General features: G+C 35.3%; 1 protein-coding gene, 3 long non-coding RNA genes and 2 pseudogenes across 8 annotated transcripts; 5 read left to right on the top strand and 1 right to left on the bottom strand.

Annotated features, from left to right (window-relative positions):
* The first annotated feature begins 2,578 nt into the window (after positions 1 to 2,578).
* LOC147498250 (serine decarboxylase-like) lies at positions 2,579 to 4,099 on the top strand (annotated as a pseudogene).
* Positions 4,100 to 6,573: 2,474 nt separating this feature from the next.
* On the top strand, positions 6,574 to 7,183 carry LOC147498249 (uncharacterized). Its single transcript, XR_015194251.1, has 2 exons — positions 6,574 to 6,698; positions 6,921 to 7,183. It is a non-coding gene; the product is annotated as an uncharacterized LOC147498249 (long non-coding RNA).
* A 17,592-nt stretch (positions 7,184 to 24,775) lies between these two features.
* On the top strand, positions 24,776 to 29,752 carry LOC147498248 (uncharacterized; annotated as a pseudogene). The gene is made up of 2 exons (XR_015195393.1): positions 24,776 to 25,457; positions 28,714 to 29,752. The product of XR_015195393.1 is annotated as an uncharacterized LOC147498248 (transcript).
* A 3,019-nt stretch (positions 29,753 to 32,771) lies between these two features.
* On the top strand, positions 32,772 to 63,959 carry LOC147498247 (inositol hexakisphosphate and diphosphoinositol-pentakisphosphate kinase VIP2-like). 4 transcript variants are annotated; one of them, XM_086560308.1, is made up of 32 exons: positions 32,772 to 32,914; positions 33,002 to 33,108; positions 33,220 to 33,279; positions 33,475 to 33,521; positions 34,603 to 34,686; positions 35,945 to 36,008; positions 36,124 to 36,277; positions 38,985 to 39,055; positions 39,570 to 39,674; positions 40,153 to 40,245; positions 41,115 to 41,189; positions 42,239 to 42,324; positions 42,443 to 42,649; positions 42,721 to 42,820; positions 42,908 to 42,978; positions 45,996 to 46,077; positions 49,255 to 49,413; positions 49,677 to 49,719; positions 52,443 to 52,525; positions 52,642 to 52,704; positions 52,796 to 52,870; positions 53,398 to 53,523; positions 55,156 to 55,397; positions 55,507 to 55,551; positions 58,458 to 58,524; positions 58,888 to 58,959; positions 60,746 to 61,002; positions 61,076 to 61,136; positions 61,629 to 61,796; positions 62,861 to 62,935; positions 63,404 to 63,668; positions 63,715 to 63,942. In XM_086560308.1, exons 2-31 carry the CDS (start codon positions 33,028 to 33,030, stop codon positions 63,659 to 63,661), a joined length of 3,174 nt encoding a protein of 1,057 aa, XP_086416434.1. In that variant the 5' UTR covers positions 32,772 to 32,914; positions 33,002 to 33,027; the 3' UTR covers positions 63,662 to 63,668; positions 63,715 to 63,942. The 4 variants fall into 4 exon arrangements, with proteins under 4 accessions (XP_086416434.1, XP_086416437.1, XP_086416436.1 ...); XM_086560311.1 differs by having other exon boundaries at positions 63,437 to 63,959; XM_086560310.1 differs by having other exon boundaries at positions 32,795 to 32,914; positions 33,004 to 33,090; positions 63,404 to 63,789.
* A 150-nt stretch (positions 63,960 to 64,109) lies between these two features.
* Positions 64,110 to 65,091, bottom strand: LOC147498246 (uncharacterized). Its single transcript, XR_015195391.1, has 2 exons — positions 64,597 to 65,091; positions 64,110 to 64,458 (listed from the first exon to the last, which is right to left on the bottom strand). It is a non-coding gene; the product is annotated as an uncharacterized LOC147498246 (long non-coding RNA).
* Positions 65,092 to 65,097: 6 nt separating this feature from the next.
* LOC147498245 (uncharacterized) lies at positions 65,098 to 65,588 on the top strand. The gene is made up of 2 exons (XR_015195392.1): positions 65,098 to 65,222; positions 65,431 to 65,588. It is a non-coding gene; the product is annotated as an uncharacterized LOC147498245 (long non-coding RNA).
* The last annotated feature ends 6,501 nt before the right edge of the window (positions 65,589 to 72,089 follow it).

Below are 72,089 nucleotides of genomic sequence, written 5' to 3'. Positions count from 1 at the left end.
AGTCATTACTATCGCTACGACAAAATCTGACGAAGTTACTACGTTTAACTTCGCTAGTCTAAGTTTGAACGCTTTTACGCTCGCTTAGTCCATTACTATTGTTCCGACAAAATCTGACGAGGTTACCACGTTTAGCTTCGTCAGCCTAAGTTTGAACGCTTTTATGCCCGCTTAGCCTAATTTTGCAAAGTTAAGTACAAATTGGGGGCGTCTCGTTCTATTTCATTTCAACTGCATAAATCTACAACATTGTCAGTTTTCCGCAGGTATATTATCTGACACAACAACAATATTCAATAACAAACCAATCTTTATTTTTATTTTTCATCAAAAGAAGTTTTAGCTCTATGGTATTACATTCACACAATTACCTAATCAATTATCTTTGTTAATTGTCTTACGGTTGTTCGATTAAATCTTCATTTTCTTCTTCGAAATCTGCGTTCGCTTCGCTTAGCACTTTCGGTTAACTATTTTCCGCAGTCATTATTTTTTCTAAGGCATTGTGCCGATCTTTCTACGAAAAAATTTCCGAGCGAAAATTTTCGTCAGTGTCGTTATTTTTTCTAAGGCATTTTGCAGATATTTCTACGATAAATTTTTCGAACGAAAATTTTCGTCAGCGTCATTATTTTTTTATTATTTTTTTTTCTAAGGCATTAAGCCGAACTTTCTGAGCGAAACTTTTCGAGGCTCGTACAACCGTCGTTTCTCCGTGCGGCAAAAATTCGCATTACGTTAACTTTCTAAGCGAAAACTTTATTCAGCTTCTTTATTATTATTATTATTTTTATTTTCTTCTACGGCATTGCGGTGTGGTCACCCTGAGCAAAACCTTTCTTCAGCTTATTTATTTTTTTCTAAGGCATTGAAATCTTTCCGCTCGATATTTTTCGTCAATATCTTTTGCTCGTAATTCCGCCGTTTCTACCTGCTACGACAAAATTAAACTTTTCGTCAGTCTTTTAGACTTAACCAAAATTTTAGGATAACTGATAAAAAAATACTAACATACCTGTTTTATGCTGTCACAACTCTTTGACATCGCTTTTTTCATATTCTCCGGTCTTTTCTCCGTCTTCTTCGACATTTTCCGTCTTCTTCGGCAGCCCAAATTCAATTTTGATCGAAATCCAACAATTTGAACTTAATATCCTAGCAGATCCAATTTGAAACTGATCAATCTTGACCTAGATTATGTAGGTTAATCTTTAGTTGCATATCCAATTTGAAATAACCAACATCTCGTAATAAAGAGAGATTCCAAGAGACTTCATTATAAAACCACGCTCTACTTCATCTGACAAGGAAAAGAGAACACGGTAATGCCATGAATCGGTTTAACAGCAAACACGATAATGCTTCATCTACCCGCTTCGTTGAAACCAACGAAGGCACGCGTTCTGGACTTTTGTTTTCGTGTTTATCAGTACTAGATCGTGACTTCTTTTTTCTCGTTTCTTCTCTAAGATTTGTGCTAGGCCTGGACTTCTCTCTTACTGTTTTTCGATTGAGTTTATTTTGTTATTAGTTCCCATCACACGTTTCCAGCTCTTAATATATTATCTCCGTCTCCTTTTCAAATCTTTGGTGTTCAATTCCGTCACGTATCACGTGCACAGTGTGCACATTTTTGTTTGACAAGGAATTTGTCTTTATGTGGATCCAATCGGTCCTCATGCCATGTGAGTATAATCTCTTTTTGTCAAATTATGAATCTAATGAGAACCCAACTATCATTATCTCTTTTTGTCATCATGTGACCCCAACTATTTTGGTCACTCGTCACTACACCATAATAGGATATTTGCAACACGCACCTTTTTTGATTTGCAACGCTTATTTAGCGTTAGTAAGTTTCCAACGTTAAATAAGCGTTGGTAATGTTGTAAAACGTTGCTTTATTTGGGTGAATTTCCGGAATTAATTGCTAATGCTTAAAAAGCGTTGGAGAAGTGTTACAAACTTAAAAATTTCGCGAACAGAGGGAAACCAAAAATATCGAAATATAAAACATAATTTTTTTTTCTCTCTCTCTCTCTCAAGACCGCCGCATTATCTCAAGATCCCTAATTTTCGCACTCCTCAATCAAAGAAAACAAGAAATGGATTATTGACATGCATCCTCGACCCAGAAATCATAATATTCTTTAGACATCCAACTGATTTCCTCCATATGGTATCGCGGTGTTGTTGTACAACAGATCCAAAAACAAAAAAAAAACCTTCCAGATCCACAAAATTCGTCCTTAGTTGGTTTTTCGTCTCAACACATCCAAACAAACAAACCCCAAAGAAGCAAAACAGAAATTAACAACAGCTACAGGTAATTGCTTATTCTTTTGTTCTTCTTTGTTTCATTTGTGAATTGGCATGATATCGTTTTTCAAAAACCCAAATTGTTTTTGTGCATTTTTTTATTAAATTGGGTTCGAAAATTGGCGAAAATCAATATTCTTTGAACTAATGTTCTGATTTTGTTATCTAATCACAATCAATTCCGGAATGTTACCAAAGGAATTTGGAATTGCTCCTAACTATTATTTAACTATTATTATAGCTGCTATAATAATAGAAGATGAAAATCAAGGGGAAGAAGAAGTAGCAATACCATACCTAGAAGAAGAAGAACAGAAAGTTGAAACTGAAGAAGAAGAAGAAAACAACTATGGTGTCCGTTTAATAACCTTGGTGATCCGTTTATTGAGAGCAACTATGGTGTCCATTCCAGGCAATTTGAAGTGGGTGTTTTGGATTGGTTTGCTCTCCTCTGGGAATTAGAGAAGGATGAATATTGGGGTTATATTACAAATTGTGGTATAGAAGGCAACCTTCATGGTATCCTTGTCGGGTTAGTAAATTTTTTTTTTCTTGTCACTATTATTATTTGAGTAGGAACGTGACCATTATTTACTTGAGAATAGTAAACCGATATGACAATGTGCGGGAGGGTGTTTCGATGGAATTCTCTATCGTCCACGAGATACACACTATTCTGTCTTCAAAGCGCACTAATGTATTGGATGGATGTGTAAAAGTCAACACTCGGTCTCGGTGAGATTGGTTATGCAGATTTCAAGGATAAACTACAAATGAATAAGGAGAAGCCAGCCATCATCAATGTTAACATAGGTGTGTCGAGTTGTTCCTTCTAATTTCTATCTTTCTTACGGTAACTCATGCTCAACCTTAGTTATGTATTTGCGGGAACAACGGTTAAAGGAGCATTGATGATCTTGATTTAGTTATAAAACTCTTGAAGAAACGGGATTCTCGCATGGTGATTCTACATTCATTGTGATGGGGCATTGTTTGGGCTCATGATGCCTTTTGTCAAACGTGTATGTCTTTAGTTGTTCCTTTCTTAAGCCATCTGTATCCTTTGGTGGTAGTTCTATGTGAATGCATGTTTGTATATTGTGTTGATTTGTCTCAATGTCTAACATGCACCAAAAGTCTCATTTAAGAAGCCAATTGGAAGTGTGAGAGTGTCTCGGGTCACAACTTTGTTGGCTGCCCAATGCCTTGTGGTGTTCAGATAACAAGACTAGAACACATCAACGCCCTTTCAAGGAATGTTGAGTACCTCGCCAGCGAGATGCCACCATCATGGGCAGTACCGTAGCGGTCATGCACCAATTTTTCTTCGTATACCCCGGAACCGGAAAGGTTCACGGGGGTTCGTAAAGAAGTCCGAAGTGCCTTAGGAATGCTCACTACTTGAAAGACCGTCTTGAGAAGAAGGAATTGGTGCCATGCTTAATGAGCTTAGCAAAGACACGAGTTGTTTTTGAGCGGCCACAAGGCGAGGAGTTTGTTCGCCGGTGGCAATTAGCTCCCGCCAGGAAACATCGCCCATGTTGTGGTCATGCCAAATATTACCATTGACAAGCTAGATGATTTCTTGAATGAATTGATCGAGAAGCATGCAACATGGTTCCACGATGGAAAAACCCGGACTCCTTGTATTTGCGGTGAGAGATAGGAAAGAACTGTTGTGCTTGTGCTCTACACAAGTGATGCATGTGTTTAAGTTAGACTTGTAGTTTTCTAGCATTTGTTGTGCTATTTATACTGAAAACTTGTGTTATTAATAAAACTCACGAAGATGGATCTGTGTGAGAATCCTTCCCTATTTTTTTCCCATTTATTCTTGTTTACATTCAGTGTGCTGTTGTTATTGGACAAGGATGAGTTCTCTGTAGAAAAGTCAGGAAGGCAATGGGATTTCGATTGGTTTGACATGGCAAAGGTGCATTTAGAACCAACATTGCCTAGGACTGTCATTGTTCCCGAATATGAATTGCCATTCAAGCGGCCTAAAGATTGGGAACCCAGATCGATGGAGGTATGTAATTCTTCATTTATACTTTTACATACTTTACATGTGCCAAAGTTGTTTGGAAACATGTTTATATTCGTTCTCTTTAGTTCCCCGTATGGAAGTTGATTTTGTTTAATATATGCAGATGGATGTATCAGAATATATGCATTTAAGATTTACCCTAATAAAGTGGAAGGAATAATTACGAGATTTTGAAATGAGCTATATTTAGTGAGATTTTGAAAGTGGTACGTTTCTGAAAACCTAGGAAGCAAGGACACCAACACCAACACAGTCTGTCTGACATGAATGTACAACAATTCTTGAAAAAATAAAAATAGGGGTAAGGTAAGGACACACTTATCGACCGTGTCGGAAGTAAAACATGGATATTCCTTACGTTTTATCGATTATATTGAGAGTTGCTTACTACTCATGATACTTTTAACTCATTTACATGGGGTGACCCGGATAGAATGTTGTTAACCAACACATCCACTATGTCTACATTTGGATAATGTATAGCTCATAACACTAAATGTAGATATTCTTCATAGCTATCTCTTGTTATAGGAAAAGACCGAAGTATCTTTTATTATCAATGATAAATTGTAGTGCTTGTGGTTACTATTTTTCTGCCATTTAGCGATATTTTATCTTTCTCCCTTCTTTATAGATGTCGTGACAAGCAGAAAAGAATCTTCTCATCTCCGACGGTGAACGTGAAGCCGAGTGCCATGAACAAGCTATTGATGGAGGAGAATGATAAATTTCTGAGAAGAGGTCTCAAAGTTTGTTTTACGAAAATGGGTATATGAAGCAACAGGTTGATCAACGTAAGTGCCTTCTCCTTCACTCTTTATGTATCGTATTTATACCTATCTTTCACATCCTTTACTTGATTACTAGTGAAGCCTCGGAAACACATGTATATGCCATTTTTCAATTAATTAAAGCCGGATACCTCGATCCTTTTTCCTTTGATTTGTCTTTTTGAGCTTTTGCTTTTAGAAACACAGAGTTACTATATATAAATGGGGAGACTAGGAAAGATGCTTTGGTCCTAGAAGTGAGGCTCGAGTTCTTGGGCTGTTGCTTAAATCGAGGTATGAAACATGAGTTTGAATCGAGGTATGAAACAGAGTTGCTTTTAGTGATTCAGAGGTATGAAATAGTTTATTTACTAGTTTCGTTTTCAACATATTAAACTATTTCTTCTTAATCACGCCGAGTGATGATATAGATCATCATACTCACAACTCTAGTGTCAAAAGTGTTACTCTCAACCATCAACAAAGAAAATTATCAAAGTCCTACGATGGCTACTCGGTAAGAATAATGTTGTATTTTTTTTATTAATATTATTATTATTATTATTTAACTTATAAATTTTACAGAGTCACTCTTCTCATAAACCGATGAGGAACCACGGGATACTCATGCTCATAAAATGGGATCGAGAGAACGATACTGAAAGCGGTTTATTCACAGAAAAAGGTTTGGTTTTTAGGTGTGATGCTTAATCCTCAAGACTCAATGCTTATTTATATATTGATTATCGTAGAGACGTAACATCCTACTAGTGATGGAGCACGGTGGGATGTATCAAGTTATCGCGAGAACAACTTAGACATCTTTGTTGAAGATATCGGGACTGAAATCGAGCGGGTATGCAATGCTTTTACCCTTCCATACTTTGCATCATCTATATATATACCTCTGTAAGACCTTGTGCTCTTCTTGTTTCGCCTATCTTGTAGGGAATAGTGAAATCAAATCATTCTACTCGTTGGATATATTTATTTCTATAAGAGAAGTGGAAAATCAATCAGTTCAAAGAACAAACCTTGTTTGAATAGTTTAATCCTATGTTACATGGACACGCTATATTTCAAAAAATAATCCGCGGTCGGATAATTATCCATGTGTCCGTATTTTTTTTTGGATAAATAGATTTTATTAGAATGGACTTTGCACTATTGCACTATTTTCTTTACTTTTTAACATCCTAGCTTGGTTGACACTTGCCAGTTGTGTTATGGTTTCAATTGTGTATGTCTTTGTTCGTTTGCGGTTTAAATTGTTTATGAAAGGCTGAAGTGCCGATTTTTTAATCACATGTCATGTCATTAGGTGAGAGTGCCCGCTACGGGGTCGATATAAACACTGGTGGAATCATAGATACATTTGCCAACTTTGTATAGGAACTTGCTGTTGTTAAGTTATTCAATGTTCTTTCCCATGTTGCTTTGTTCAGTTTCTTTTTACCTACATTGGTCGTGATTGCAAATGTCTCAGATAAATGCTATAAATGCGACAACAGAGGCAGCTTGCCTAATTCTAAGTGTGGGCCGAGACCGTGAAGAACCCAAAGGTAAGGTTTTCTCGGCTAGTTGTATGGCGTTTGTAGTGTTATCTATCAAACATGTTACACTCGCGCCAAAAGTTGGTGTCTTCATATCCCAAGAGTTCAGGTTGTTGTATACATTTATTTCTTTTTTTTCATTCCACTGTGCCATCCTTGGTAGTCACAGTGTTTTTAATTTTTCTTTGTATTGTTATTTTCTAATGGCTATTCATTGTATTGATAATCCAGGCGGAGAGTGCACAAGGAGATGCTACTGCTAGAGCGATGGGTTGAGGGCGTGGCGGGGCAGGTTTCTGTGGCCGTGGAAAGGGAATGCGAAGGCGTTGAGCTTTTTGGGTTTGAAGATGCCAAGGACTTCTTAGAGTGAAGGGAAGATTTTGAAAGCAAGGGTGGTTTGTTTCGTGGGAAGTTTGCTTTCTGTCCTTAATTTTGTTTGCTTCAGTTTGGAGTGAGTTTGTAGCTATATATATATATATATATATATATATATATATATATATATATGTCTAAACCATTCTTGTATTCATTGGATTCTTGTATTCATTGGTTATTGTAGGTTTAGCTGGTCTCGCTACAAAATATGAGAAATTATTATTTTTTTATTAGCAACCCATCAGCAACGGTTTATAACCGTTACAAATGAATTTTAAATTATTTTTTTTAAATTAACTAACAATTTTGCAACAGTTACAAACCGTTGGTAAAAAATTTAACAAATTACCAACGCTTAAAAAGCGTTTGTGAAATAAAAAACCGTTGCAAATGTTTTAAATATGTGTACGAAATAGTTATAATAAGCGTTGGAAATTTCTGTTTGCAACGTTTTTTAAGCGTTGGAAATTTCTATTTGCAACGCTTTGAATTTTTGTTTGCAACGCTTTTTAAGCGTTGGAAATTTCTGTTTGCAACGCTTTTTAAGCGTTGCAAATATTTTCAACACTTTACCGACGCCATATTTGCAACGCTTAAAAAGCGTTGCGAAAATTATTAGCAACGCTTTTTTGCCGTTGCAAATAGCCTGTTATGGTGTAGTGCGTGTGAATCTAATGTGACCCCGGTTTCTCCATACTGGACCGACCTAGTTACCCAATTTTGACAATCTTTGAAAACTAGAGACTCGACCCTTTTTTACTCCGCTCACCAACTAATGGGTCTACCAGTATAGCCCCATCACTATTTTGAATAGATTTTATCTTTTTGCATATTTCTATTAATGCTAAGGTTGATATATCCTGATTAAAAATTGGTTTTCTTTATCAATTTTTTGTCACCTATTTTAATTCTCGCTTCACCCTCTATCAATTAATTACATTGTAGCCTCATATAAATTAGTTTAAAATTATTTAACACACAATATTTCAGGCATTTTTCTCGACATTCCATTTTTCTATCATTTCCTTTCGCATGATACTTCGTTATACACTACGCTTAGTCTTTTCTTATTCCAAGTTTTTATTGATTTTTCTTCTCTTCTTTGCCATGTGAACTTTGTTCGCATGACAAAGAGGGGGTGGTGTTTTGACCCCCACCTACGTGGCAAACTTCCATTAGTAGGGGTCTTTATTTTATTCATTTAATCAACAGGGCTAAAGCCCAATTCGCAATATCATGGATCAATGTACAGGCCAATTAACTCATGTGTCTAAGGCTGAACCTTAGCTACATGGCTTGCCACTAATGTACATTGATTTATGTCCAGATTCATTTATTATCAAAAAGATAATTATCAGTTGACAGTTATATTCTATCACAATTACTCAAGCAACAAGATTACTTGAGTTACAAGGATTCTCTACTCTACCTATATAAATACCAAACTATTTTTCATAAGGAACTACGTTGAAACTTGATCCCTAGAGAATAGATCTTGGGTACGTAGGCAGCCATTATTTGGTTCAGTTTCATCTCCCCCAACATCAAATTTCTCTGTTTCTTAGTGCGTTCTTTACCATTGCTCTCGTTGTGTTGAAGCAGTTTACTGCCGAAACACATATATCTGTTAAATTAACAACATGGAACTAACTAATGACGCGCTATAAAGTTAAGATTATGAAGCACCAATAATCATTTATTAAAATTTAACAACCCCCAGATAATAAGTGGGTTAGTATCGAACCTGAATAGAGAAAAGAAAAAGATAATTGATTTATTAGTATAGTTGAAACTAATTGAGGAAGCAGAAGTTGAAATTTTTTCTGGTAATCAAACGATTTGTTGAAGGTGAGAAGGTGGGCATAAAACCACAGCGAGAATTTGGAGAGCAATGAGATTTGAGAGAGAAAGGGGAGACAGAGAGATTGGGAAGAGGAAGGGACTGCATAATAGCTAATTAAAGTTGGCCATTAATGGTGGCATACAATTCAAATGATGCCTGGAGTTTGTTTTTTTATTCACCAACACATAAAATAACCAATTACTCCTGCTTAAATTGCCCTGAGCAATACTTTAATGTAAGGACACTATGGGAACTAGAAATTCACAAAAGCTAGAAAGACCAAGTAGTCTTTCTAATTACTAGTATACTGCGTGGCAGTGGGGAGTGAGCGGAGCTGCGGCGGAGGGAGAGAGTTGGGTGATGTGGGGGGAGAGAGAGAGGTGGGCGAAGGAGAAAGGTATTTGGGCGAAAAAAAAATAAGAGTGAAGATGAGGACAGACAGACAGAAACCAACCAAGTTGGTTTTTGTCTCGCATACCCCCTTCTCCCAAAATCGTTCACTTCGCTCACTCGATTATTTGGGTGTTTTGAGTTAATTATTCATCTAGGGGTATTATGTGTAAGAAAAATATCCGGATGAATTTAAGAGCCCAAGTTAGTTAAGGAATCTCCAATGGAGGGTGTAAAGCGTATAATGTGTGAAATTTACACCCCCACTTTGAAAAAACCCTTTCCAATGGAGGGTGTAAACCGTATACAATAGCAATTAGTTGTTAAAATTTGGTGGAAATTCCCCTCCCTAGTTATTAGTTAATAAGAAGTACGGACGTAGCTTTAAATGTCGTTGGTAGGTTTTTAAAGTTCGGACGTCACTTCAACAGACGTGGGTACTTAAAATATTTCATTTGCGACGGCCCATGACTGTCGCTACTCTTGTTTCCAGATTTTTAGAATACGGACGAGAGTTAAAGTGATGTGCATTCTGCACTTAAAATTTCCTTTTGCAAACTTGCAACGGTTAACGTTTGTCGTTTTACTCTTTATTTCCACACCACCATTGGAAGAGCCATGAGGTGTATATTTATTACTTTAGAAATAAGGGTGTAAAATCCTAGTGGCGCCTACATGGAGCCTATGTGGAGGTGTAGATTTACACACTCCATTGGAGATGCTCTTGTAAGAGATACTACTAGTAGAGATGTTTATGTAGAAAAAATAAAAAATGCATTTTCCATCGTCTGAAAATGACTTGTCTCTATTTCTGCAGGGCGAGATGTACGAAAATTTTGATTATGCATATAGTGCACGATATACAATATATGATTGTAACTATTTATTTTACTCATATTTCACTACACCACAATAGGGATTTTCTAACAATTGGAATTTTTCGTTTGTAACGCATACTCAGCCGTTAGTAAATTAATGACAATTAGAGTTCCGTTACAAAATTGCGTAATCGTTAGTAAATTACCAAAATTATTTTGTGACCTCTATCAGATATTAACTAACGGATATACAAGTGGTACCAATGTTAAAAGAAGTAAATAGCAAAATTGGGACTAATTAAAATAAAACAAAAAACCGACGAAATGTTCAGTGGGATTGTTTTCATTTCGCGCTCATTAGGTCAACTACCCCTCACGTGAAAAAAGAGTAAACAAAAAGAGGAAAATTGGTGTGCATTTAAAATTTGGTTATTGCTGCTGCTGATGTTCACCTTTTGCGTATGTTAGAGATTTGATTCTCTAATTTGACAAAGTGCGAATACAAAGATTTTTCCTTACTCACAATATTCGTGTGCATAGTTTCGAGTAGGGATTTCGAACCATCCTAAGTCTAAGACAACTTACAATTTGTTTTTACTTTTTTAGGAAACTAGTGAGTAAGTTTTAAGCTATGGTTGAATTGATACTAAATATTTGGTTTCTTTTAATGCAAAAACTGAAAACTTTAAGTTACGTAAACATGCAACTAAAACAAAGATAAAAATTTACTTCTAGATAGGTGTGGAGAGTTAGTTCTCCTCATGTGAAGATAACCTCTATTGTATGATTTTAGGTTCTTGCATCTTAACCTTCCTAGAACTCATAGACAAGTCCTAATAAAGATTAACTTGATCCCTAACACTATGACTCATCTCTAAGATCATATTGCAAGCATGTAGAACCAAAGTAATGACTTATCTTTAAGATCATCACCTTGATTTCTAACTAGACTCTACACCAACTACCATTTTGGGATAGGATGTAGGTCTAGCTGTTCTTCCTAAACAACTTACTAAAATCACATCACAAAGGTTATCCCTCACATGAGCATCATTAACCCCCCACAAAGGGAAGGTTTTAGCTCATGATCCTAGGGATAAAAATGAATGATGCAAATAGATATGTATATGAGAAAGAGAAAGAAGAAGAAGAAAAATAGAAGCACTCACTTGCATTAAGAAGTTTAGATTTTATTTAGAACAAAAACACAAAGGTTTCTACCATTAAAACTATTACAAGCTTTTTTATAAAAACTCAAAACTAAAACTAAACTAAGAACTTCCTTTGGAACTAAAAAAAATAATGCATGATAAAGGAAAAGAAGTCAAGGGAGTAAATTGAGTACATCCCTCCTTGTTTTGTTTTTTTCCTTCCTTTTAGAATTCTCCCCCTCATCTCACGTGAAAACACACACACACACACACATTTAATTTACTTTTATCCACCACATTAAAACAAAGTGACACCTTGCTTTTTTTCACTATTAACACCTAATATTATTAATTACATGCAAGGTGTCAACTTTGCACCAATAATTTAGCACTTTTGTCTTGACATGCTCCATGATTGATGACTCATCTCTTCTTGTGGGCCCGAAAGGTGGGTCCATATTTTATGTCTATTGGTGGGTCCGGACGTTGATTTATGCAATTTCTGGCATAAGGTAGAGCTAGTCGTGCTGATCATCTAGGCAGCTTACTTGCCAAAATTGGAGTCCAGGTTAATGACATATGAGCTCCGAAAGTTTATGCTTTTCTTTACATAGTCCCGTTCTGACTCGATTCTGTCATGTTTGAGTCCCCGGCTTTGATCCGTCTTTGTTTAGCTTCACATGGCTGATTTGGAAGAATTCATATATACATCGTTCCCCGTGCTTTAACGTAGGTTTAACTAATATTTTCATGTTTACTGCGAAGGCCTGCAAAAGTACGAAAATATACTTATTTCATGATTATTAAACACATAATTAACCAAATTTATATGTCTCAATGGGGTTTAATATTACATTTTTGGGTGCTTATCACACTACCCCCAAACAACAGTTTGCTTGTCCTCAAGCAAAGAAGAGACACTAAAATAGATAAGTGGCCAAAAATGTGTAGTCCTAACTAATTCTCGTTTCGCAAAGTGCGGTTGCATTGACCATATACAACAAGGCCTTAAACCACTAGGAATTCCCTAGTGGACGAGTTATAGCCTCGTGAGAGTTTTCCAGAGAAGATACTCACAAACTTCATTTATACTACAACGACTCAGTGACAAAAACTCGTTTCCTAAATTAATCTTAGATATCCATACATCTCCTTAGCAGGGAACGAGGATTGATTTCTTTGAAACTCAAGTTAATATGCATTCAATAATTAAAACATCTACATATGATCATGCATACAGTGAACTCTTCATTGAAATGTACAAGCAGGGCCGTTTCTGGATCCTTTGGAGAGCGTACTTAAATAGGTTCTCACAGGTGTGTATCGAAAGACAAATTTGCTCATAATTTTTCCACTTAGGTTTTGCTAACTCCAGTGTGCAGTGGGCACACATTTCCTCACATACTTGAATGACAGTTAGAGGAGCCGAGGTCGATCAATGACGTCTACTACTTATTATCACACCTTTCTACTCCTAATTGAGTTAGAGGTCTTTATTAGGTATTGTGGGGCTTAGGTGATGGTGTTGAAGAAAATGGAAATGGATAATCAAAATTGACGAGTATGAGAGAATAGGGTCTTCAAGATATTTACACTAGAGAAATCATTGTTTTCTTTCCTGCTTCTAACTGAGTTTTCCAACCTTGCTCTTAAGCTTCGGATGATGATGATGATTTTTTTTTTTTTTTAAGCAAGTAACAGACTTTTATTTGGGACAAGTCTTTCTCTTTATTTTTCTACATTTCATTCTATTTCTCATACTCCTCATTTGGGTAGGTTTAATTTATTTAGGGTTACTAGACGGGTAAGGGATTTTTGGTGAAAATGAAAGATTTGATGAAAGGTTAAGTAGATTGACTAGCGGTAAAAATTTTAACAGGTATGAATTTTTAGCTATGTCGATCCAGAGATGGCCTAAATTCTCGCCTAAGATTCGGATGGTGATCAAGTAAGTAGACGCGTGATTTTCTCTATTCAGAAAAATTACTCTTCTATGTCATTACTTACATATCACACATATCGAGGCTTTTTGGTTAGATTCTCACAGGATTGATCTTTTAAGTAACTAACCACGGTTTCCAGAAACTTACTGCTATATACAATTGATGATACTCAGTGCATGAATGTTCATGAAAAGATGTATAAACTATTGCATACGTATTATCTTAAGTTTCTTAAAAACAATCCTAATTCGGATACTAATATGAGATTTCTAGACAATTTTCATCATTGAAAAGGAAACAAGACTTTGTCACTAAGTACAATTATTAACAAGAAAATAAAAACTATATACATGCTACAATTTGCCTAATTTTTGCTACAGGTTTAAAGCACCCCCAAACAGAATGATGCTTAGTCATCGAAGTATCAATAGATAAGGAAAAATATTACCTGAGAACCGTGAGCAAAATTAGGGCTGGATTGCTGAAACAGAAAGGTTGGAGAACATAATATATTATTTAGGAAGAAACAACGAAAAACAATAGCACACGAAACATAACTATTTATAGCTAGATATATGTACAATGTCCTACAAAGTCACCATCCAGTAGGAGTTGCTGGTCTGGCGTCTTCTTGAATGAAATGCATTTTCTTAGCATCACGCCAAAAGATAATTTGCTGCCAAATTTCTACCCATCGTTGTTCTCCGGAGTTGTTCAAATGTGCCAACAATTTTTCGTCGCTCGTGTAACAACGAACATGCCTCAGGTACCTAGCAAGACGTTTCCATTGCCTAAACCTTAATGAACGAATTATTTTGTTTGTCGGGCACATATAATCAACCTTAACCCAGCCATGAAATGTAGCTGAAAACTACGGGAAATGTGTCCTCATAATTCGGCAAGCAGTTACTGGCAATAGTATATACTGATCCTGAACAGTGTGAGCTTGCTTCAGATTGGAGATGACACGACCATAAATATCAAATAGTGAATGACGCTGAGCAAGTGCATTGAATACTATGCAGGCAGCCTCATTGGCCGTAGAAAAATGCCAATCTCCCATGATGTTCAGGAGTATAAACAACATCGCAGTCCCCATGTTCATGGTCATGCTTGCTAAGGGAATGGTGATGGCTCGCCATTGCATCGGTCCAGTTCCTACTTGTTTAATTTCAAGACCATCACCGTATGCTGCGCGGAAGGCTGGCCAATGAAAGGACATGTGAGAATTATGGAAGTTGTAATACCATGGTTCTGCTGGATCGTGATAGGGAAGATCCAAAGTTAAGGCAAACTGTTGTTTAGAAAAAATATGACGTGTGCCACCAACTATGATTGTGAACCTGTCTAAAAAAATGTCATGCACATGGTTGAATGCTGGTGTGTCTTCCATATTAGCATAAAAGTATGCAGCCAAACTTGGTGAATATGTTTGGTCAGGTTGAAGAACTAGGGAAGACCACCCAATGTTAGTGATGTAGTCACGGAAGAGATGACCATAAGTATTGGAATCCATCATAGACTGGAAGGATTGCTCAGGAATGAGTTTCGGAGGTGTCATGTTTGATGAAGATGCAATGTTTGATGAAGTAAAGAAATGGGTAAGGATAAGGCAAACTGGATGAATAAATGAGTATGGAAGAAAATAGACCCTCCTGTAATGACATTGAAAATCACATGTTAAAATTGTTCTTGTCACAATGTGAATTATGACAATTCTAGTAGGCATTTCTTACAAAAAAAGACACAAAGATAACAACAAAATTCATAATATGACGAAAAACATAATGATATATTCGATTATTTATTTATTGACTTAGTATTATTATTCTATTTTTATTCAATAAAAAAATCATGGATTATTATGATAATTCTGGAGACGCAAATCGTGCACCACACTGTTTAGTTCCTCAATTTGTTGGCTGAGCTGCATCTGAATGTCCCCTTAGCTGGCAGATAGTGTAGTTTGATTCTCCATTAGGAGAGCGTGACTTTGCAAGGACTGAGAATGATTTTCCAAGATTTCCTCCTGTTCAACATCATGCATTGCTTGATGTTCTTGGAAATCCTTAAGAGTTTTAATGATTATTTCCTGACGAGCGTGTAGTTCCCGCATGCCTTGATTAAGAAATTGAATGCCTTCCATGGGATTAAAAATGTTTAGCATGACATGTTTATAAAAGAAATGTTCAGAGTTTGAGCTTGGGTCGTTCTATTCATCTGCCAGAGTATCAGGAGTTCAATAACCAATGAAGTAGTCTGTGTGGAGTGCACTAATATTTGCTCTTTAAAGGGGTGTCTCTGGAGAAATTACTGGATAACCCCAGCGCATCATAATTTTCGTGACTAAAGTAGGTAGAGGTGTTAACCTTCTCGTTTCCCCGACAGCGGCGCCATTTTGATGTTCACCTTTTGCGTATGTTAGAGATTTGATTCTCTAATTTGACAAAGTGCGAATACAAAGATTTTTCTTTACTCACGATATTCGTGTGCATAGTTTCGAGTAGGGATTTCAAACCATCCTAAGTCTAAGACAACTTACAATTTGTTTTTACTCTTTTAGGACACTAGTGAGTAAGTTTTAAGCTATGGTTGAATTGATACTAACTACTTGGTTTCTTTTAATGCAAAAACTGAAAACTTTAAGTTACGTAAACATGCAACTAAAACAAAGATAAAAATTTACTTCTAGATAAGTGTGCAGAGTTAGTTCTCCTCATGTAAAGATAACCTCTATTGTATGATTTTAGGTTCTTGCATCTTAACCTTCCTAGAACTCATAGACAAGTCTTAATAAAGATTAACTTGATCCCTAACACTATGACTCATCTCTAAGATCATATTGTTAGCATGTAGAACCAAAGCAATGATTTATCTCTAAGATCATTACCTTGATTTCTAACTAGACTCTACACCAACTACCATTTTGGGATATGATGTAGGTCTAGCTGTTCTTCCTAAACAACTTACTAAAATCACATCACAAAGATTATCTCTCACATGAGCATCATTAATCCCCCACAAAGGGAATGTTTTAGCTCATGATCCTAGGGATAAAAATGAAAGATGCAAATAGATATGTATATGAGAAAGAGAAAGAAGAAGAAGAAAAATAGAAGCACTCACTTGCATTAAGAAGTTTAGATTTTATTTAGAACAAGAACACAAAGGTTTCTACCATTAAAACTATTACAAGCTTTTTTTATAAAAACTCAAAACTAAAACTAAACTAAGAACTTCCTTTGGAACTAAAAAAAATAATGCATGATAAAGAAAAATAAGTCAAGGGAGTAAATGGAGTGCATCCCTCCTTGTTTTGTTTTTTTTCCTTCCTTTTAGAATTCTCCCCCTCATCCCAATTGAAACACACACACACACACACACACACACACACACACACACACACACACACATTTAATTCATTTTTATCCACCACATTAAAACAAAGTGACACCTTGTTTTTTTTCACTATTAACACCTAATATTATTAATTACATGCAAGGTGTCAACTTTGCACCAATAATTTGGCACTTTTGTCTTAACATTCTCCATGATTGATGACTCATCTCTTCTTGTGGGCCCGAAAGATGGGTCTATGTGCTATGTCCATTGGTGGGTCCGGACGTTAATTTATGCAATTTCTGGCCTAAGATAGAGCTAGGCGTGCTGATCATCCGGGCAGCTTACTTGCCAAAATCGAAGTCCAGGTTAACGAGATATGAGCTCCGAAAGTTTATGCTTTTATTTACATAGTCTCGTTCTGACTTGATTCTGTCATGTTTGAGTCCCCGACTTTGATCCGTCTTTGTTTAGCTTCACATGGTTGATTTGGAAGAATTCATATATACATCGTTCCCTGTGCTTTAACGCAGGTTTAACTAATATTTTCATGTTTACTACAAAGGCCTGCAAAAGTACGAAAATATACTTATTTCATGATTATTAAATACATAATTAACCAAATTTATATGTCTTAATGGGGTTTAATATTACAGTTTTGGGTGCTTATCAGCTGCCGTCAATGCCGATGTTGTTGTCAATGTAAGTGTTCATCTTCCTCCTCGTTTCTACTTCCAACCATTTCTTCCTCTTCTCCATCTTGCTCAATTCGCGACTAATAAGAATTTTTTTGCTCAATCTCATAGGGATTTTGAAGGTTACTTGTTGTGATAATTAGGGTTTTTAATTATTTGAAAATCAATCAAAATAGAGTGGGTTGTTTCATGTTAGATAGTTGTTTGTTGTTGTTTAACCCTTATAACTGTTTATTTATTATCTGTTGAGATCGTGTCAACTTACAATGAGTTCACTATAAATTTGTTATTATACTTTTCAGTGTTTGAAATATATTTGACCAGTGACTAAGTATACGTTTTATATAGTTTGGAGGACAATGAGGATATTTTGTTAGGTTCGCTCGTTGTAATGTTGGCGGAAAAAGTAACAAATGTTCTTAGTTCTTTTTTAATTGTTGTGTGTAATAATAACTATATGATTTTTTTTTATTACACCTTTCCCTTGGATCATAATACATTGATCGGTTGGAAGGTTTTTGGCCAATGAAATGGGTAATGTGTAGTTTAAAAGCCTGAAAATGCTTTGCATGCTAGAGGCTCTCAGTTGTGGAATTTTGTTCTGTTATGTGTTTCTCTTTGTCCGCTTGAATTGTATTTTGAATTTGGTATTCTGGGAAGGACTAAAAGGTGCCCAAAAAATTTCTTCTTGGGTATTCCTAATAATTTATTTTATGTCTAGCTAGTGATTCAGAATGATATTTGATATATCTTAGTTTGGTTCGAGTTTATCTCTTCATGGAATAAATATCTTAGTATTTCTAATATAGTATATTGTGAGCCTATCCAAACGGAATATATTTTGTGTCAGTGTCATCTGTCCTCCCTTTATTATTCTTATTTGTCTAAAACAATTAAATCATAAGTATTATTCAGATGCTTCCAAATTTTGCAACGGTTGCGTATCCGTTACTAATTGAAGCATAAATAACGGTTATGTATCCGTTAGAAATGGAAAATTGCTAACACTTTTATTTGTTGGAAATGAATTAAGAACAAAATTAATAACTATGGCTAATAATTTACTAACGGTTGATACGTGTTGCTGAAATTAATTTCAGTAACATTTGATAACCGTTAGTAAATTTTCTAACACTTTATAACTGTTACTAACCTTTGTCACGCATTTGTGTCAACACAATATAACCGTTACCAATATTTTTTGTAACGGATGTATATCCGTTACGAATAAGCAATTATGGTGTAGTGTTTAGGTCTGCACAACTAATGTACGCATATGCACACATGACAACGTGCATACCAAAACGACATAAGGGTAAAATTGAAATGTGCATTTTTGAGCAAAAGTTCTTGAATGTGATTTTAATCCGAATTTTTTTTTTTTTGTTTGTTTGTTTGTTTTTGATAAAGTAATTGAATATATAGTGTAATTTAATTGGGAAATGACTTCTCATGTGGAGAGCCACGCAGAGACAACAGATTGACCTATCTTCTAACCCCTATTTTATTACAAAATCCATAACAAAAACAAATAATCAATTTTTTAACGATAACCTAACTAGTGTCAGCAAAACGAGCTAGGGTCACCAAACTAGTGTCACCTCGCACAACAAAGACTTTACTTAGATCACAATAACCTAACTAGTGTCATAAAAACAAGCCAGTGTCTGCAAAAACTATGCATGGGAGACTATGCTTGGTATGATCATGAATACGTTGTAAACAAGGGCATAACATTGCATATCACGTTGTGCACCACAATGATCTAGTTCGTACACTGCTTCCACAATCCAAAATTGTCAGCTATCATGATACTAGCTAAAAAAACAAGCTTTTATGTAATCGTGACCAAAATACCATCAACCTTGAATGTGAAATACTCGTCGTAGTCGGTGGTGGATTTGAAGATTCAGATGAAGAGATGGTGTTGCATCCTAAGCCTCCTACGAAACATATCAAATGGATACTTCAGATTTTGCACGAAGTAATCCCTCGCAATCCGATAAACCAAACGCAAAATGAAAAATGAAATAGATGAAATGGTAGGAATGGGGGTGTCCTCGAAGTCTTTTCCCGCTAGCAGCGCCAATTGATAAATGTTCTTTTGCACGTGTAAAAAACCCGATTCTCACACACACTCGAGTACACTCGTTCAAATACCTCGCTCACGTAAACGTTGCAATTTATTTCAAGCAAGAGTTTTGCTCTAAACCAAAATGCTAGAACTCTAGTTAACAACCAACTGGAAATTTCTCGTCAAGAGAATTATGTGAGCAGGATTTTTATTTTTGATTTTAACCTATTTTACTACATTACTTGATATGTAAGTTACTAAACTTAACGAGAGAAATAGAGAGAAATATAGGTGGAGAGTTTTAGCTCATGTTCCTAAATCAACTAATCAGGAGACAAGAATGAGAAATATATTAAGAGAAAAAAAGATTTTACTTTATACTTAGAAATGATTTTTATTATCAACTTAGATTAGAAAACATATTACAAGCTTAACTTACAAAACCCAAAACTAAAAACATGGAAACTTTTTACTCCGGAACTAAACTAACTAATGGAGCAAAAGTTGTTTCTTTCTACTGAAGTCTCTCTTTTAAAGCAAGAGATCACTCTAATTTTCTTTGCATCCACGTGAATTTCTACCATCCAACTGCATCCTTAAATGAGAAACCTTTATTTTTTTTTCTAATCAAGACTTTATACCACCTAATCAAGCAAGATTTTGTTTCCAAAACTATGCCACCTAATCATGCCACCAATTAAGACTTTATGCACCTAATTAATATTGTGCCACCTAATCCCATTTGATGACTTTGTGCCAAAGTTATGCACAAAAGTCTTTAATTCATTTCAATGCAACTTGACTTGTGCTGAAGCTTGACGTGTGAACTTGATCACCAGATTCTGTGGGTCCTCATGCTTCGACTAGTGGCGGGTCCAAAAGTTGACTTTTTACAAAGTTTCACCTATGTGTAGAGCTCGACGCACTGATCATTATGATGGTTTACTTGCCGCCATTGGAGTCCAGGTTCATAAGATATGGGCTTCTGGAGTTTGATGTTTTTCGGCACATTCATCCTGTTTTGACTTGAATTTGTTATTTTTGCTTCCCTGGGCTTTATTTGGGCTTTACGTTGGCTAAATTGGAAAACAAAAAACTTCATGTAGACACACTATTCCTTGCTTAAATACTGGTTTTTATCCTTATTTTTATGTTGATTGCTCAAACCTGCAAAAGTACGAAAATATAATTGATTAATGATTATTAAACACATAATTAACCAAAATATTATGTCTCTACGAGGTTTTATATTATAGTTTTGGGTGCTTATCAATTGGTGCTAATAATGACAGACGAAATTGTCCTGAGAATCCAAACAGAAAGAAGGGCACAAGTAAGTATAATGTTTCCTTAAGCTTATCCTATCTTATCATAATTGCCTTTCAAACTTGACATTTTTCATTCTTTTTGCTTTACAGTAGTAGATATCGAGTTAGATGACGAAGACGAGGACGAGAACGAAGACGAAGACTTGGTGAGAACTTCACTTGGTGAGAATCAATAGAAGCTAATGTGTTGTTGTTCACAGATAATGCCAAACTGATTAAGCAAGTTATGTTAAGTCCATTGGATTGTTTATTTTTTTTGGCTTTGTTTAACTTTTGGAACCTATCATAACTGTCAGAACTTTTGGAACTTGTCAAAAGGCTTTGTTTAAATTTGAAGTTCATTTTGGTTCTTTTGTGTTTTGAAAATTTTCATTTTAAGGTTTGAAAAGTATCAAATGTGAACTGCGAAGTGCATAATGGACCTCATAGTGCGATTAATAGATATATGAAATAATTTATTGTAGTTTACAAGGACTACGATTGATCAAGTGAATATCAAAATCTATAGTTGAACTTGTTATAATCTTTCATATCAAACTCTCAATATTTCGCTCTAGCTACTTTTTTGTCAGGGTCTCATTTTTGCCATTCTGCTTGAGCTCGAATCTGTGAAAACTCTTCCCCATAACACTTGCGAGTTATGAGTTAAGGACATTAGATACTTGAAACATTTTACCTCACTTAAATTGGTCATTGCTCATAGTCTGACCAATTTCTCCAGGAACCAGGATAGTATTAGATACTAAATGATTTCATAGCCTTACAAAAAAGATACATCAGTGTTCACATTACATGAGATGGTCGACTACCATGTAGTAACTACCTACAATTGCAAAGGATATGATGCAAGTTCACTGCGTGCCATCCTTAACCCTATCCTACGAAATAAGATATTTCTATCTTTTGGGTGGATCCCTGAAACTCTCTCAACCCAATATCCTGGCTGTTACCATTTCAGAAGCCTTCTTTCCATGGAGACGTACTGCGTACTGACAAAGAACTGAAACTGTTTCAGTATTCTCATAATTGAAACTGCATACAAAGCCACCAACGAAACTGACAAAGAACTGAAACTGATTATCAATATTCTCATAACTGAAACTGAACTGAACTGAAACTGTTATGCAAACTGAAACTGATCTGGCTGAAAGAACATGACAAAATGAAAATGCATACAAAGCCTTGTTACATAGAAGAATCCAATAGTCAAATTCAACAACTCCCTTGTTACATAGTAATCAATTAGTTCACAAATTCCTAACTATATACACTATTTATTGCCGAAATAAGAAAGCTTTCTCTACCATCTTTGGGATGCTTCTCCACAATTACTTTTGCACTTCTTCTCGTCATAGTAACCAACATAATTACATTCCCCACAAGTTAACAAAAAAACATAATACAAAGAACTTGAAATCAACCACTCATCTAATTTTACAACGAAGCTCGAATTCTTTCGACAAACCATCGTCGTCAATTTCAACTATAATTTTGACTTTTTTATCTTTTTTTGAAGACGAGGAAGAGGTGACTGTGGAAGAGCTTGAACTCACTGCCAACTCAACGGTGCTCCTTAACGAAGCTAACAACGTATCCAACCATTCGAAATCCTTCCCACACTCGGTGCAATTCAAGAATTTTTTGCCTTCATTTTTATTTTTCTTCATTGTTATGTTAACCTTTCTAAACCCCACACAATTCAGCTATCTACATCTTAGCTTCTCCAGAGGTACTAATGGCTGTGCTCTCACGTCTTCCAACCATTGGAATTCTCCGCAAGCGCGACAAGTCAAATTTTTTTCCCCAAGAGATCGGATTTGGATCGACTGTTTCAGGATCCTACTTCTACGGCATTTTCGAATGCAACAAGGCGTAGACAACCAATAACATTTCTCTGATGAATGAGTGTTATCACCACACCTATTGCACAGAGTTCTTTCCATCTACAGTAACAAAAATCCAAACAAGCAAACATCCATTTAGCTACAATGAAAAATAGATACTAAATTCAGTTTGCATCTAAGATTTCTTTCCATATACTAATTACAGTTAATAACCACAAATGAATATGAGAGTAAAATCCAAACTTGATTTTAGCTAATAATTGATTTCCACAAAACAACAACAACAACAACTATTTATTTCTGCAAAACAACAACAACTAATAACTAAGATTTAAGAATGGGTAGGAAATAGAACAGTATGTACAACCATAAAAATGATGACCAACATTGAAAAGATTTAAGGGAGAACAAACAGTATATTAATAATTAAAGAGAGAAGTCGATTAAAGATCGAGAAATAGAGAAATTAAGAGAGTGAACTATTAGCTCGAAATTTACCTCAAAAGAAACACACAAACCGAAAGAGAGAACCCGCTCACGATAGTCACCGAATTGGAGAGAAGAAGAGAAGAAGAGAAGAGTGTTTTACTGGTGAAGATCAATCTAATTTTGGAGAAGAAGGTTTTGTTTCTTGGTTTTGGTCAAATTGTTTTCCCAAATTTACTCCTCCTTATTTTCACATTATCGCAAAATCAGATTATGAATTGACTTTAAGTCAGATCCGTTGGATTGGAAATAGACTGATGGATGGGATTAGCTGTGCCTATAATGTGGCTACAATGCCTGTGGCTCCATCCCTCCCCATGTAATCGTGATCAAAATACCATCAACCTTGAATGTGAAATACTCGTCGTAGTCGGTGATGGATTTGAAGATTCAGATGAAAAGATGGATTTGCATCCTAAGCTTCCTACGAAACATATCAAATGGATACTTCAGATTTTGCTCGAAGTAATCCCTTGTAATCCGATTGTGAGTATCGATTCATTCACGATAAATGTCATTCATACCCATGACTGAGCCTCGATGATCACGATCTGTTTCGTGCATATCTTGCAATATAGGAAAGATATGCAACAACATGCTATCATCATTGACAATGTTCTCATATTTGAACGAGGAGCTTGATTCGACAAGAAGAAGCCACTGGTGTGAGAAGAAAAAGAAGCAAAATTAAGATGATGAGAAATTTGTGCAGAGTGAAAAAAAAAGATTAAATTTTTTGTGGAATGAATGTATTGACACAATAACGTAGTTGGTGGAACGGATGAATGTGAATAAAGCAAAAAATAGACTTGGTAGAATGAATGGAAACGATTGAAGAAATAGAATTTGTGAAATAAATTATATAGTTTTGACGGTACAAAAGACTACAAGTAAAGACTAAGGAATGAATGGAAATCAATATTTGGTTAAGTTGTATTGCATGGAAAAGGATTGGCATCTGCCACATATAGACAGCATATATATTATGTCGTCCCTACATTGGAGAAAATTAACACAGACGGTAGAAATTGTGTTTGTATCAGTGTTTAGAAAACCGGACCGGACCGGTGGTTGAACCGGGGTCCGACCGGAACCGGTAAATTTTCGGTTTGGTTCAGTTAAAATTTGAGTTTATGGTTAGACTCTCGGTCTAAATTTAAACCGTGGTTGAACCGGCGAACCGGTTCAGTTCTAAACCGGATCATCCTTATATATATATATATTTTTTATTTTTTTTTTTGAAAAATTGATAATGTAGGGAGTTGAACCTAACACCTAAACAAGATAAGCCAAACTCCAAACCAACATACTACTATGTATTTCTTGTATAAGAAATTTATTTTGATATATAATACTAATTAATATTGAATTAAAACATGTATTTATTCATTTTATTATTGTAATTATTAAAAAATTTGCTAAATAAACATAAATCGGTCCGACCGAGTCGAACCATAGTTGAACCTGGTTGAACCATTTTAACAAAAAATCGGTTCAATTACCGGTTCGGTTTTCAAAACATTGGTTTGTATTCCATAACTTAATTTTGGCAGCTACTAGCCTACTAGACAGTGCCACAAATTTACACCATCCAAATTTACGACCCTTGTATCAGTCTAAGTAGAGCAGGCCTAAGACCTAGTCGGCTAGATAACTTAATTTTGGCAGCAACTAGACAGTGCCACAAATTTAGTTGCATTTTTCACACCGTCCAAATTTAGAACCCTTGTATCAGTCTAAGTAGAGCAGGCCATAAGACCTAGTCGGCAGAGACACGTGGTCTTTCCATTCCAAACTCCAGCCTATACCGAGTCCAATAAAAAAAATTCCATATCCCGTGATTCTGTCCCAAAATAAAAAAAGCTCATATCATAAAATCTCGTCGTGCCTGCTTCAAACCCCATCAAAAACAACAGAAAACCCTTTTGAAGCAAAAATGGGAGTGGATTATTACAATATATTGAAAGTAAACAGAAATGCAAACGAAGAAGACTTGAAAAAAGCATATAAAAGATTAGCAATGAGGTGGCATCCAGATAAGAATCCAACAAATAAAAAAGAAGCAGAAGCTAAATTCAAAACTATTTCAGAAGCATATGATGTTTTAAGTGACACTACTAAAAGGCAGATCTATGATCAGTTTGGTGAAGAAGGCTTTGAAATCTGGTCAAGTCCCACCACCCCCTTCCTCGTTTCGTAACAATAATACTAATACTGCTACTACTTCTGGCCTCCATCCTAATTCATCTTATAGGTTTAATCCTAGAAATGCTGATGATATTTATAATGAATTGTTTGGTAATACTGGATCTGATTTTGGTGGCCGCCGAGCGGACGCCTTTTTTAGGACTTCTAATAATACTGGGGATGCTCTCAGGAAAGCACCTATTATGGAGAATAGATTGCCTTGTAGTTTGGAGGATCTTTATTTCGGTACTACTAAGAAGATGAGGATTTCGAGGACTGTTGCCGATATGTACGGGTATGTTTCATTTTGCACTAGCTGTTATTTTACAAATCAAATACTATGTCATCAGACTTATGTAGTTTAATTTTAGGGATTTATAGACGAATTAGGCGTGATACAGTAATCACCTGAAAGTATCTACACAGACTAGTTGGTTTAATAGATTTTAGTTACGCAGCTCTGAATGATATAACTCTCCAGAAGTAGGGTGTGGAGGTGAATGCGACTAGATGATTGGTGGAACACTTTGGGTAGAATAGGTCGATTCATATTGAAGTAGAGAGAAGGTGAATTATGATTACCTAACAGTGTTTTGATTCTGGAGGTCTTGAATACCTAAGTTGATGTGACGACCAAGGAGATCATGTTGACTTCAGAAGGGCTTTCTCTATGATTTCTAGTTAGGCGGAAGTTTAAGTGAGTTTTAGGCATTGGCTGTAAGTCGTAAAATTGATGCAGTGAAAAGTAACTAGTGGGAAGAGATGCTGTCTTTTTTAATGGTTCCACGTTTTCCTATTTGGGAAACAATGAGGTTGGAATAAAAGTAAGAGACACAACTATGCAAGTAAAAGGACATTTGCCGAAGAGTATGATTCTTGTGTAAAAAGGGATTCTCATGCCTCACTCCCTATGAGGTTCTACTGGTGACACTAGTATCATCTAATTTCTTGGGAAAGTGTGTATGCCACTATGAGCAAAGAGTTAGGCGGTCTTGGGATTCGGTGTATGGAAGTGGTAAACAAAACTACACTTAGGAAATGAATTTGGAGATTTGGCGGCGACTAGGCCGGCCTGTGCATGGAAGTTATCAAAGACAAGTATGGTGTCAAGGGGGCTGGGTGGTATATTAAACAACTCCCATTGTTACTCATTTAACTAAACACAAGTAAATAAGTTGTTTCTTTACTGATACACATTGTTGGGTGGGGGGTTAGTTATGGATTGTCGAGAACTACTGTCGATTGAAATCAGTTTTTAAAGTTGGTAGTGGATGAAGGATTCTTTTTTGGGAGGACAAGTGGCGTGGGGGAAAGGCCTCTTACAGTGAAGCTTGAGAACCTTAAAGAATCTCTTCTGAGAAGCTTGGGTCTGTTAGAGAATGCATTTACTATATAAAGGCATTCTCATGGTTGTGTCCACACAAGGTAAGTTTAACCCTTTTATAGAGTATGTAATGGGCTAGTAGAAAAGTATTTTCTCACTCTGGTTAATGGTCAAACAGTAGTAAGCACTTCTTAGTCAAGGATCCATAATCCCTGGTGCTCAGTGTTTATTCTCTTGAAGTTCAATGGTCAGTCTGCCTCTTTGTTTCATTTGATTTCTTTTAATTTTTGAGCCTGTTTATAGTAGTTGTTGATGCACACAACCCAAGTAACTAGGTGTTAAAGAAATGAAACCCCCCTAACCCCAGATCTCATGGCACAACCACTGGGGTCCTGCCCAGCCAAGCTACTGGACACTTCCAGGTTCATGATTCGAATGAGTCAAAGATTTAATTGGGAGGAGCCTATATATTTCTTGCCTGATTCGATGGAAGTATTACTGTGGTACTTTTGGTTGTTATTATGTTTTGATTATTGTACATGAAAGTACTCCTGAAGAAGTGATGCTGAATGTGAGGATGTTTGTGGAGTTAGACGTTAGGAATTTAGTGATTGACCTGTTTAGCGGGAAGGTTATTATCATAGAACAAAACTTCGCGCCGGACCAATTTGTCGGATAGCTAAATTCCGATATTTTTGGCAGATATATTGGATATGGGGTTGGTAAAGTGGGGTCTGGGATTACTGTAAACTTACAAGAGTTGACTTAAATATCAAAATATATCAGATAATACCGTAGGCAAAGCTCGTTATAGTTATACTGGGAAAATTTATGAAATGCTTATGTGATATAACACTGGAAGATTTGTGATATGAAAAGTAAAGCAAAGTCAATCTTTGTGAGCTTTTCCAATGGATGGCCTAATAGGACCTCTACTAATTTAAGGTTGAATTCCTTAACCCTATTCATCATCGATGCAATGAGCTCACACGCCATTGCAAATCTGATAAGTACTCATGATAGAAGACGAAACACGTATTAACATTTAACTGTAGCAACACATTTAGATTATTTTAGTTGATAAACCACACAAATCCAAATACAAGGATATCATGTATCCACTGTTTCATTTTCTTAGTCATTCTGTCATAGTTCTGAAACTTAAAAGTTGATTTTCTTTTTGAATAAAGTGAAAACCTAACCTCAATTATAAAAATACCCGTCAACTCTTCTACACATAAAATTTGAACAGAAACAAGAAGCTATACAAAATGGAGAATGATAAACGATTTTGGACTTGGGAAGAACAAAAGAGAATAGGAAAGAGGGATGACAATAATTGCACAAAGACAGAATTGAGTTGCTTATATAGATTATCATACTGGTTATTCTTCATGTAGATGAAGATGAAATTTTCTATCTCAGAATTTTGTGTGGCTTTTGCGTTCAAAACATTAAATACCCCTTTATCAACAATCTCTAGCTCGAGATAAGTCGTAGGCGTTAGCTCGAGGTTAGTACACATTGAATTGTGTACTAATTTCAGGCTTTTAGCATATGTAAGTCGTAGGCGTTACTCTCTAAACTACGACGATCAAGCAGTATTGCTTTCCTTCCCCTCCCTTTTGCTTTTCACGTGTCAAGAAATATTTTCAGACCCTTGGGTAAAATACCATCAACAACTAATAATTGTAAAACACATTGTGTATTGACCTTTTCTTTCTCCTTCTCTCTGCACTCCCAAAAGAAAGAAATATTTTGGCTTCTCCTTATGAGTTTGGTGAAACCGGTGTACATTGTGAATCAACATTTGACCGTTGCGCTCTAATTGTGCTTCTCATGAGCAAATACAACTAAGTTGCAAGGCTTTTGCATCACAACCTTTTCTGTACTATTGCAACGATTTAGTATAACAACACTGATTAATATTAAGAGGTCTATGTGCAATAAATTTTTTGTTAAATTATGTACCATGAGCACAAAAAGTTTGATGCTGACAAATAGATCCTTAGGTATGGATTTAGAGCTTTTGTACACAGTGTATTTGTTACGCATCTATACCTATATAGTATGTGCCTCAAATGGATAATCAGGTAACTTAAGCTCATACGTAAGATTTTAATAATGGAGAATTGAAGAAATAAACTTATGTGTTTTGAGACCTGGGAAGGTGATATTATTAATGCTAGCCTTTTGAATTAACCACATATAATTGACTCCTTTGCAGTAAGCCAGGGACTGAGGAGGAGATCTTGACTATTGATGTGAAGCCTGGTTGGAAGAAAGGCACAAAGATCACTTTTCCTGAGAAGGGGAACCGTGAGCATGGTGTGGTTCCAGGGGACCTTGTTTTCGTGATTGATGAGAAGCCCCATGGAGTTTACAGGAGGGATGGAAACGATCTAGTGATGAATCAGAGAATATCATTGGTGCATGCACTTACAGGGCAAACTCTGAATCTGACGAGCTTGGATGGGAGGAATGTTACTATCCCAATTACATCTGTTGTGCAACCAGGCTTTGAGATGGTGATCCCAGGTGAAGGAATGCCAATATCGAAGGAACCAGGGAAAAAAGGGAACCTGAGAATCAAGTTTGACATCAAATTTCCATCAAGGCTTACTGCAGAACAGAAATCTAGTCTGATAAAGGTGTTGGGTGAAAGCTGATGTTGCCTTGTAGCTTTAAATTACGGTGATTATTCATCAAGAAAAGGTAGGATGTTTATATGAAGATGAAGAATGTGAATAGGAGGGAAATATGTTTGAAACTCTGGATGATGCATCGGGGACATACAGCTGGTCTGAGGACCAGAATACATATCTGGTTTGGATCTTGCTTGAGGTATGCTCCATGCCAGCGTTAGTACGTATGTTATGCCAAGAAGGGAAAGAAGTATAAATTTTGGTCCTTGGTCCAGCTGAGCCTAATTCCTGTGTCTTTGGATGTTTTGTATAATGTTTGGGAGTCAAATGGGGAGTTGACATAAGATTTCAGTAATGCTGTTGCTGCCAGTGCGCACCTTGAACACAAATATTTGGAAAAGATTGCAGCTAAATGCAATTTGAAGGTGATCCTTCACTCTGTATCATGACAGTTATCAATTGGATGTAGGTTTTCTATTTTTCTTTTTCTTATTTTTTGTGTGCATAGTTTCATAATATTGATTCAATTATTGGCAACAGTGGTCAATATTGAATTCAACAACTTATACTAATTGTGATACCTCGATATTATTGGAGAGATTTCCTTTTCTGACTGCCAAACATTGCACAGCTTGTAATTTTTCCGATGTCAATTATTTAACAGTTTCAAATATATTTTTTAAGTGTGATAGATTAGAGGAATATGCTAACTTCGAACTTATTTGTGAGAGTTGTGCTGGTGCCATCACCGTGTCAAATATCATTTGCAGAACTGACTTGTGGATTATTATTACAAGCTCGGATTTCAAAGGGGACATTTGTTTAGGCAATCACTTGTCTTCTGTGGTAACCACTAACCAGTTTTGCGAAATCCAGTCTGCTGCACTAAGCGACAAATATTGCTGATAGCTTACTGCTAGTTTTACACTTTTACTATCAAATTCATTCCATTTTGCATTCAGCGTTTCAGTGTTCAATGCTGAAATGAAAAACGTAACCTGAATTCTTTTTAAAGTATTCGTCCTTTTGGATGCAAGTCCTGCAACTGTTTTTGGATGTCTTATTTTTTACTAGCAATTGTGCAGATGTACTCTTCATTCGTTGTTTCCGATGTTACTTGTATTTGTTGATGGACAATTGTTTTTTTTTTTTTTTGTTAAGATTTAACCTTTTATTAGACCAAACGTAATTTACATAATCCTAAGACATCATAAAGAACTTGCATATTTACAACCATTGGGGGCTGATGCCACCACACAGACGAGAAAGGCGGAAGGAAAGACAGGGATGGACAATTGTTTGTGATAATATAATGTACTGTTTTGTTGTTAAACTAAGTTATATTAGGGGGTTCTTCTAAAATATTAATAAAGGGGGTTTCTAATTTTTGTGAGGTAAGTGTTTATAAATTGAGCAAGTAGGGAGATTTTAATTTGTATAGTGGAGAGTGGTTCCTCAAAACCCGGCTATCATTTAATGTAGAGATGGGTTATTGAGTAAGGGGCTGCCTTCGGTTTTGATTCAGGATCTTGTGTCATCATAAATAAAGTGGCAAAATCCTCGACCGCTGCTATATAATACTGTAACCTGAACAACAGTTTCAGCTCTATTGGTTTCTATTAGGCAGTTGACAGTCTTTAGAGCTAGATTCGTTTATGAGAATGTCTTTTCTCTTCAAGGACCACAAATAGTATGATATTTTTTTTTCCACATTACAACTTGAGATATCAGAAACAATTATAACCTCATTCTCTATCAATCATTTTCCTGTGTTTTTCTAAGTTTATTTAAGTTATTATTATTAGTATTCATTAGTTAGTTCGTTCATGTCATTTTCAGAGCTGAAATTCATTGACGCTAGAAGGAGAAATACGTATACATATAGCAATTCTATGATTTTTTAGTTGAACTTGTTTCACATAATCTCGGTGGCAACTTACAAAACAACTCTGAATAGGCGTATTTATGGAGTGGTAAATTTGCGTTGATTCAGTCATTCAGCTGCTATTCAGATGTTCATTCAGTGGAAGAAAAAGGTGTGGAATCTAGGAAACCTGCCACCCACCCACTAGACACTGATATGTTTTGGAATCTAGGAAACCTGCACTTTATGATTATGCTAATGTTGATAACATTTTGTGGTCAGATAAAAAATAATTTTCCATATTATTGTTTGTGTCTCTATTGTTTGTGCACAGTTATATCTACACCTTCTTCGAACTACAGTGGAAGCTAAGGGGACAAGAAGGAAATTGGTCAACAACTAAATAATGAAAAATGAGGCTTTCCATGGACAATGACATTGGGGGACTATGAATGTTTGTCGCACACTTCGTCGTTAGAAGAATCTACGAAAGTGATATCTTTTCACTAGTGCCTAGCTGGGGCCTGGAATTTGGTTGTTATTTTAGCGTGGATATTCGATAAAATAGATACATAAGTTTTTGACTTTTGTTGATTGAATATTGACTGTGTTTTGATGCTGAAAAGAATTCCATCTCCTTCGTTCCTTTATTTCAGATTTTCTGTCAGGGTTGTCCATGACTCCATGTTACGTTTTCGAGATACGTGAACACAATTTAGTGATCTTCATTGGGTGTTTTAAAACCAAAAGCAATGAGAAAGTTCAAGTCAATCCGAACGCATTAGTACCATGGATGTAATGTGGCATACACAAAAGGTGGATTTTCTTTCTTAAATCAGACTTTGCATGCTGACTTAGGATTACCGAAAAAACACCTCAGTGCAGTGTTCTTTACATGTGTACTCCATCTCCAATACACTTGCTTTTAGATACAAAAGCATGAACAAACAAACAAACGAACAAATTTGGTATAGCCCTTGTTCTTAAAGTAATCAATAAAATTCCTTGTTTAATACTGATGATAACTGACCATCTCCTGAATCATGACAAAGATTTATTCAAAGTAGTCTCACCCAATACAGGTAAACAACTAATCAACGTGAAATCCAATTTGATTTTACGAGTCATTCCTAGGTCAATTTTGATCTACTGGCCCCACAATTCAGAAGTTTCTATCATTCAAATGAAACCCAATCGACTTGCCTATGTGCAACCAAGGCCCAAAATATCGATATCGATAAATATATCGGTGTACCCAAAAACCGATATATATCGGATATATCGGATATTTCGGATATATCCATTTTTTTGGTAACCAGTCCAAATTATTTAAAATATCGGATATATCGAAAATATAATATCGGAAATATCGGAAATATATTGGAAATATCGGATTTATATTTTAAAATGGTCAAAAAGTCAACTGATATATATCGATTATATCAGAAATATCGATTATATCGGCGATATAAAATTTCATATCAGAAATTCCGATATATATCGGAAAAAAGAGTTCTATATTCGGTGGATATATATCGGAAATATCGATGTCGGTGTACCAAAATACCGATATATATCGGCGAGATATCGGATATATCGGCGATATTTTGGTCCATGTGTGCAACCACGCGGACACTTCTAGCCGATTTGTGGCATGAGTACAACTCTTTAAAAAATGCAGCGTGAGTACAAACCTTTAAAAAATGAAAGAAACCGCCAAAGTAGCTATCTTTGTACTCAAAAAACAGATATCCTTTACACGTACGACGTACTCACCTCAAAAAATATTCATCATGAATATTCACTTTTTTTTCTTCCCGTGACCACCGCTCGTTACACCAATCCATACATAAAGTGACTCACATCCTCTAAAAACGCTCTCTCTCTCTCTCATTCTCTTTTCTGTCTATATATATAAGGTAACTGAAACTAACAACTCTCTTTCTCTTTCCTTGTTCATTCTGTGTTTGTTTGTGAATTTTGTTGTTGTTGTTTTTGGATTGAAGAGGTTTGAAACAAAAGAAGGGGAGAGATGGAGAATGAGGAAAGAGAGGAAGGAGGGATTAAGATTGGTGTATGTGTCATGGAAAAGAAGGTGAAATGCGGATCGGAGGTTCTTTTCCCTTTTCCGAAACTCACAACACTCACTCATATACATATAATATAACTATAAAATGATCGTATCGTTTTTGTTAGTTTTGTTGATTTGTTGATTTGTTTGCAGGCATTTTCTGCTCCTATGGAACAGATACTTGATAGGTTACAAGCGTTTGGTGAATTCCAGGTATTTAAGTTTGTTTACATTTTAACTATTCCAAGTCTTTTAAGCTAATAGTTATCACTAATTCAGTGAATGTTTTAGGGACCACGAACAATTTGATTGTGTTGGACATGATATGTTAAGCTGACATGTAGAAAGAAGAGTTGTTTGTTGAAGTATACGTTTTCCTGTTATTTCATGCTTGTCATTTTTTTGTAGATAGTATTTTTCGGTGACAAGGTTATTCTTGAGGATCCAGTGGAGAGGTACATTTTGTTGTTTTAAACTTTTATGCAGCTTATAGTAATTGATTGAAGATTTCATATGTATGTTTCTGATGAATGTAAGTAACTATAGGTTCACAAGGATCTTGACGGCCTTATTTTTACGTCCACTTGTTAATGTATGCCTTTTCAAGTGGAAAACACATGATTTTTTTTTTAAATGTGAAGGGCCAATTCTATTAATATATTAAAGGAGCTAATGTTACGCACTCTTAGTGGGCTTCTCATTGCTTTCATGAGAATCATTGTCATTCACGTGGTCTAGAAAATCGTGTTATCCAGTCCCCACTTCAGTTTAGATAAGAAGTAAACAATTGTTTGATCAAATATTGTTTTGATTCCGAACAAAAGTTACCTTTGTAGTCGGCCATCGTTATATTGAAGCCAGAGTTAAAATCATCACATTCTATGGAATAGGTTTTGAAAATGCAGAGCTGTTTACCATATTTTTGTTATACAAATGGCGACTCTGGCGATTACATATTTTTCACAGCACATATTCTTTTTATGTTGGGGATTTCTCTTGCCACCTCAACGAAACATTCTTGGCAGTAAGCTTACCTGATCTCCTGCTCAACGAGAGAAGGTGCCCGATTGCTCGTGGAAGCTAGGTAGCCTTGCTGCTATGTGAGGCTCCTTTGGAAATAAGTTGAAAATGGTTTGGATGACCGGAAACCTGGAGCTCTTTTCCATGTATTGGGAATGAGCTAGCATCTGTAAATACTTAAGGATCATGATATCTCTTTTAGCAATTGAACAATCTCCTTTGAAGGATTTGTCAGTGACAATTTTTTTTTTGTCTTTAGTGACTTAATTCGTAAACAAGTTTTAGGTTGATATCTTGATATAGCTTGATACAAGTTCAGAATGAGATAGTGAGCTAATGGTGGGAACTTTGTGATTTTGATCCCCTTTCTCCACTTCTTCTTGCGTTCAAGTTTAGTTTGTTAGATTGAAAGTTTAGGTTATTTTTTTCATGCATTAGGTATAGGATAAGTGCAAGCTGATTACTTCATAAGGTGCAGAGATTAGTAATTGATTATGTTTATCTTTCTCTTTCCAGTTGGCCGATCTGCGATTGCTTAATTGCTTTCCATTCTTCTGGTTATCCTCTTGAAAAAGCTGAGGCATATGCAGCATTACGGAAGTGAGTTGTACATGTGTATGATGTTTCCTAGCAAATATTTGCAATACTTTCTCTTTTCTTAATAAGGCGACTTAATACTTAAGTAATAAATACAGTTAGGACAGACCTACCCCTTGGAAGGGGTTGGCTTCTTAACATGTTCATGATTTATTTGATTTGGATTTGTAAGGATCAGTTTTTGATCTCATATATTTTGGATATTCCATGTAGGCAAACCTCATTTATTTTATGCTTTACAGTATCATATGAATTAGTGATACTTGATGTGATTGAGGATATTTTTGGTTTGGAAATTTTAGAAGAATAACTCATATCTTAAGCAATCATTCGTGAAGTCTTTGTGGAACTCAAATGGTCTAATCCTTTTCTAATAATGAGATTTGTGGACCCTCTTTTTTTTTGGATAAGTAAGAGATATTAGATTGATATAATTGTGAACATTACATCAACACCAAGACCAATAGCAACAACTGATCGAGGAACAATACCACAAATCCCAAGTACAGCCGATAACCCTATTTCGCAACAAGGCAGAAGCCAAGAAAAGAAAAAGGTACAGTAGCCAAAAAAGGCCTAAAACAGAAGCAAATCAAAATGCAAAAAGCTAGGAACCACCACCATGGTGGAACAAACATAGCATTATGGACCCCCAACTAAAGTTACAGGTTAGCTACTTTCTTAACATAAGTACACACACACACACTTCCCTTCGCCCAAAAACAACAAAAAGGGCGCAAGTGCACGGGGGGGGGGATCTACTGTCAAGAAGAATGGAATTGTAAGACAAGTAATGAGTTCTACTATATCTGGTTCATTTTGAAGCTTGGAAGTATAGGCTTATATTACTTTTCATCTTCACTATGGTCTCACATACAATTAAGTGATTAACTATGTCGATTCAGGAGGAATGCAAACAAGCAGGTCTATTGTGAGTTGCATACATACCACCTTTCTATAAACACATTTTTAGTATTGAGAACCCAAATATAAAATGTTGAATTTCCAAGATAGTGTGTCTTGTTTTGAGTGTTTTGCATGCAACTCACAACTGAGTTGCTTATTAGCAGTTTTCTTGGCGGAAAGAATCACTGATGTGATTTCATCTTTTTTGTGATTGTCATTTCTGTAAAAGCGGAATTATGAGGCACACATACACTTAGCCTTCCTTTTTTTTTACCTCTCCTACTTTTTTCTAGAGTGGTATTTATTTTAAACATCTTACATGCATAATGTTGTTGCCTTTTTCGATGTTTTTTAGGCCTTTTGTCGTAAATGAGCTAGCACAGCAGCACCTTCTCCATGATAGAAGAAAGGTGTATGAGGTATGCTATCTTAGTTTTTCATGTTCTTCGGGAATGGAGATCTTATTATATACTTAAATTTTTTGTAGGACATATTTGTTTGCTGCAGTGTTCTAATGCATATATTTTTAAGCAGCGTCTTGAAATGTATGGAATTCCTATTCCAAGATATGCTCTCGTAAATAGGGATACCCCAAATCAAGAGGTAGATTATTTCGTTGAACAAGAGGACTTTGTTGAGGTTCACGGGAAGCGCTTTTGGAAGCCTTTCGTGGAAAAACCTATTCACGGTGAATTCCATGTCTTTCTTATCAATAAATTTTCTTTGACATATTACATGACAGGAAAACAGTGTTGGTATAGGGTATCCTGAGCTCAAGAACATCCCCAAACATTGACTGGATATACTGATTTTGTCATTTTTTTCTTGTATTGCTTCGTACAATGGTGGTGCCTTTTTCTTTTGTTGCCCTCCTGATTTACAGAAATATAAAAATTTATGGTTTTGAACCCTTTAAAAGACCAATTATTTTTATATAAAGCATGAGCACAGTGAAATATAGATAAAAATAAGCACTTGTTATTGTTTAACCATAACAGTAATGACTTGATGGTAGAATACTGCTGGAAATGAAAACAATTAAATTAGAATGCCAGTATCCTCTGTCGTCATTTCATTTTTGAGATGTAACTGCGGATGGATGTTATGACTTGTGGAAAATGACACGCGCTCCTCAGTCCCAATGGAGAAGAGTTAAGGTTTGGGCTTTGTGCACATGATCTCCATGGAAGTCGGCCCAATTTAGAACGTCAAAGGAGGAGTCCAGATCTGATATATTCTAGAGCGTTAGATGAATCAAAACTTGGACCTAACCTTAATAAGTCTAGAAATGTTCAAATGAGCTGATTCTTGGTGAAGATTATCTTCATCATTAGTTCAAATCCGCAAAAGTTCCAGCACCTAACTTCTCTTTGTGGGCCCAAGGATCTTGTGTCAATTTAATGCGTCATAATGGCCTACCCTGTGGTGAGGAATGGTTGTCAACTTGTCATAGGTGGGATGGAGGAGTGTTGTGCCTTTTAAGATTTGATTTGTAAAATGTGATAATATTATGACAATTTGTATTTTTTGGTTAGCTGTTTAAGAGAGGTTTGTAATGACTAATGAGACTACACATGAACAATATTTGCATTTGGCTGTGGGAAACAATTTAAAATCGTAATAAACCATTAAGATGAGTTATCAGGAGCAGGAAAAACAGAAATGTGGGAGTACCATTTATCTCAATTAGTGTAAATCAATTGCAGTGAAGTGTGGGTGTGCACTGTCGTATTATTATTATTATTCCTTCCAAGATTAAAAATGTGTTTGGTCAATTATTGTCAGTTATGTGGAAAGGATGGTGAGTCTGTAAATCTTGTCCTTTTTTGGTGCCCTTTTTCTTGGAAAGTATGGTATGTTTTTCTTCTAGAGTCTGGAGTGACTTGGGTATGCCTGGCCGGGTATTAGATTTGTTTAAAAGTTGGGGTTATTGTCCATTCTTTTCTTCAAGAAATTGCCTTTGGAGCGTATTACCTTTTGCGATTATGTGGGGCATTTGGCTTGAGTGAAACTGTCGTCACTTTGACGGCATCTCAGTTTCGTTTAAGAAGACAATTCTCTCGATAAAGGCCTTACTATATCAGTGGTCTAAAGTCTTCAAAGAGTTTAGAGGATGTTTCTTTGAGTCTTTTGTAGCTAGGTGGGATCGTCTTATCACTCTTATGTTCTTAGAAATGGGGTGATAGTGGATTTCTTGGTTTTTTCTTATGTAGTTTCTTTTGTTGTAAATGTTTTTATTTGTTGTTTATTTCTTGTAATGTAGGCCTTCTCAACCTACTTCTCTTTTATTAATAGATGTTTCACTTTACCGAGCAAAGGGATAGAGCCACTCCATCGATTTACAAATTGAATTAAGACCCGATTTTTTGTGGATATGTCTAACCTTGCAAAAACTAGTGTTCAATTTTGAACGTTTATCTAATAGTCTAGAATTTTCCAATTTCATAATAACATTTGATTATGTTGACATATTTAAATGAGCTGAAATTTGGTGTGCAATGTTATTCATGATGGGAAGATCATATCTATAAAATATTATCCCTTAATTCAACTGGTAGGATGAGATATGGCCTTGTACGTTTTGGGAGTGGTTTTAATGGGAGTGGCTCTATCCCTCCCTATATATTATTATTATTATTATTATTATTATTATTATTATCATTTTCATCATCATTATTTATATTATGATTACTATTAATGTAGTTATTGTTATCATTTAAATTTTAAAATAACAATACAAATTTCTTCCTATCAATATTAATGAGTTAGTTGCAAGTATGACAGCCAAATTTGTTGCCATGCAAACGGCATGGAAATGTTTTTCATGCTTTCCTGAAGGCCAATCAAATGACAAGGATTCAGTTGGTATACATGGTAAACTAAATGCTATGGAAATAGTCCAACACAAATTAAAATTCAACAAATCTAATGTGGAGAAAAAAAGAAATTCTCTTTTGGTGCTTTGTAGCCTTTTAGGCGCGAGTAAAGCTGTGCCAAGGCATTAGTGTCAAAAAACTCGAAAAGCACCAGTCACCTGCTCACACACATGTGTGTGTAATCAAGCAGACCTTAGTAATAGTTGTATGTTTATCTTAACTGTTTGAGTATCTATTAGTTGGTTGAGTCATCAAGCTTGCGGCGTTGCTAAAAATGTCACTGATTTAGTTTTTTTTTAATCATAATAATGTTATCTTGTGCCAGACTGCTAGTATAGATATATCTTGAGATTGTTTCCTTTATTTTTGCTGGGTATTATGAGTTGTAAGCTCTTGCCATCCCCTCTTCAATGTGTAGTCCATATGTATGATGATTCAATGTGTTAGGCATCCATTATTACATGTTATTCCATCAGCAAGCATATGCAACAAACAGCTCATAACTTGTCTGTTGTGTAGCGGACGATCACCGGATAATGATATACTATCCTAGTTCTGCTGGTGGTGGTATGAAGGAATTATTTCGAAAGGTTAGGATGTTATGGATATACATTTTATTTCTAAATTCGATGATCATATTTAGCTGTGGTATGTCTACTGTAGTGGGATAATAAACATCTATTTGATGTCATGACATGTTGGTAATATTTATTCAATTTGGAATTTACAATGGTTACTTTTTTTTAGGATTCATGATTTCTTAATGTGATTGATAGTGAGTATTTGTGGATTTTAGAAGCATTTATTTGAGTTGTTTGATGTGGGATGGGGGCCTTATATGTATAGAGATGAGAGATATATGTATAATGCTTGATGTGGGGTTGTTAGAGTTTTAGTGTTTGATGACGTTCTTGTGATTTTATGTTTTTTCTTTTCTGCTTGTACTTGTAAGTTATCTCAACCTAAAAAAAGAATTTTCCTGGTTGAATACTTGAATGTGTTATTTCACCTATTTAATTTCATCTTATTTTCTGTCATTTAAGTGAGAAAAATGTAACTTACTACCAAAGCTGCGTAGAATAAACCATGAGACTGTAATTTCAGGTTGGTAATCGATCAAGTGAGTTTCATCCAGAGGTTCGAAGGGTGAGACGTGAAGGCTCTTACATATATGAGGAGTTCATGCCCACGGGAGGAACAGATGTCAAGGTTTGCTATGGTTTTTCCACCATGATGTTTCTTCTTAGTCTTCGTAGGAAACTGTAGTTTTTACATAAATCTAGAGCACCCGATTTATTCTTTTCTACAAGTTTAATCTGTCTTAATAATCTAGTCTGAATTCTTACGAGATTATATTCATGATAAATGAACTATCTGTGTTATGGTTTGAAGTCCTTCAAATCTTTTTATGAGGTTATAGTGTTAGTTTTCTTCTTTAGGGAATGTTGCACCTTTGTACTGCCTCTTTGCAATTAGCGGACTTTCAGCTGCATTCTGCTTTGAGGCTTGTTTAGGCTGTCATGTCTGCCCGTCTCAAAACCGTTTTACCTAAATAAACATCTAACATTTATGCTGCGGTTTTCAGTTTGACCAGAATTTTTATTGGTTTGTTGCTCGTGACATATCCTTCTTCCGTTTTTTTAAGTGTGTTGTCATTCATAAAGGATGTCTTGTCTTGCACATACAGGTGTATACAGTTGGTCCTGAATATGCTCATGCTGAAGCTCGGAAATCTCCCGTTGTTGATGGTGTTGTTATGAGGAATCCTGATGGCAAAGAGGTAACATGTATAACATATTTATTAACATTAACAAATAACAATGACTTTTGTGTAAATTTAGCCTTAATCTTATTTGTTTACCTGTAACATTTCGAATAATTTATTGTTGTCTGTTTAAATCTCTTCCTATTCGTATCCAATAATATATCGAGCTATGGCGTAAAATACCGAACTTTTGCAGTGTTCATGAGGTGTATTGACTTTTGATTATTTCTTTGATTTTGATTTTGATTTTTTTGACACGTAATTTAAAAAAAATCTCCAATGAAGTTTATGTATATGCTGCCCCTATGCAGGATCAAACTACAGACTTCTACTTTTGACTAAATGCTATTGTTAGTTTACGAAAAATACTCAAGCAGGGTGTTTTATTCAGCTTAGTTTACAAGAAATACAAATGTCCTGTACTTGTGTTTTAAGTTACACTTAGATTTAGGATCAATTGAAAATTTTCAAATTACCTTCTCCAACATTCTTTTTCATGTACAGACTACTGAGGGACTAAAATATAACTTTTATGGAACAATGAACTTACAATATTGAACAACTTATGTGGTATGGATCTGTATGGTTCAAAAACAATGTTTGAGGTATTTTTGTTATATTCTTAATTTGATGTTTGGTTTCACATGTCACATAATGTGGGCCAGCCGGCCAGACCCCTGTTAGAAAACAACCAGGTTTGTAACGAATGTGTGAAATTAATAATTCATCTCAATCTCTGACTTCTTGCTTTTTATAGAGTTGCATTAATAACTCCGTCAAGACTTACAGGTTGCAATATCCATGTTTGCTTAATGCTATAAACTTGGAAGCAGCATTTGCGTATAGTCTTATAGATAATATTCTAATTGTAATTTGTTTTGCAGGTAAGGTATCCTGTGTTACTGACTCCGTCTGAGAAGCAAATGGCTAGAGATGTTTGCATAGCATTTAGGCAATTGGTAAGTGATGTTGGATGATTTAATATTTTCTTCCAGGTGTAATGCACATGCATCTAATTATATAACATGAAAAGGACTTAATCAATGTGTGTGAGCACATAATTAGGACTATTTTCTTGTAGAGAGTTAGGGATGTCAGACAAGAAATATGGGCAAGCTACTTGGTGACCAGATGTGGGGCTAATTATTACTTCACTTGCAAAGTGTGTGCAATAGACCTTTTGAAAAACAAAAAATTCAGGCTGGACTTCGCTTGTTTCCCTAGGAATGAACCGTATAAGAGAAAATGGATCGTGGCAAAACTATTTGAACAACATTGATTCTGGAATATTCTAGGTAGTTTGATGTTTTTAGGGCTTAAAATGAAGAAGTTTAGGTTAGCGACAGCTTGGAAGCAGTAGAGAAAAAAATTTGCGAACAAAAAAAGAGGATTTGGTTTTGCATGCTCGGCTAGGTTACACTCGAGGTGAATCTAGACAGTTGTGTAAGTGTGGATTTACTCTGATTGCTTGGTGTTGTTAAGACGAACAGGTTCTACCTCTCACTTCTGATCACAAACATAATTTATGAGAAAATAGGTGCACTTGTTTCAATGAGTCATAATTTGATTTTGTCCACATAATAATTTGATAATGAAGCTTTAATTTGTTTTTGTTTTATTGTTCCAAGAATCAAGTAATCATGTTGAAATTTCCTCAGCAGCTAGATACTACGTTTCTTATTTTTATGGCACATGTTATTTTAATTGTAGTATGTGGACTATATTCTTGGTTTTGAAATTTCCAAGCATATTACTGTGCTTCTTTGAATTTTATAATTTCTGTATTTGTAGCAACCTCATAGTTTTCCACCTCAACTGATATCCACACTTCCTAGCTAACCAAAATAATATTAAGCCTTGACCTGTGTAAAATTTGTCAGTTTATCTTAAGTTTTTATTTTCATTTACTTTGTAGAGAATTATAGTTTGTTTAATGTCTTACAATTTATCTTTTGTAATTACTCTGGAATTTGTGTTAAAATTACTTTCCTTCAATTTGCACTTGCAGGTTTGTGGGTTTGATCTCTTACGGTGTGAGGGAAGGTCATATGTCTGTGATGTTAATGGATGGAGTTTTGTGAAGAATTCTCATAAGTATTACGCTCATCTCAATCCATTTCTCCATACTTGGTTTAGATATGTTGAACTTCAGTGTCCTTTATTTGTTTGCATGTATTTGCTCATGTTCACTGTTCTAAGTCACTGGTTTTAGGTACTATGATGATACTGCCTGCGTACTGAGGAAAATGTTTCTAGATGCAAAGGCCCCTCACCTTTCTTCAACAATTCCACCAACACTTCCATGGAAGGTCAATGAACCAATTCAACCTTCTGAGGGACTAACACGCCAAGGGAGTGGAATTATTGGCACATTTGGGCAGTCAGAAGAGCTAAGATGCGTTATTGCTATTATTCGCCAGTAAGAATTCTGTCCCTGTTTCTGTGATAGTTTGTTGTTATCAGAATTATTCATGTTCTACTTATATGCAGTGGTGATCGTACTCCAAAACAGAAGGTGAAATTGAAGGTGACAGAGGAAAAACTCTTAAACTTGTTGTTAAAATACAATGGTGAAAGGCCAAGGTCTGAGGTGATCGTCTCTTAATTAATGTTGCAATTGAAATTCACTTCTATCATTTTGCACGTCATATTAATACCTTTTAGTTCCCTTTGGCAGACAAAGCTTAAAAGCGCCATTCAGTTGCAAGATTTGTTGGATGCAACACGAATGCTAGTTCCTCGTACCAGGCATGCATTCTTTGTGTTTATTCTGCATATCTGTTTTTCTCTCACACATGATAAGATAATAATATTGGGTGTAGCATCATAATTTAGTAATAGTATGAGTTAAATACTAGGCCAACAATGGCTAGTATTGGTTATTGAAACTATTATGTTGGTAGATGGTGTCTGACATCATTAGTTCATATTTGATTAGTTGTTTCATCATCCATTGTTTCCAATCTACAAATTATCACTAAAATTCGCTCAGAAACAAAAGTTTTAATGCCATTCCATCTACTATTTTTCCTATATTCGTAACAGATATAGTGAAGCACATATATGTAATTATGTATCATGTTTTATTTTGTAATTTATATTTTGAAGAAATGTGTATAATAAGCTCCATAATATATAGTGGTACAAACTTTTGCTTAATCTGTTGAGATGTTTAGTTCCACATGGGATATGTTAGGCCTTGCATTGAAATATATAAGTTACTGGACCTCTTCACTTATCACCAATTTGTTTTAAGTTAGATGCTCATTTTCTTCATGGTATCAGAGCGGGCTATTGTTGTTGGCCCAAAGGGCCTGTTGTTTACTCCACGTCACCTAAATATGTTGATCAACGTGTTAGGCTAAAGAATGCCACACGTGAGGGGGCGTGTTGAGATGTTTAGTCCTACATGGGATATGTTAAGCCTTGCATTGAGATATATAAGTTCCTGGGCCTCTCAACTTATCACCAATTGGTTTTAAGTTGGATGCTCATCTTCATAATCTATATAAGAGTGAAAACATTAGGCGAGTCCACCAATCCTATGCAGTTAGTTTTCTTATCCTTCAATTTGTGCCCTAGTCGAAGTTTCCTACCTATCAGTGTCCAGTGTTTACTCTACCTGCAACTTTGCAACTTTAATTTCTATCGTGAAAGTCTTTCCATCTTTTCTTAAAGCTCCACCTAGCTTTATATTAAGTTATTAACTCATTATTTTGAAATTTATTTTATATATTCTATTCAGCCTCTCTTTTACGGGGTTTTGTCAAGGTAATTAGTTAATGGTATATATTTGTCGCCTGAGTTGAGTTAAATAGAGACATGAAAGTTACACGGATAACAAACAGTTGAAGATGACCTACTGTCAAGATGTATCATGGTTCTGTTGGAAGCCTCTTTTGATAATGATCAAACTATACTGTTGATGATGATATCTTCATTCTTATTTGTGTTGTGGTGGATACCGGTTTTATATTGACTTTGCTCAGTGTTGAATGTCAGTTGTTGCTCTTCAAATGTTGATGACAGGACTAGTGGCTTTAAATGATGTTACATGATCTAACTCTTGTAGTTATAACTCTAGCCTCCTTACAGCCATTGATGTGTAACATTCCCCTTAGCACAGCTCCAATATCATCTATGAGGGACTTAGGTGACGAGAATCACTAGTGAGAGGTATCACTTAGATTTGTTGTGCCTTGAGTGTAAAATTTGATTCAGTGTATACAGAAAATATTTCCGTCTTCTGAGGGATCAACACGGGGTTTAACTACAACTTTCTTGTTTGGTATAATCTGAAGGAGATGTTCATTTCTTTTGGCAAAGTTTTTAATGAATCTATGGTTTAACAGAAAGGATCTGATGCCAGAAATGGCCAAAATGAATTGAGAGAATTTATAAGTGTTTTTTTTTATATAGTTAGCTTTTGTGGGGTTTCTTTATGGTGGTGGAGTTTCTAAACAAAAGAAGCCTCACTTGATAAATAAAGTTTGTTGGTTAAGGAAACAGACCAAAGCCCAAATCTCAACGGAGCAGAACAAGTATGTTTCTCGAGTCCTTTTAAATCCGCCTTACAATGAAATTTCATCTCATCTTTGCCCTAATTGTTCCTTTTAAGCCTTAGCTCGTGCATTCTAACTGGAACCGTTAGTGATCTAATCTGTTCAAATTGCAACCATTTTAATCAGTTTTCCTTAATTAATCACCTACACTATTAGAGTTACCCTTCTTGGTCCTTTTTACTCTGCAATTGATCCATCAGCATCCTTAACTCTGCTAGATGGAGTATATGAACATGTTGTTTGTTGGACGCCTAGCTTCTCCTCTATAAAGCATAGTCGGTTTTATTGCTGTCACCTCAGTTTGATCATAAGCATCAGTCACATGCACTCCCAAGCTCACCTACTTCAATCACGTAGTACTTATTTAAGAGCACAAATTAGCGATCTTTTCATCCTTATGTATGATAGAGCCAAGAAAATGAAAAACACAATCAACTTGGCATTGTACTGTCTTGACACTTGAGCTATTTGTGGTTGACAAGGTTTGACAAGTGCTTAATACTATATATGTAAAACTTTATAAAGTTTTTTCCCGGAGTTATGGTTTACTTGGGAACTTTTACATCTTACTTTGATAATGTTATGTATGCACACACAGATGTAAGCTCATAGTTGTAAAATGAAATGAAATTTTAATATGTTGTGTGAAAGCTAGAGACTAATTTGATTGTGATTGATGAAACAATTCAGTCTTTTCTCCTGACGAGACATTATTAATAGGAGACAAGAAAAAAGCATTTCACGGCGAAGGGGTTGGTTATGGGCTCACAGCCTCTATTTTGCCCGTGTTGCTGTGCGGTTCAAAATGGATGATGTGCCCATAACAGATACTTAGTTTTGTAAATGTAAAAGTTGTTTGGATGGTGTGCAATGCTGTGGCTTAATTCCCAGAGGACATAGCGTTTCAATGTGATTTATTGTAGTTTTATATTCAATTCGGAATATCTGTTGTGATCCTCCAGAAGTATATTCATTTTGCTGCTATATAATTTAGGACAAGCATTAGTGTTCTCCTTTTACTAGCCTTGATGTTTTATTGGTGTTAATGATCTTTTACTTGTCGTACTCGTCTGTTATACGTCATATTAACTAATATATACAAGAATAGCCAATGAGCTTATTTTTTATAAGTAGCACATATGTCAAGAAAGCAATGTGACATGAACTTTCTTCACCAATGACGTTTAGTTTCAAAACCTTTAGGCCTGGTCGAGAAAGTGATAGCGATGCAGAAGATCTTGAGCATTCTGAAAAGCTTCGCCAAGTCAAAGCAGTTTTGGAGGAGGTTCGCTTGTCTTTCTATTATCTTTAGTAAATTGTTTTTTGCTCCTCCTAATTGGAGATTGTGGCTTATTCTTTCTGCTTTCTCATCATCTGCTGGGTGGCGCATTGGATATCTGTCCATATATGGGACCAACTCCTTTTTTTTAGTCCCTGCCTGCCCATTATAAAACTGAAGTATGCCATAATTGTAGTCTTTTCAGCTTCATTTTGTCAATTGTTTTTCTGCATATACTCTAAAAATTTAGTAACTGATTCCCTATTTTTTTTTGTTCTACTTTTTCCCCTCGTGGTACAACAATGAGGGCATTTCTTCCGTTTTCAGATCTCTGGTTTTTATTGTTTTTGTTCCGTTTTCTATATACGAATGTGGGATATATGGGCTTGTTTCCTTGTTTTTGTAGTGCCTTGGTCTCTTTTCACTTTCGATTATCGAAAAAAAAAAGTTTTTTATCTCTATTGACGTCAGGTTGGAAGATTTACAAAATAAAACATATGACATGTGTATGAGTGCTATAATTATCGTGCTGACCAAACACAAGGAAATGCTAGGTAATAGGATGTTACTAAGAAGTTTGACAAAATCCAGTTCCAACATTTGGACTTGGCTTGCTAAAGACTTTAAAGTAGAAGGTAGGATCTCCATGCCGCCAAGTGTTTCTTCTTATGATAGAGTTTACCCTCTTGTCCACTTGAAATGGATCACTGAAATGATCCCTTTTGTATGTAAGAGAATGTTTGAGAATGCTAGACGCCTAGACTCATCATGACGAAGGAGAACTTGATTCACAAAATTTATTAGTCATCATCTTCCCATGGAGAATGCCCTAGGTTTATATAGGGATTAGATAGCCAATTGGTAACTCCATCTTCTTGAAAGAAGGGTTGTACGTAACAGTTGTTTCATGTCTAAGAAAGAAAGAATGCTATGGAGTAAAGAATCACACAAAGCACAGATCCCAGCATTGTGATGTGGACATTAAGTCATGATCAAGTCAAGCCTAATGGTGCACACGCATTAGGTGTCCCTCTATTTTAATTATTTATTTCCGCGTGGCGTCTTTTAATTGGTTTGCTTTGTTGTTAAGGTAAAAACCCTATTATTATAATTGTTGTTTCTGCCAATTATCATCCGCATTACGGTGCCTATGCCGTCAAAGGCGGAAACATCCAATTTTCTATACCACTGCCTCACCTATCTAATATACCGCCCCAACACAGTGGCGCCTCCTAGTTGAAATGCCTTGCTGAAGTGTGGCGTTTTGAAAGCAAGCGCAGAGACCAAGAAAAATAATAGAAAATGAAGAAGAAGAATATGATTATTTTGAAGTTTGTAACCCACTTAAAGATTGAATAATTTTTGTGTACTTTTCAACTTCTGGATCTATTGTTTTTATAAAAAAATGGGTTTGAAAAAAAATCAGATCTTGTGAAGAAGAAGAGAGTGGCGCCACTTCACTTGAAGGGTTGAAGAGGCTCAAGCCTAGGGTTGTTTGCTTGTAAATACTGAGTTGGATTTCTCTTGCAGTCATTTCTCATCTCTTTAAAATTGAGTTATTTGTTTCTTAAAGCAAATCAGAACGTGTGTTAGATTTTTATTGGAAAAGAAGAAAAAGTAATTTTTTAAATTAGATATTTTAAAGAGAGGATGATCGAGAGAAATTCTTCGCTGTTTTTAAAAGCAAACAAACTCAAGGCTGCATCTTCAACTCTTCAAGTGAAGCAGCAGATCTAGGTTCTTCTTCTTCTTCTTCTTCTTCACACTTTTTTTTTTGTCCAATTCAGAAATTGGAAGGTACAAAAATTCATCAATTTTCTACTGGTTTCCAAATTTCAAAGTGAACATTTCAGATTACACATTTTCAGGTTTTTCTCATTTTTCTTGGCTTATGTGTTTTTAAAACACGACGCTTTCAACAAGGTTTTTGCCTAGGCAGTGCCACTGTGTTGGGCTGGTGGAAAGCGGTATTTTTAGTTGTGGTGGTTTAGTAAATGATAGAAATCATAGATGCGGAAGTGATTTAATCATTAACAAAGCCATGAAAAAGGCTAGAGAACAAGTCTTTATTATTCAAAAACAACTACTCCAAAAAAGGAGGCTCTAGTCCCTTTAAATTTAATACATAAGTTTCTTAATCTCCAAGCAAAAGAAAATCCTAATAAACTTTCTTAGTAAATCGAAATCCTAGTAATTTAAAATAAAATGAAAATAGAAAGTAAAGATATGATGCCATAATTAATGGACGCCTAGGCTGGACTAATCTGGTCACACAAATCACATCAGTAAATCTGGCGCCCTATGCCTTTACCATCATAAGATAGGATCGGTGGGCTTTACCTATTCCTATACTCCATAGCATTCTTTCTTAGACGCAAACAAATGTGGTGATCTTAGACGCAAACAAGTGTTGCGAATAACCACTCTTTCAAGAAGATGTAGATACCTATGGCTATGTAATCCCTGTCTGAACGCTAGGCATTTTCTGTGGGAAGATGACTATGAATTTTGTGAATCAAGTTCTGCACAACTAGTCTAGCATACTCAAATTCTACCAGAGACGAAGGTGACCATTTCTTCAATTCGGTTCAAGTTGAAAAGCCGATAATTCTATCTTAAGAAGAAACGTCGTGTGGTATGGAAAATTGGAGATCCTACCTTCTACTTTGAAGTCTTCAGCAAGCCAGGTCAAAACTTGGGAATTGGAAGCTTTAGCATTTGTGACGTACTCGTTAAACGTTTAAACTTGTAAACATACGTGTCTGTGTTTCATGGACTCTTCCAAAAGGGTGGTGGGTTGTGTCGGACTCGGAGACGAGACGGATTCTCACAATTCTAGTTTCTTTTTCTTTTTTAAGATTTCAGAATATGGTCATTTGTATGTTATATTCTACTCTTTAATTTGATTATGTTTTCGTAGCTAGCATAGCACGTGATCTATGTGTTCTCTTATCAAAGTATCATTAGATGGTAATGTTTGAAATGTCTTAGGCTCTTAGTCATAAACTCATCCCTATTATCATTCTTACTTTGGAGAACGGTCCCACATCCTTAGTTTCAAATAATTTTGTCCTTGTTGCCCAAATATTTCAGATACTTGAGAAATTTCCAGGTATTTTTCATATGAACTTGTGATTTTGCAATATGATGCTGTAATTGATTATTTGAACTCCTGGTGTCCAGGGGGGACATTTTTCTGGAATATATAGGAAAGTCCAACTAAAGCCTTTAAAGTGGGTTAAAGTTTCGAAAGGTAATGGTGAGGGTGATGAAGAGCGTCCTGTCGAAGCTTTGATGGTTCTCAAGTATGGAGGTGTTCTAACCCATGCTGGAAGAAAGCAGGTTCTCTCTTTCACTTTTTAATACAAAATATTCTGAAGAATGTATGGTTTGTAAAAATCTGATCTATCTTAAATTACTAAAGGTTCTTTCTCTTTGAATATACAAAAAAGTTTTAAATTAATCAACAAGAAGTCTTTCATATGTTTCCCGCTTTCCCCCCTTTACCCTTAACTGTAAAAACATGTTTCTATCAGCTCCTGTTTCCCAGATGCTTCCGCTTCAACTCAGGTGTTAACTATTATCATCTTCGCCCTTCTATGCAGGCCGAAGAACTGGGTAGATACTTCAGAAATAATATGTATCCAGGTACTTGTAGCCAGGCTATATTTATATGTTTGTGTGGAGTGTGGTAGTTCTACTGATTACATGTTTTTTTTTCCCTATTTATATATAACACTGCATAGTTGATGGCGTTTATCATCATGTTAACATACACACATGACACATTGCACTAGAAAGAAACTAATATCATGTTAACTTGCAAACATGACACATTGCACTAAAAACCTAAATAGAAATCATTGGAGGACCCTACATACAATAATAAAACTAATATCATTGAATCATGTATCAGAATCACAGTACAATCATACTCATCTGAATACTTTTGCACCCTCTTACTTATAGTTATCGTGGTATCACGTATCAGAATAACTGAAGCCAAACAGAATAGCGATTATAGTAATAACAGATAATAAACAGGGAAGAACACAAGAGTTTTGCCCTAAACACAAAGAAAATTGTCTCTAATGTCTATTAAAGTTTAATAAAATCAAGAATGATCCAATATTAGCCCACAAGCCGGACTGTATAGCTGTAAAACATTCTAAATCCGAATATTATTCCTACTAAAATTAACTAGATAATAACAGAAGTAATCTACCAAAAATCTAGCCCAAATCAGACTTAGATTTACTTCCGAAACAGTAAAAAGGAAAGAAAATATAAAACGATGAATTTGGAAGGGAAAACAGTGGATTTTGACCTCGAAAACGGCTACCATGGAGCGTAGCTCGGTGGTGACATGCCTGATTCTGACAACTGTAGCCAAAGTTATGGCCAAAATACCAAAACACTTAACCCAATTAGGAAAAGAACACGATTACTTGCCATCTTTGCGCTAATCCGCCAACTCATGATACTTTAGTGCCATCAACGTGCAATCTGTCAACTCAGTCAACTCAGCATCATCTGACTCGGATCCTCTTGCATCAATAACAGTTCGATCATGCTCAACACATTAATTTTACACCCTCCACACATCAGCTAGTTATAAGTGTCCAGTACTTATTGTAGAGAGGTAAAGACTGTACCAACCGTGGGTTGACAGTCCAACTTCATTATTTCAAAGGAAATAACTCGAAGCTTGATAAGGTAACGATATCCTTCTTGAAATATTACTCAAAATGTTAATGCTACCAAGAGGTTTTAAGTGGTGGAATTATACAAAACCTTGAAAATCTCTTTCTGATGGATGAGTTGACAATCTGGGAAAGGGACGACATGTGTGCTCATAACTGATCAAATACAACCTTCCACTACAACGAGAAAACAATCACTTAATTTAGAATGTCAAGAATAATCTCAAAGATCATCTAGAAAACTTCCTTATCTCTTGGGAGGTTGGGCTCAAGGTCTTGGGTCCGATTACAAACTTCACCAGGGAAAAGGGAAATTAAAGGGATTAGAGAATAAAACTGTGACTATCCAAAAAAAGAAAAGAAAATGTCCTATGTCAATTTGCTTTTCCTAATGGAAATCTCAAATCTTCCAGTACAAACGTTTGAAGTTCAGGCAGTGCTGCCATTTTTAGGGAACGTCACCCCTTTTTAAGGTGCTGAGATTTCACGATTTTACTTGTAACTGGGATTTGTCATACATAATACGTGGCATGTTGTGTGACTCTAATTAACTATTCTTAGTACCTTGCTAAGAGTTGGCAGTTGGCTATCTTCTTTGTAACAATTTTTTAGGGAATGAAATATAACTTTTACTGATAAAAGTAAAATAACAAAAAATAGGTGTGAATTTCAAATTCTTTAGTGTGCAATCTGTTTTACCTTCTAGTGGTATGAACTTAAAAACCTAATCATAACTCCTAAGAAATTTTGTGACACCCCGGATCTCAAAATAGGCATTTTGAGACCCAAAGTGCAGCCTATAAAATATATAGATAGATTAGTCCACAAATCCAAATCCAACATTTATTCTAAATGCCATCATTCAAAATGTCACGATCCATCATCAAAATCTCAAACTCTAAAGAATTAATATTACGTCTTACATCCAAAAATGAATGAAAAATTATAATAGAAACCTATAACATACAATTAATAGAATTCAACCCCCCGGAATCCTGCTATCCACAATCTCACGAGCTTAACGCGTAAGCGAACTAATCTGAAAAATAGTAAACAAATGGAGAGTGAGCTTCCAAGAAGCCCAATGAGTTACCACAACTCTTGTAATCTTAATTACCAAAAAGAACGTACCTAGAATGAAAACTGATGCACTAGTGTGCATATAGATATGAACGTGACGCCGAAGAAAGAGGCTTCGAAAGCAGGACATCCAACTTAAGAGTAGTCCTAATTAATATATGAAAGTAATTCAGAATTAAAAGTAGCTGTAAAGCAATAACCTAAAAAGTAGAACAAGTTTATAACCTTTATTCCTTAAAATTCTTAAACAATATGAAGCATCAAATTGAGTCTCATATTGGGGATGGATTGTTGGACACCCTAGATTGCATCACTCACGAAACTTAGGTCCAAATAACCGAAAAGAATAGAAAGAATTCCTAAAACCATGAAGCTTCACATTGAGTCACAAATTAGGGTGTGGAAACCCCACATTGCTTCACTAAACCCTTTACTAAACTTAAAATTTCCAAATTCAATATATTGCATGGAAGTTCAGTTCTCTTTGGAATGGTTCAAGAAATAAATCAATAGTTCCATGTAAAGTTATCTTTCAGCCTGTTCTCTGATTAATGTGATGCTTACTGCTTCCTGTTTTCTACTATGTAGGTGAAGGTACAGGTTTGCTTCGCCTTCATAGTACTTATCGCCATGATCTAAAAATATACAGCTCAGATGAGGGTCGTGTCCAGGTCTGATAACTACTGTAACTGAAAAGTTAAATTACATCTGGATTTTCGAACCACATGTAACGTGTTCCTACTGACCTCATAAATAATGAGTGACACCTGTATGTCCTTGTTTTCAGATGTCTGCAGCTGCTTTCGCAAAAGGTCTTCTTGACTTGGAGGGGCAGTTAACTCCCATACTGGTTTGTAGTCCTTAACTACCAGTTCCTCTGAAGAGTTTTTTTTGGTCTGATCATTGCTATAGATATTCTATGTCAACTTCTTTTATTCTAGGTTTCACTTGTGAGTAAAGACTCTTCCATGTTGGATGGACTTGACAATGCCAGCACTGAGATGGAAGAAGCTAAGGTTTGAACCAACTCTTGCTCTGGAGTAAACTTTACTGCTACATTTCCACAAAATTGTGTCTCATGTATTTGGGCATTTACAGAATTACAGTAGTCATTGTTATTGGCTTTTTCTTATAATGGTTTTCATTCCCAATTTTTTTCCCCATTGGCTGTGATTGGATAAAATTGCTTAGGATATGTATTATTTTGCTATTTGTTGAAGGTCCATCAAGGAGCAAGCAAAGTCATCTTGGTTCATTTCATGACAGTACTATGCACCTATATTCCAACCTATATTTCTGACCAACTAGTGGTTTTCCTCTTTATGTTGTACATAACTGAATCACTTAGAACCTAACAAACATGTTGAGAATGTATGTTTTTTTTGGAGAAGTATTGGCTGTATTTTGGTAATTAAGAATGGTTTCAAAGTTGAGTGAAGTTCTAGACTTTTACTAGAATTTTTGTACTTCTGTCTTTTTTACAACTAAAGCAGGCAAAGTTTCTTTTCTCTTCATCTAATCATGAAAGCGTCATCTTATACAGGCTAGGTTGAATGAGATCATCACTTCTCATGCAAGGAAATTGCAGACAAATGGGTCTTCTGAATTTCCATGGATGGCTGATGGGGCTGGACTGCCTTCTAATGCTTCTGAACTTCTTCCAACTTTGGTAAGTGAGCAGTAACTTGCAGTTAATCATTTTTCCTATCTAAGCACTGCAGGGCAGTGTTAATGAACTGTTGTATATACTTTGATATGTGACTGGCGCTTCTTATTTTGATAGTTCATTGTATAGTTTTATAACCGACTGGGAAACTTTGTTTTTTATAGACTGGTGTCCCGTAGATGTATATGCTTGAACCTGAACCCTTTCCAGCATGTTTAGTTGTTTACAACTGCATTTTTCATGACATGCTTGCATTAGGTATCTTGGCCAAACCATTGTCTTTTGTGAAAGAAGAATCAGGGTATTTGGTTCTTGATGTTTTATTGGTTGTTTCTTTTTTGTGTGGGATAATTTTAGATTTGACAATATCCTTTAGTAATTTCTGTACAAAACTGCAAAGAGATACAATTAACCCAAATTTGGTATTATTCTTTTTTTTGTTTAATCAAAATTTTAATAAGCATAATAAGAGTCGTACTATAACGGAGATACAAGGGGGAAACCAGAGGATGCCAAACAAAACCCTGAGAAGGCCATATAAGAGAATCTCCAAGGGTCTAGGATATAAAAACATTACATTGGACTAGTATTGAGCATGTGCTACAAAAAAAAATCTGGGTTTTTTATTCTACGGTACGGTTTTGGTGGGGTCAAGAGAGAAAAAAAACTTTTTTAATTCTTTATTTAATTTGGTGGGGTCCACAGGAGGGGGGAAATAAATGATTCGGACACCAAGATAGCTTATCTAGCTAGCTCCTATAAGCCGCATTATACGTCGTAAAGATATTACTGAAGTCAGTACCTATTTTCCCAACTAAAGTTGAAATTATCTAAAAGTGTTACTGTAGCTTAGTATTCAAATTAATTCTTACTGCGTTGTTATTAAAAGATATTACATTCTTTATTTCATATGCATCATTAGTTTAGCTTCTACTGGTTTCTTCTCTTGGAAATTTCAAACCTCTAAGGAGCCTCCAGCATACACTTTAAGCTTGTCGGGTTATCTTGCAAGAATTGAGAGCAATTGGACATGCCGAACAATTTTCTCCGTGTATATTTCCTTTTCACATGTTGCTAATATTTATTTTTTGTTGCTGTTGAGGGAATATGTTTTGTATAATGTTATGTTGTAGAATAGAATCCCAACTTGTTCTTCAATTTCATGTTGATCATGCATTTCAAACAGTATAAAACATTTAGTTAAGGGTATATGATAAGTCAGAACTTGTTTTCCCATCTAAAGTCATTATAATCTGCAAGTGCTTCTTTAGTTGGCATTCAAATTAATCCTTACCTTGATAGCAAAAACTGTTGCGTTCTTTGGTTTGTCGGCATCATCGATATAGCTTGCACAGGGTTTTTACTCTTGGAAATATCAGACCTCTGTGGAACCCTCTAGCATACCCCATAGTGACTTGTTGTCTCATACTGCTCAAACTTGTAACAGCCCTTGAGTGTTTTACAAGAATTGCTGCCTTTTTTGTTGTGCTTAATATATTTTTTTTGTATATTTCCTTTCAATCCGAATATCTTTTCTGTTGCTATTGGGTGACTGTGTTTTGAATTCGATCACGTTTTACAGTAGAATCTGAATTTGTTATTCGATTTTACTCTAAACGTCCATCTTGCTAATAGGTCAAACTGACAAAGAAAGTGACTGCACAAGTTGAATTGCTTGCTAAAGATGAGGATGAGAAACTCGCTAAGACTATCCCATATGCAGTGCTTCCTCCATATGACCAGGCCAAGGCCCTTGGGAAAACAAACATTGATGTTGGTCGTATTGCAGCTGGCTTACCTTGTGGTAGCGAAGGTTTTCTTTTGATGTACGCACGCTGGAAAAAGCTTGAGCGTGACTTGTATAATGAACGTAAGGAGTAAGTGCTTGCCATTTAAGTAGTTCATCCAATTTGACAAGCTAGACTTCTAGCTCTATTTTTCAACTAACTGCTTCAAGCCATTTTAACATACTAATATTATGTGCAGACGATTTGATATAACACAAATTCCAGACGTTTATGATTCTTGCAAGTAAGCTATTCAGAACTTCTATTTTATTATTTGACATATTAGTTATTGTTATACATTACTGGATTCCTTGCAGAGCTTGTAGTCTATGTCCTACTTATATCAAACTAGAAAGCTATTTACCAGGATGAGTTTGGTGGTGTTTTAATTGTTCTTTTACTGTCAATTATTATTTTCCAACATGTATGACTAGTAATACATGTTGAGCTTGTGTTACTCTATGTTGAATGTGAATTTGTGGAATGTGTTTGGTTCTAGATTGTCAATGATCTGAAGTTAAGGTAGCCCATATGGGGCTACAATATGACAGAAAAAACTGTAATGTTGGTTATGACCGCTAATTAGTTAACATATACCTTTTGGCTTTTGTATGTCCCCATGCACCACACGGTGACTGATTGGTTGATTTTGAGATTTCATCTTTGACTTTTTCATTTTTTTGTTTTTGTATGAAAGCTCATACTAGTAAATCACTGTATGGTGTCTTAGGACATTAAAAAGGTGTATGTTAAGTCGATAAAATTTCTCTCTTGGTTAATGTATGCTGATATATATTATGTTGGATTGGTAAATATAGAGATATATTATATAAAAACAAAGAATACAAAGCAGTAGGATGAGCTATCCTACATAACTTGACAACAACAACTAATAGAAAACTAAACAGGGTAAACTAAATCTCAATAAGCATAGGCCATCAAAGAGTTCCATGTGAATACGAAATCTCCAAAGGGACTATCACATTATTCCTCCTTTATCGTTAATTACGGGAAGATAAATCCTTTGTTCCAGTCATCCAAATAATCACTTCCTCTACTGAGTGCACTGTATCCTTGAAACGCCTTCGATTCTACTCCAACCAAAGACCCCACATGTTTGAGATCGGAGTAATGTTCCATAGTCTACACCCTTCGGGGAAGATCCCAAACCACCCTGATTGCCGAGTTAAATGACACCAAACCTCCCAAGTAAGGACAATGGTTGAGAGTGTGACTAAGCAACTCACTGTCAGACAAACACAAATGGCAAAAGTTCACAATGATATTTCTTTTGATAAAATTGTCTACATGTCACAATGTGGACTGATATTGTAGCTCAATTGCCCATACATTAGTACATATTTGTTGATGCTGAAAGTTTTTGGGATCTTAGACTGACAATCAAAACTCACAAGAAACAAACTCAACGATTAAATTTGTTACTGGTCCTTGATACCCTGAAGAAAGACAGGCTCATCTTTATGGCATCTTCTAGTAATAGACTAGTAGCAGTATTACACTTTTATTGCTCCGCTTGAGTTGAAGCACTTGTTAACAGACCAGTGTAAGACTGGTTGGGTGAAAACACGGCGTTGCTAGATTTATGCAGACACACAAGATGCACGGTAGTATGAAGAAGGGCCTGTTGATGAACGGAGAAAATTAATGATTGGCTAGTTTTTGGTTACGATGATCTCCTCAAGGTAGAGTTCAGCCTCCCAAAAATTCACTTTCCCTGGGCACTAGTATAACTACTAACAGCGGGGAGTGAGCGGAGAGGGGGGGAAGGCGGAGAGTGAGAGAGGGAGGCGAAGGGAAAGGGGAAGGGGAAGGGGAAGAGATATTTGAGGACAGACAGGCGAAAACCGGGTCATTTTACATTCTGGGCCACACGGAAAAGTTGGGCCAAGATTGTTCACTCCGCTCACTCAGCAATTCTGGAGCAACAGATAATTCCAGAAGAGATGTCCAAAGAGTGCATGCACACATAGTTATGTACGTGTGTGGACGGCGTGTATATACCTATGTTGTTATTTCATCATCCTATATATAGACTTCCTTTGTAGTACCCATAGCAATTGCTGTAGAGAGTTTTCCTTGCTGCCTAGATGATTCTAAGCTTAATGAATCAAATCATACACAGATACTTTTGAGTAAAAGGTGTGAAACCAAACGACAGTGAAATTGACAAGTTTGATATTTCTGCTTTTTGTGGCACTTGATTAGAAGTCTTTGCACCCCACAAAGTAATATATTGAAATTAGAAGACATGTGAGATTTTTGTCCATACTTTCATCTATCCATTCCTTTTACTAATAATTGTTATATTTGTTCAGCTAAGGGTTATGGGACTTGTAAACTTGACCCATAAACAAAAACATGATCGTTAGTGTACTTAAAAATTTCAGATTATGTTCAAATATATATATAGGGATATAGGGATAGGATCAGTATACAACACTTTTTGTACAACAGTTTATACAATGGCCTCCATCTCACTCTACAAATCTATTTATGACTTATTTTTTGTGGATGTCATCTTCCAGATGGAGAATGTCCCTGCAGGCTGCAACAAATGTGCTTATTTGGAAATTTTTAAAAATGCCAAAAGAGGGTTGCAAAATATTAATTCTTGGCCGTTGAAATAATCTCACAATTTTAAAACAAATTTTGTAAATGTTATAGGTTTTGAAATGATCTAAAACTTTGTGGATATGATCTTTATAGTGGTAAGATCATACCCACAAAGTATCAGCCCTTGGTTCAACTTGTAAAGGGGCGTTGCATAAACTGTTATATAAAAAGTGTTGTATATGGATCCCTATATATATATATATATTTGTGTGTGATAATGATCTCCTAATTATGTAAAACATCTCCGCAAAAAATAAGGCAATCCAAAGTTTCTAACCGCATCAATTCTTGTTAGCAACGTAAAGAGTTGCGGACAAATCCATTTCACCGTTAATTATAGACCAATTTCGGCATGGTTAGGAGAAGAATCAAATTTCTTTTGTGGAGATATATTGAGGAGAGAAAAAACAGAAAAGAAAAAAACAATATCCTAGAGTTTTAGTTGCTTCAACGATCATGAGTTTGTTTAAGGTTGATTTGTACTTAAGTTAACTTGACGTTTGTGATATTTTGTAGGTATGATCTATTGCACAATTCACATCTTAATCTGGATGGTTTGGATGAGCTATTCAAAGTTGCTCAGGCATGTTCTGAATTTATACATATGATTTTCTTCAAGTACTTTGTTGGCTAATAGTTTCTTAATAATTTATCAAAATTATGTTGATAAAAAAAATAATAATTAAAGTTTAAATAAAGACTTGCCTCATAAATTTCTTTTTGCTTTGAGGTGGTGCAATATATTCATGTAGGGTCCATGTGCATGTATTCTGCAGAAACATTTTCTACAATAAGATCTAATACCGTTCTCTTGTTACAATGTCCATTTACCATTTGAGAAATTGTCTTCTCAGGAGTCGTTGCCCTTCTTAGTAGGTTTAAATTGTCATTTTCACACAACTTATAAATAGTTTAAGAACTCTTTTTCTTTGGTTCATCATTGCAGTTACTTGCGGATGGTGTCATTCCGAACGAGTATGGAATAAATCCACAGCAAAAGCTCAAAATTGGCTCAAAGGTAATCAATCCATCATAAATATACTTCTCTTCTACCTTTTATAATTAACCATTTATTTGTATTCCTTCATTTTATCTCTGATGCCAAAATCGAAGATGTTTTGTGTCCTCTTTGGAATAAAATGTCTAATTGAACACTATAATACGGATTCTATGCAATGGTGTATTAAGTGTTATCCTCTTACTTGTGGGGTTACTTGAGCCTACCACATGGAGTAAACTTGGGTGACAGGGTGACAGGGTGACATGGAGTAAACTTTCTTTTTACAATAGCCTGCTCCAATACCATCTAAAAGTTGGAGCATCCAACTCAAAACGCCAATTGGCAATGAGTGGAGAGTGTCGGGGCAAAAACTGTAAGCTACAGATCTACCAAGACACTCTTGAGAAACTAACCTTCCAAATATCGCAACCCACAGAATGACGCACAGAATATTCAAAGTGATGGTGAATTGGTTTGTTTTGATGTTGAGACTGAACCACTTTTTAGTTCGGTGGCTGCCTACATACCCCAGAGGGATCAAGTCTCTGAAAGTCTATAATGTATAGAGCTTCCAATGTAGTTCTGTTGAGGAAAACTCTTTAATACGTAACCATCCGAAACCCTAGAGAATCTCTGGCTCTGAATCCTTATCCCGAGTTTTCAGGTACATTGAATAGAGTCATAACCTCCGGATTCTGTGGGATCTGGACGGGCCTTGTTTTCAGCTGATTACAGGCTTATAGTGAGACTTGGCCCACATGCCATGTTGTGCCCTGGCTACGAACCAAGGCTAAGCCTGCAGATATGAAGGGTCCAGTCTGGGTGCCATGTCCAGAGAACATGCCCAGCTGGTCCATAGAGACGCTGTGCTGCTGAGCATTCTGTGCCCTGGCTACGAACCCGGACTAAGCCTGCAAATATAAAAGGTCTGGTCCGGGTGCTATGTCCAAAGAACATGCCCAGTTGGTCTACAGGGACGCGTTGTGTTGCTGAGCATTCCATCGAGCTGGATGTCTCATGTGGACCATTTATGAGGGTCCACACAGAGAGGCACATGAACTTATATATCATCATGCATGGCTTTCAATGTCCCATGTGGAACTAAGTTAAACATCTCAACAATTAACAAATGATGCTTTCATATCCTATTTTCTCCTTGATTGTAAAAAGAAGAATCTCCTTGTGGAGAACCCCTGCTCCTTTGTTTGTTGGTTAGTTTATTGCTTATGCATTTAATGCTTGTAGCATGTCGAAAATCAGTATATCCCTAACATATGTTTTATCAATTCACAAGGCCCATCCTCATACCCTTAAATATAATCATCGTGTGGAGGAAACAAGAGGAGAGCGGACCTTTGTAGAGTTTTTTATATTGTGAAATTAATTGATATCTACCTTAGCAGAGATGAACTATGGGGTTGTGGGAGAGCAATACACGGCTCAAGCTACTAGGCGAAGTGCTGGACTGCTTTACCTTAGATGACACGTGACCAAATAAACAGATACTTTCGATCATCATTTTACGAGAAATAACTTCAGTACGATCTGTTTTCGTGGGTTACCAACCCAAAAGTGAAAGGAAATGAAAAGGTTTTTTTTGGAGCCACTAAAAATGAGACTATCAACCAAGAATTTCACAAGAATGGCAAAGATAGACTCTAATTTTTGTATCAACAATTTAGAAGAGAGCTACGACAATGACCAACCCTAACAGTATATAAGTCTAATATTGTTTTGTTTATTACATAGTTTTCTATTTAATACTCTTTTTCTTTATCTTCTTCTTTTCACTTTGTTGGTTCAGATTGCTCGTCGGTTGTTGGGTAAGATTTTAATTGACCTAAGGAACACTCGGGAAGAAGCTATCACTGTTGCTGAACTGAAAAGCAATCAAGATCAAAACTCAGCATCATTTAAAAGCAGAAAGGATGACAGTGACCAGCTGTTATTAAAACAACAAACTAAGAATGAAGACACGAGAAGAACTAGTTCTACAAGTGAAAAGTCACTGGACCAAGATGACGATGATGATAAGGAGACGAAATACCGCCTTGATCCGAAGTATCTATATCATCTCATAAACTGTAGTTTATTTCTCTATGTGCAAGTTGTTGACCCTATGATTTTCATTTAGGTATGCAGCGAATGTGCGGACACCTGAAAGACATGTACGGACACGACTCTATTTTACATCAGTGAGTATACTTACCCTCTGAGCTTCTTTTCTATTCTTTTATGACAGTAAGGATGATGATAACAACAATAATAGTAACAATAAAATAACTGTGATTTTATTACTAATGCTATTACTATTTATGTCTACTGTCTTGAAGCTTCATGTTCTTCAGTTTTCTCCACTTTCATTTTGTTATTTGCTGTTCAATTAATTAATTAATGAGTTCAGATTCTTCTCTTCTTTCCTCTCAGCATATCCTCAAGTATGATGACTCGGAATCTTTGTGGACTTCACTTTCTTCAGTTGTTGGTCTTTTTGTGTGTTTGTGTGTGTGTGCCCCAACTAAGTTCAGAGTCATTCTTCGCCTGCTCGGTTAAGCTGTAGCTATATACACTTACACATATTCTATATGCTTCCCAGACATAATTGTTATGATGCTTTTGAAATTGGTTCATCCTTTAATTGTTTATATCTTTTCCTTGACCTTTTTCGTAATACATGTGAATAACAGGAGTCACATATACATTCTCTGATGAATGTTCTCCGCTATTGTAATTTGGATGAATCTCAACAAGGAGAAGATAGCCTTATCTGTCATAGTGCTATGGAACGCTTGTCAAAAACACGGGAGCTTGACTACATGAGTTACATTGTCTTGAGAATGTTTGAAAACACAGAGGTAGTATGCTGTCAATGTTATATGATGATCGTATCTAGGAATTCTAGTATTAGTGATAGATTTATTCGTAGTGTCGTAATGCATGGCCATAATAAAGGGAATTCCAATTCTTAAGTTCATTGCTGGTTGTGGTGGTGCCTTTTGCTTCTATCTGGCAAACTACCTTGATGTGGACTATGATTGTCGGAAGCTTCAATCAATTAACAATTCACTCAATAAGAATAGTCTTTAATAAAATCACTCAAGAAATCTTAACCGATCAAAAAAAAAAAATCATAACCTTTTATAAATCAAATAACTTAACCAAAAACAACTAATGGAGGCACAATATTTATTTATACTAAACCCTAAACATCCTCAAACCTAACCTAAGCCGAATGGGTTGGGCTTGGACTTGAGCCAATATGGCCTAAAACATAAAAGCAATGAAAATACTAAAATACCCTCGCACTTTGTGTCTATTACATCACACCTTTTGGACATCTTGTTTCTTTAACACTGTTTTCTTTATTGCTTCTTATTACTATCTAACCTATTAGTGGTGTCCTTTTGCCTATCTGATTTTCATCTAGGTAACATGAAGACTCCACATTTTAGGAAAAATCTGTATCAAATACATGATACATAGATGTGTGGGGTACACAAATATATATTGAAGGTTATGCATCTTAGTTTTCGGTGTTACACTGTTATGCCGTATCAGATACATTGTACAAGTGTTGGATAGCAATACACATAACCTGTTGAAAGTCCCTATGATTTTTATCAGAGTTCAAATGTGTGGCATTCAGCAATAAGAATGTGACAGGACAGTTCTCGCCAATATCTTCAAAATCCTGTGAATGTTAATTTTTTTGAATGTGACAGGACAGTCCCTATTATATTGAATGTTATTTTTTTTTTTTTATAATACCCTGTGAAGATTATGTTTCCAATAATACCCTGTGAAGATTGTGTTTGGATTCCCATTGTGTTAACATTCGCAAACCTTTCCACTAATTCTCATTTTCAGTAGAGGTCATCATACTAAAGTGAAGTAATATGTCTTTTATACTATGTTGCAGGTAGCTCTAGAAGACCCAAAGAGGTACCGGATAGAGATGACGTTCAGCAGAGGTGCAGATTTAAGCCCTCTGGAGGTAATTTTTTTATTTTTTGTAAATCTAAGGTAGAAAAATGTTGTTAAAAGAAACTGGGTAGATGTACTATTGGCGTGATGTAAAAATGTCAGTTTGTACATTTAGCCAGCTCTTGCTGTGGTATGAATCTTAAGATCGAAGTGATCGAATCGATTAGGTGTGTAACTGCAATCTTTTGTTCTTATCCTTGATTTAAGAACCCAATTTTAGGCTTTGGAGTGGAATGTTAAGACCTCCACTCAAGCTTTAGTCTGGACGTGGTTTCAGCCAAGAGAAGTTCTTAGTTGCATAAATTGATTTATTGGACGTGTATGTGTGTCACTAGTGTTGAGGCTGCTTTTCTGGTCAATTAGTTTTGTTCCTACATTAATAGTAGGAATCTTATAAAACTTGGTTATCCTTTTTACTTTATGGGTTGTCATTTTTATTTTTTTGTTTTTTTGCGCTTTTTCTTATTCTTGATTGCAGAATAACGATGGTGAAGCTGCTTCGTTGCATCAGGAACACACACTTCCAATAATGGGCCCAGAGAGGCTGCAAGAAGTGGGATCATATCTCACACTAGAGAAGATGGAGAACATGATCCGCCCGTTCGCCATGCCAGCTGAGGATTTTCCACCCCCTGCTATTCCACAGGGATTCTCAGGCTATTTCCGAAGTGCAGGAATGCTAGAGCGCCTTGTGAACCTGTGGCCTTTTCATAAGCATGCTAATGGAAGTAAATAGAGATGCTTTCATTCTTTTTTTAGCTTCACATTTTCCAAGTAATTGGCCCGTACAGAACAATGGGAGCTAGATACACTTGTCTATTCAGCTTCTTTTGAAAATTTTGAAAGTATTACAAGCTTTACAAATGTTCTTTTCGATTTTGCTAGTTAATTTTGCTAATCATCTTACAAACTTCAGGGAAATAGAGATTTCAGACAATTTTTTTACGCCATGTTTTTTCCCAACTAGAACAGTGGAAGAAACTATCAATGCACTTTTGTTGGAAGATTTTGATACTATTATGAGCTTCGGAATATTCTTTGCCAATATTGCTGGTCGAATTTGTTTTGATTTTACCATAATAATCAAGAATAATGTATATCCGCATGTTATATTTTGATGATTCAATGAGAGTTTTAGTACCGATTTTTCTTCTGATGGCAACACAACTAACTGTGACATTGTCTTATGGGAACCAAAAATAATGTATTAACTGTTATATTTTGATCATTCAATGACTGAATCTAGTGTATTCTCTTGGAGGCAACCTAACTGACTACTACAACATTATCTGAAGGATGCTTTAGCAGAGACACCCATGCAGTGATCAACATGTTCCTCAAAGACTTTGGGGTTTGTATGAGTTGTAAGATGGGTAAGTACTTCGTTTGTCTGCCCTACAATGTGCCACCAGTTTCCTAGCAATTTACGCCACGTCTCTTGAAAAGACGCAATGCTAAATTCCTGATCTTTCAATCTCATCCCACAGTACGTGAAAAAGATATGTGGAATGCTAGCAAGCTACCCGTGATGCCCTGCAACATAACAAAAATAATTAAGTTGAAACCAGTTACCAATTCTATTGAAATTCTTATCTCCTCTTTTATCTCTCAGCTCTCTTTTACATGTTCATCATCTTTCTACCAAATCAAGATATAGTAATTCTTGCTTACCAATTCTATTATGAGACATTAAAACTTATTATGGAATGTTTGGTTTTTCAAAGAGCAAAGGTATGGGTGAGCTTTGTTGGTGGTTTTTCTTGGATGGGGTTAGAGAAGAAGGGGATGTATGTAGAATCCGATTAAACCAGTTAGATTATGTCATGTTATTGAGTTAGATAAGAATCAAATGGATTTGAACAGGAATTTGGACTATTTTTGTTCACTTATCTACTGGGTTAATGGGGTTATGACATTGGGGATTTTCTTAATCGAAAATTTGGTTCATCATCAAGTTCATAATTCGAAAATGAATTGAAAAACTACAAGCATAAGACATCAATATTTGTTTGATAACCAAAAGAAAAGGCTAGTTATCGAATTGGATTATGGAGATGTGTGACACTGAACTGGAAAGAAGATAAGAAGATGAAGCTAGGTTTTGTTGCTGGGTAGCACGATGCTACCCCACTAACCGCTAGCATTCCTCAAGATATATCCTAGTACATCAAAGAAGAAACCAAACAATACAGTTATACAGGACATCTACTTTTGGGCTTGAATTGCGCATATGACTCATGATCTCAATTCAGATAGACCTAACTTTGTTTAGAATTATTCCTTTAGAATATCAAAAGGTATTCCTATTCCTTTCCCTTTATTTTTCCTCTTTTGATTCCAAAAAAAAAAGGTTCAGAGCAAAGTGAGCATCCATCTTTACAAAGTAATAATCTTTATGAAACGAAAAGGCCCCAAGTGGGGGTGTCTAAAAACAATTTAAAAATGTGATATGCCCCTACAGCCAATTAGTATAGTGTATAACTGCATAACTACTTAAATCCACAGATTTCAATGATGAGGTGAGGATCGAGGGTGAAGAAGTGAAAGACTGGAAGTGCAATGAAGATTGGGATATCAATGTTTTTACGGGTACTGCGTATTGTCCCTTCACTGCTTGTTTCCTCTATAAAGCCGACAGAGCTAAAGAGTTTGTTTTACTTGTTCATCACTTGCATGCCAAATATCTTTGGCACCCACATGACTAGTCTCCCCATAATTTCTTACTGCACATGCCGCGCAATCAATACACACAGAATATGTTCGGACCCATCATTTTTTTTCTAGTCCAACGGTCCTATCTGCAACAAATCAAGATGAAATGGATTGGGTCAAGGCTAAATCTACGATACGCCGACGTACCGATTTAAATTAAAGCCAAATAAATAAACTTCTTAATGCTTCAATTTTTTTCCTTGCGTTTTGGCTAGTCACACAAGTCGGAAATCCATTTTCAAGCTCATTATTTTTATGCTCTAAGTCATAATTTCCTACCATAAACTAAAAACTAAAAGGTAAATTTCTGATTCAGCATGATAATGTCATTTTGTTTTCAATTCGACCACAAATAACAACACAACATAGTTTATCAGTAACTAGTGAGTGATATCAGTAATTTTTTGTATTCGTGATTCCGAACGAAATCTCATAATTCCATCCAATATTTTGGTTTTTCAAAAAATTGGAATTCTGAATATAGAGTCGAAATATTGATTATTCTAAAATCAATCAAAATTTTAAATATGATAGGAGTCGAAATTTGAAAATTTTCAATTTTTAGATTTATCAGAATTTTAAAAATTTCGAAATCCCAAACTATGGGTCAGATTGAGAACATAATGACATTATCGCCGATTGGGAAATTTATCCAAAACTAAAAGTCAGAATTTGCTCTATGCTCTTTCTTTTTATATATGAGCATGTCTTCAGTGCGCGAGATGTATGGTGCGCAGATAATGTGGGCCTTTAGATAAGTACTTTTGCCATGCAATACACACACACCCTTTGGTATGAGTGGCCCAGATTTAATAGCATACCATACGACCTGCGCACCATAAATGTAGCCTTTATATATTAGCTTTTGAAAAATTGTCGATCAAATTTTACTAAGTAATGTTATACATGTATTTAATTTCAGCTGAGCCTTTTAACAAGACACAAGAACCTGATATAATGCAGCTAGCTGCCTATACAATTTTTTTGTTTTATACCGGACAAGATCCAAAATTACGTTGTAAATTTGTAATCCAGAAGAAGGAAAGACACACGAGCTAGAGTGATTGACACTGACAGAGGCACGGAGCCATACTCTTAAGCCTTAAGTAGGATAGGGTTCTACGTTAAAGCCAGGCAAGTAATAGCGACCCACTGCATTGATCAGTTGAGCAATTGGGCACAATGTGACCAGAAGGGGAAACGTATTAAGACAAGTGGTATTAGTGGTATATGAAACTATGGAATCTACTATCTATATACTAAAACAGAGATTTAAAAAAAATGATTTTCTCTATCTTATGTGGCACTCTAATATGAGAGTTAGGGGTTATTCGTTTTTTTGAATTAAGTTAGAGCATCTCCAATGGGGGGTGTAAAATTACACCTCCACCTAGGCCCCACGTAGGTGCCATTAGGATTTTACACCTCTAAGTGTATATTATTGTATAGCTTATAAATATCCACACTCTATACTCCCCAATAGAAAAGTGTAAAAAAAAAAATAGATTTTAAACTTGGACGTCACTTTAAGTGACGTCTCTCTTTAATTTAAACTGGGACGTAAAGTGACGTCTGAGTTAAAAAATTACTTTAGAATTAGAAAGGGACGTTACTCCAAGTGACGTCCGAAAATTATTTCACTCAGACGTCAATTCGAGTGTCGCTCGGGCTTTTTATTAACTAATAGCGAGAGGGGGAATTTCCTACCCTCTCTATTAGCTAATACACTATTACCTACGGTATATCACCTCCATTGGAGATAGTTTTTTTATATTTGGGGTATAAAATTTCCACTCTATACGGTTTACACCCCCCATTGGAGATGCCTTAAGAGGGTCTTATAAGACCATGTGTTATAAGAATGTCTTATAAGATGGTCTTATAAAGTGGTTTGTTTTTCATTTTAAATTCCTCTTATAAGCACTTGTAAAAATAGAAAAAACAAATACATTACATCTTATAGATGGTTATTTGACAAATATAACTCTACTTTACATCATATTTAACTTGAATAGATTAATTTGAAACAAGCGTATAGTTTGATTTTCGATTTCAAATCAATTTTGATAATTAGAATATCGATTTTAGGAAACTATCTTAATTGGCGGTGGTGGTAGTGGTCTTAATAGCACAGTGGTGGTGGTAGTGGAGGTGATGATATTGATCTTAATAGCACAGTGGTGGTGGTGGTAGTGGAAGTGGTGGATGTCTTAATAGCACGGTAGTGGTGGTGATAGTCTTAATAGTACGGTGGTAGTGGTGGTGGTGGTGGTGGTGGTAGTGGAGGTGATGATATTAGTCTTAATAACACGGTGGTAGTGATGATGGTGGTGGTAGTGATAGTCTTACTAGTACGGTGGTAGTGGTGGTGGAGGTGATGATGGTGGTGGTAGTGATGGTGGTGGTGGTAGTAGCGGCAGTGGTGGTGGTGGTAGCCGGTGGTAGCTAGGGCAATGGAGTTATTTGGAGAAGAAGATAATGAAAAGAGAAGAAAAGAGAAATGAGGTTAGGGGTATATGAACGGGGGTGTTTGAGTCATTTTTCAAGTTATAAGACTTATAGAATTGAAATTTTGGTACTTATAGAATTGGAGCCTCTTATAAGACATTTATAGTAGAATGCCTCTTATAAGAGGCAAAAAACAAACCAAAAAAATCTCCAAAATCACTGCCCACATCTTATAAAAGATTATAAGACCTTAAGGTCTTATAAGAGGCAAAAACAAATGACCCCTTAGTCTTTTTTTCTATCTTATGTGACACTTTAATATGAAAGATAATATTTTCTAATAGCCAATAATCCCACGTATATTGAACCTCTTTGGACAGTTTGAGTGTATTTCTAATTCTTATATTTAGAGAGTTTGAGTGTATTTCCAATTCTTATATATTTGATCAAATAAAAAAAAAATTGTTAAAAAATATGTGATTTGTAGAAAGTAATTTTCTATTACGAATCAAACACTTTTAGTGTTCCAATTCTTATATATTTGATTAAATAAAAAAATTGCTAAAAAATAGGTAATTTGTAAAAATTAATTCCCTATTACAAATCATACAATTTTAGTGTCTATGATAAAACACCGACTTATTTCGAATATATCCTTAATACGGCCTCAAAACATAGTTAAAAACAATTATATAAAAAAATAACATCATAAAATATATAATAAAAAATAAAAAAAATAATAACAGCAAAGCAATAATGAGAAATATTTTAAAAAATATATAATATTGATTGAAACTAATGTAAAAAAACAATTAATGGGGAACCGAAAACTGGAATGCATCGAATTAACCTCAAATAATATTTAACGAAAAATCGAAAACTGGATGCAAATGCAAGCATTAAACTAATCTTAAAAAATAATTAATAAAAAATCGGAATATGGATAGAACTGTATTAAACTAACTTCAAAGAATAATTAACGGGAAATTAAAACTTGGATGCAAATATATCAAACTAACATCAAAAAATAATTGTCGGAAAATTGGAAACTAGATGCAAATGAATTGAGCTATCCCTCAAAGATTAAATTAACGGAAAATCAAAAACTGGATGCAACTGCATTGAACTAACCTCAAAGAAAAGTTAATTATAAATTGGAAACATAATGCAAATGCGTAGAACTGATCTTATAAAATAATTAATGGAAATTGGAAACCGGATGCAATTGCACTGAACTAATCTAAAAAAATAAACTAGATGCAAAACCTCAAGAAATAATTAACGGAAAATCGAAAACTGAATGCAAACTCATTAAACTAACATCAAACAATAATTAATGGGAAATCGGAAACTAGATGAAAATGCAACTTTATCAAATAATAAATAAGAAATCCGAAACTATATGCAAATGCATTAAACTAATCTCACAAAATAATTAACGGAAAATCAGAAACTTGATGCAAATGCATTGAACTGACCTCAAATAATATAACAATTAACAACAGAAAATTGGAAATTTGATGCAAATGTATTGAACTAACTGAAAAGAATAATTAACGAGAAATCAGAAACTGGATGCAACTGCATTGAACTGATATTAAAAAAATAAATAACGGGAGTTGGAAATTGGATGCAACTGCATTGAACTAATCTCAAAATATAAATAACGAAAAATCAGAAACTGGACGCAAATGCATTGAAATAACCTCGAAACATAGTTGGGTAATATGTTGTGGGAATGTCTCGATAAGTATAGTTTTGCATTTAAAATGGTATTTATCTTATCTCTTTCCGTATGATTGAAAACTCCTTGCTATTCAAGTAGCTTCAATATATATGAACTTCGTCTTATTATGCAATCTCACAAAACTTCAATCAAACTTCTATTATTAAACAACCAAATAAAGTTGAAGGATTTTATCAAAGATGAGTTCTTTTTTTTAATAGGGAGTGAGGTTTTCACGTTATAAAAAATTTGGTTGATGAGTGATCAATATAATATTTTTGCATATTTGCAAATATTTTTAAGAATAATTAATATAACAACACCCGTTCGTAGTTAATCTTTGAAGATTCTACATAGTAAGTCATGCATAATTTAAATAATAATTAATGAAAAATCGAAAACTGGATAATCTTCGATGATCATACATAGTAAATTAAGCATAATTTACTTTTTATGTCATGTTTGCAAGGACATTACAGATGGATCAGTAGAAGTTGGTATTATACACCATAATAGATGATTATAAGAAAATCGGAAATTGAATTCAAATACATAACTGAGCTCAAAGAGTAATTAACGGTAAATCGGAAACTTTATGCAAATTGCATTAAACTAACGACAGAGAGTAACTAACGAGATATTATAAATTAGATGCAAATCCTTGAAAAATATTTAATGGAAAATCAGAAACGGCATGTAAATACATCAAAGAAACCTTAAATAATAATTAATGTGAAACCGAAAACTAGATGCAAATGCATTGAACTTAACTCAAAAAATAATTAACAGAAAATCAAAAACTGAATGCAACTGCATTGAATTAACCTCATAGAATAATTGGTGTGAAATCGGAAATTAAATGCAAATGCATTGGAATAACCTCAAAGAATAGTTAATGGGAAATCAAAACCGGATATAATTGTATCGAACTAACCTAAAAGAATAAATAATAAAAAACTAGATGCAGATGTAAATACATCAAAGAAACCTTAAATAATAATTAATGTGAAACCGAAAACTAGATGCAAATGCATTGAACTTAACTCAAAAAATAATTAACAGAAAATCAAAAACTGAATGCAACTGCATTGAATTAACCTCATAGAATAATTGGTGTGAAATCGGAAATTAAATGCAAATGCATTGGAATAACCTCAAAGAATAGTTAATGGGAAATCAGAAACCGGATATAATTGTATTGAACTAACCTCAAAGAACAATTAATATAAAATCGGAAATTGGATGCAACTACATTGAACTAACCTCAAAGAATAATTAACGGAAAACCAAAAACTGGATGCAACTGCACTAAACTAAAATCAGAAATTAACTAACGGGAAATCATAAATTGGATGCAAATGCATTGAAATAACCTAAAAAAATAGTTAACTAGAAATTGGAATTCGGATGTAACTGCATCGACCTCAAAGCATAAATGTCCACTTTTTTAGGCTTCTCACATAATTAATTATGATTAATTAGGAACCCAAAATGAAAGTGAGTTTATAAAAACAGACTCTTACATGTATGCAACTTGTATAGAAATTGTAAACTATCGAACTAACCTAGAAAAACAATTAACGGGAAATCAGAAACTGGATGCAGATGTATTTAACTAACCTCAATAAGTAATTAACGGGAGATTGTAATCTGGATGTAAATATAATGAACTAATCTAAAAGACTAATTAACGAAATATCGAAAACTGGATGCAACTGTACTGAATTAACCTTAATGAATAACTAATGGGAAATCATAAAGTGAATGCAATTGCACTGAACTAACCTCAAATAATAATTAACGGGAAATCGAAAACTTGATGAAACTGCATTGAACTAACCTCAAAGAATAATTAATGAGAAATTGGAAATTGGGTGCAACGTAATACATTAAACTAACCTCAAAGAATAATTAATGGAAAATAAGAAACTTGATGCAAATGTATTGAACTAATAACCCTAAAACATATTTGTATTATATGTAGGGGAAATAAATGTCTCAACAAATATAATTTTGCATTTCAAGTAGTGTTTATTATAATTCTTTTATTGTGATTGAGAATGTCTTGCTATTCAAGTAGTTTCAATATTATCTTCGCCACATTGGACATTCTCACAAAACTTCAATCAAACTTCTATTATTAAACCTAACAATAAAAAGAAGTTGATGAGTTTTATCAAGGTTTGATGCTTCCTTTTTATAATGAGTGGTGCAAGAAATTTAAATGAGTAATTAATATAATTTTCATATCTCATAGCTATGCATAGTTGCTAATATT

The sequence above is a fragment of the Coptis chinensis genome, chromosome 5 (genome assembly GCF_015680905.1).
Source record: "Coptis chinensis isolate HL-2020 chromosome 5, ASM1568090v1, whole genome shotgun sequence".
Classification (NCBI taxonomy): domain Eukaryota; kingdom Viridiplantae; phylum Streptophyta; class Magnoliopsida; order Ranunculales; family Ranunculaceae; genus Coptis; species Coptis chinensis.
This window is presented reverse-complemented; position numbering and strand designations above follow the sequence as displayed.

Coding starts and splice junctions, on each gene's coding strand:
- LOC147498247 (XM_086560308.1), top strand. CDS start 33,028: ATGGAGAATGAGGAAAGAGAGGAAGGAGGGATTAAGATTGGTGTATGT. Junction 49,414..49,676: donor CCCATGCTGGAAGAAAGCAG/GTTCTCTCTTTC, acceptor CCTTCTATGCAG/GCCGAAGAACTGGGTAGATA. Junction 52,526..52,641: donor CAGATGAGGGTCGTGTCCAG/GTCTGATAACTA, acceptor CCTTGTTTTCAG/ATGTCTGCAGCTGCTTTCGC.